The sequence below is a fragment of the Papio anubis genome, chromosome 6, assembly GCF_008728515.1.
Source record: "Papio anubis isolate 15944 chromosome 6, Panubis1.0, whole genome shotgun sequence".
NCBI lineage: Eukaryota > Metazoa > Chordata > Mammalia > Primates > Cercopithecidae > Papio > Papio anubis.
In genome coordinates this window covers 112,473,826-112,544,983 of record NC_044981.1, presented here as the reverse complement: position 1 = coordinate 112,544,983, position 71,158 = coordinate 112,473,826, and the positions used below count along the sequence as shown (strand labels likewise).

General features: G+C 46.8%; 1 protein-coding gene and 1 pseudogene across 3 annotated transcripts; one reads left to right on the top strand and one right to left on the bottom strand.

The window, feature by feature from the left end:
- The first annotated feature begins 16,386 nt into the window (after positions 1–16,386).
- LOC103883951 lies at positions 16,387–19,556 on the top strand (annotated as a pseudogene).
- A 23,109-nt stretch (positions 19,557–42,665) lies between these two features.
- On the bottom strand, positions 42,666–55,923 carry LOC101018055 (retinoic acid early transcript 1E-like). 3 transcript variants are annotated; one of them, XM_031667720.1, is made up of 5 exons: positions 53,730–55,923; positions 52,795–53,055; positions 52,259–52,534; positions 44,722–44,999; positions 42,666–43,019 (listed from the first exon to the last, which is right to left on the bottom strand). In XM_031667720.1, exons 1-5 carry the CDS (start codon positions 53,845–53,847, stop codon positions 42,963–42,965), a joined length of 990 nt encoding a protein of 329 aa, XP_031523580.1. In that variant the 5' UTR covers positions 53,848–55,923; the 3' UTR covers positions 42,666–42,962. The 3 variants fall into 3 exon arrangements, with proteins under 3 accessions (XP_031523580.1, XP_031523579.1, XP_017813719.2); XM_031667719.1 differs by having other exon boundaries at positions 42,666–44,999; XM_017958230.3 differs by lacking the exons at positions 42,666–43,019; positions 44,722–44,999 and adding an exon at positions 51,373–51,606.
- Positions 55,924–71,158: the final 15,235 nt, after the last annotated feature.

Genomic DNA, 71,158 nt, shown 5'->3' with positions numbered 1-71,158 from the left:
ACGTTTGCCGCCGTTACACAGGTTAGAAATACGGTTGTCTGCCCTGCCGGTGTCCCTCCCCTTTCCGGGTGTCCCTCCCCTTTGCCCCAGCCCCCTTCGGGTTGGTGTCTGGGTGTCGGCCCGGCCCCTGCCAGGACACGGTTCCTTCCACGACAGATTCATTTAATCATCACAGCATTTTTTATTGAAGGTGAAGAAACTTGCAGAGGAATATTCAGCGGGGGCGGCGTCTCCCTGTCCCCGCCTGGGCCCGCGACACTCTCCCTCCCCCTGCTTGCGCCACGGGGTCCTTGGCTCACCCCGCTCTGGGGGCAGCCACAGGCCTGATGGCGTCCCTTCCACTACTTCCCCAGTTCCCAGTGGACGTGATTACAGTCCGGGCTAGGTTTTCTTATTTGTTTATTTATTTAGAGATGGAGTTTCGCTCTTGTTGCCCAGGCTGGAGTGCAGTGGCCTGATCTCCAATCACCGCAACCGCTGCCACCACGATTCAAGGGATTCTCTGGCCTCAGCTTCCGGAGTAGATGGGATTACAGGCGCCCTCCACCACGCCTGGCGAATTTTTGGTAGAGATGGGGTTTCACTGTGTTGGCCAGGCTGGTCTCAAACTCCTGACCTCAGGTGATCCACTGAGCCTCCCAAAGTGCTGGGATTACAGGCGTGAGCCACCGCGCCTGGCCCTGGCTAGGTTTTATTACAGGAACAGCAGGCAGGGTTTCAGAGGTTTAAAACAACATATTGTACACTAAACAATTGGTCAAGATGGTAAATTTTATCTTCTATGTTTTTACCAAAATTAAACAGCTTTAAAAATTATCTTAAATATTTATGTCTTGCTCCTGCTCTGCCCAATGCAGACTGGTCAAAAGAGTCTGCTCATTAAAATTGAGGACAACATTGAGGACCTCGTCCCTAAAATCTCAACCTGTGACACACTTGCTGATTTAGAAAGCTCCTCAGAGAGATGGGCCCTGAGCTCCCAGTTCAGCAGCTTCCCTTGCCCAGGTCCAGGGATGGTGCAGCGGGCTCAGCAGAGCAGGTTCTAGAGAAAGTTCCTGGTGGTTCCCCACTGTCAGCGCATTCTGCTGGCCTGTTCCCCCGGGGCAAAGGGCCAGCCATCCTTCAAAGCTGGACACAAATACCCCCTCCCACGTGTGTCCCCCATCTCCCCACAATACAGAACACCCTCCTGCTCCCTGAGACCTGGATCCACAGTGAGCGCATACGGATCTCCCCGTGTGAGAATTGCTCACACAATTTAAGTGTGTGAGCATGTGTGTGACAGAGTCATGCTCTGTCACCAGTCTGGAGTGCAGTGGCACGATCATAATTCACTGAATCCTCAACCTCCTGGGCTCAAGGCTTCCTCCCCACTCAGTATTGGAGAGTGTGGGGTGAGGTAGTCTGAGCCACTTGCTGTGCCGTCCTCTAGTTACTGTTTCCTATGCCCGGGCAGATGCCTCAGTAGTATTCACTCCTGAATTTACCATGCCCTGTGTTAGACTGGTCTGTGGGCCAAGTGGGTCTTGACTGTAGTGCAACTGGGGCGAGTCATTCTGCCAGGATTAGGAACTGTGTTACTCGGGAAACTTTTCTCATCACCCACCCCAATCCTGTCCCAGATGGGAGGAGCAGTGAGTGCTGTGTCCAGGCTCCCTGCCTTCCCAGTGCTCCCAGCATCACACTCAGCTCCTTCCCAGATGGTGTGGGGTCTGAGCTCTCCATGTTCACCATGTTCCCACCATTGGCTCCCCATCTTCACTGCCCTCCCAGCATCATCCCAGCCCCTCTAGGGTCACTGGCTGACCAGGTGGAAGTTGGGTGAAGAGGCAGAGATCAGGGCAAGACCCCTGGTCCAGTCTGACTAGGTTTCTCTCTGAAACGTGACTACATTCCACATCCTGCTCCTCTGGCAACCTCAGTTAGGATCATCTGTAGGGCAGTGTAGAATCTGGGCCGGTGATGACCAATTCCTGCCACCATGGCTTTTCAAGTATATTGATTTTTCCTAAAACGGATAAACAGACTAGCAATAAGTTATGGAAATGCCGCTTTCCTTACTAACAGTAGAGATGTGTTTATGTATTAATTCTGGTTTTTAAAACAAATATAAGTCCATAGGCACTCTATTGAACGCAGACTCAATCTCAAAATAACACACGTTGAAGATCTTCCAATACCCGCACATACAGATTATTTTCCTTTTTATCTCTGCACTACATTACATAGAATGACTGTATCACATCAAATGTAACCAGTGTCCATACTATGTATGAAGATCCAGATGGTCTCCAGTCCGTTACTTACAGAAACGAAATGCTGCAGAAACTGTGCTTGTATGAATCTCAATTTAATTGTGTAGAACAGATTTCCAGATACAGAATTGCTGTGCAAAGTAATGCACCTTTAAAGCATCTCATGTCACGGGATAGCAGTGCTGGCGACACTCTTGTCTGTGATTGTGAAGGCCCAGCTTGGGCAGAGGAGGGTGAAACATCCACTGTAGAAGGAGGGGAAACTGGCACAGGCTTCCTGAGGGACAGGGTGACAGTGTTCATCGAGACTCAAAAATATCCAAGTCTGAATTCAGAATATGTATTTATATTCGTTTGAAATGGCGTAAAGACTCCCTGGAAAGATGAGAAGAATCCAATAAACTTTCCTCCCAGGCGTGTGGCCAATGAGAGTGGAGGCAGGCAGGGGCGGGGAGCCTTTCACATGACTTTTCATGGCTTCGATTCTGAAACACGTGAAAATGTGGAGGTGAAGTACTAAGGAAGAGTGGGGCCGGAAGTCCCAGCGACGGCCACAGGGTGGGTTCGCCCGATCTGTTGGGGGCCACAAGGGTCTGAGGACACGGAACCCGGGCAGCGGCGTGAGGTTCTGCTGCAGTGAGGAGGCACTGGTTCTAGATATTTACCCAACGGTGTTGTCACAGGGAGTATATTATAGGTGATTTCTGATTTCAACCACAGGTGACTTTCGGGGAAAGTTCGCACAGGGAGTTTCAGTTTCTACTCTGCTAAGTCCTCTCCGGGTTCTGCGCGCTCCTCCCCGGACGCCCGCTCCGCCTGAGCTCCGGACCCTCGTCCTGCCCGGTGGAGACCGCTGAGAGGGTGCCACGCTGCGGGTGGATGCTCCCGGGCCTCCGAACAAAACGGCTTTTGGAAGACCTGGGAGGACTCGCGGTCGCGGCAAGTGGCAGGAGGAGACAGGAAACGCGGGGCCTGGTGGGGTGAAGAGCACGAGGTTCCTCCTTCATCCTCGTGGCGACTTTGCCACCGGATCAGTGTGGAGACGTCCCCGTCCCCGTCCCGCTCGGATCTCTGGGGATCCGACAGTGTGGCCCACGCGAGGACCCCATCCTCCTTGTCTTGGGGCTGCTGCGGGGGGGCGCCTGTGGCGCACTAGACCCTGAGTGCCCAGGGTCCAACAGGAGCTTCCCGTTGTCGCCTCCCCGACCCCGCCGCTCATGGTCCAGGGCCCCTGGTTTCTCCACTGGGCTGGGGGCCCGGAGCAAAGACGTCGTGAGGCAGAGAAAACCTTGGGATGGTTAGAAATGAAGAATGGGAGAACCAGAGAAAGGATGAGGAAGGAAACAGGTAGGGCCAGAGAACAAAGAGAAACCTCCGCCAGGAAAATGGGAGGAGGATGACACACACACAGACCCTACACTACACCAACTCTCCGTCTCCTGCTGCCTGCTCTGTAAGGAACGCAGGCCCCACCCATCCACCCTCACTGTGTTTAGGGTCATCCATTCCAGCGGGGTGAGGAGTCCCCTTGTGGGTGCTGTTGGTATTGCCCTGAGGGCTGTGGACACTGAGCACCTCTTCCTGGGTTCACTGCCATTTGCATTCTTCTTCTGATGCCAGTGGGCAATGGGTGGTCCCCAAACTCTGATGAGACCTCGACCCCAGCAGGTGTCGGGCTCTTGACACCGCCTGGAGAAATAAATTCCAGGACCAGTAGGAAAATAGAGAAAGGGCGGAGAGTTCTTTCTAAAAGGAAAAGTACACAGTCACAACAAATGTAACTGGTGTCTGTGTCTGAAGATCCAGATGGTCTCCAGTCAGTTACTTTTACGGAACCAAATGCTGCAGAAACTGTGCTTGTATGAATCTCAATTTAACTGTGTAGAATAGATATCCAGAATCTATTCTACATATTCTTAATTCATTCTTAATACATATTCTTAATTCAGACTTGGATATTTTTGACTCTTGATGAACTCTGTCACACTGTGCCTCAGGAAGCCTGTACCAGTTTCCCCTCCTTCTACAGGAGTGCAGAGGCAGGTGCAAGGGGGTTTGGGGCTGCCACCTTTCTGGGTTTCTTTAACCAAGGGATGGAATATTCATGAAAATTCCTGAAAGAAGGTGGAGATTGCTCAGAACTGTGGCGCCACCCAGTTTTACACCAAATATGGGTGTTCTCAGAATTGTCAGGACGCTGGTGGGTGTGTGTTTAGTATGTTAATGAGTGTATAATAGGGTCCTAGGTGAAACCGAGGTCAAACCCAGGGTCATGTTGGGTCCACTCATTCTTAGCCAGTTTAGTCCATACTCTGTCTTTTAGGGTCTTAGTAGCCCACAGCCTCTGCAGATATTTCAACAGATTCCTTTTGCTAGTCAACCTGAAACTGCTGCCTAAAATTTTCTCTTTTGTGGCCACACTGTATTACACCTGTCTCACTTTGGAGAAACATCTTTTCAAATTCTTTGTGTATATTTAATTGTGTTATTTTGCTTTATAATGTTGGGTTGCAAGAGTTCTTTATATATTCAGTTTACCAGTCCCTTATTAGATATATGATTTTCAAATGCTTTCTGTCATTCTGTAAGTTTTTAACCTTCCTAATGGAGTCCTTTTTGAAGCACAAAAGTTTACATTTGCATGAAATGAAATTAAACTACTTTTTATTTTGCCATTTGTGCTATTGGCGTACAGTACTTAAGAAGCATTTGTAAAATCCGGGGTCACAGAAATTTACTGCTCTGTTTTCTTCTGAGACTTTCATAGTTTCATGTCTTAAGTGGACATCTGCCATTCATCTAGAGCTAGTTTTTGTGTGTGCTGTAAGGAAGGGGTCTGCCTCATTCTTCCGCATGTGCCATCCAGTTGTCCCAGCACCATTCGCTGTAGTGTAGGATGCACCTGCCCAACCTCCTGTCCCTCCCTCCTGCACTTGGGGTCAGAATTGCATCCTGCTGAATGGTTCTCCCAGGGTTTCTCCCAGTGAAATCCCCTCACGTGAATCCCAGGTAGGCACCTGCTTCTCAGAGGACCTGGACTAAGGAGTGGATTCACCAGAGGAAATGGTATTTCCTGAGATGAAACATTCTAGAAATACTGACACTCAGCAGACCCTTTAATTCATCAAAAGTGAAAAATCGCATTCTTTGGTCATTTGGGTCCCACAATTCTCCATCAATTTAGTTTATTGGGGGTTAAATTTTGTTATTTCTGCTGCAGTTGTTGTTGTTTTCTTTGAGACAGGCTCTCATACTGTCGCCCAGGCTCAAGAGATCCTCCTACCTTAGCCTCCTGAGGAGCTGGTACTACAGTCACATGCTACTACACTTGGTTAATTTTTAAAATAATGCACAGAGACAGGGTCTCACCATGTTGCTTGCCATGGCTGACCTCCAACTCCTAGCCTCAAGTGATCCTCCAACATTGGCCTCCCAAAGTTCTGGGATTACAGGAATGAGCCACCACTCCTAGCCCAAAAAGTTATTGCTTTTTAGTTTTTACTTTTCACATGGTTGTATGACATTATGTAGATTAAAATTCCAAATAAGTAATTTGGGGAATGCCATATAATAAAATGCTTTATTCAGCCACAGCTTCCTAGAAGTAGATGTGGCATTAAAATGTGCATTCGTCAAATCTTGAAGATGTTTAAAATCTTTAGAGTGATTCCGACCTCTCGTTTTGGTTGACACAATAATCCATAAAAACAAGTAAAGCACCCACTCCAATCTGAAAGCTGTAAGGAGGTGAAAGCATTGATAAGCCAAAGTGACACCCTCTTTTGTAGACATGATCCTGCCTAAATTTCTATGCCTCACAAAAGAGGGCCCTGAACTCCCCGCTTCTCCAGTGCTCCATGCAGTCCTTGAAGCACTCTCTGGCTGTCTCTGCAAGTGGCTGAACAGCTCCTGCTGGTCTCTGTGGGGCTGTGGAGGGTACAGGTCCCCTAGGCCCAGGGGCTGTCATGCTCACCAGGTCCCACCAAGGGTGCACCCCACCATGGGTGGTGGAGGAGACCAGGTGTAGCTGCTCCTGCCCCTACCCCTCTCCTGACCTGCGAATCTTATTAGGGGGAAGGAGTAGGGACGAGTGGAGCCATGGAGGTTGGTGCTGGAAAGAATAGAAATGAAGACCTTTGTTCAATCCTCCAAATTACACAGATTCCTTTCTGAGTTCTAGCAGCCCTTTGGTAGTCTTATGATTGGATTCCTCTGATGCATCTTAAACCGTATATCGTATGGCAGGCACTGTGCTAGGTGCTGGGTTTACACGTGGGTGATGGATGTGTCCAGTCCTTCAGGAACTTAGAATCCAGGGACAGAAACAAACATCCACGTGGCTGCTGCTGCTGATGTGATGTCCTTGAGGTGGTTGGGGTTATGAGAGGGCAGAAGAGGGGGTGACTCTTTCTGCCTGGGGAGTTGCATGGAGGCTTGTTGGGAGGTGGCATTTCACATTATTCTTGTAGGAATTGGAAGAATACAGCATGGCCTGGTGGGAGGAGAAGACAGGGCACCCGACAGAGGGACAAGCATGAGGAGGAGGCCTGGGAGTGGAAATATCATAGAACCTTGGGGAGCTGTGAGAAGTCTGCAGTAATGAACCCTCAGTTACTGGGTAGACTCTTTCCACAGGGAGGAGGGAATGTCTGGAGGGAAGATAGGGAAGGAGGGGTGGGCAGGAACCTGTCCTGGGGTCCCTGTCTCCCGTCACTGCAAAGCAACCAGGAAATCAATTCACCATTCATACATATACATATAGCATATGCTCCCACACATACAGACACACACACATACACAAGTTCATGCACAAATACAGACACACCCACACACACGCACGTGCACACACAGACATACATAAACACACGGGAGAAACTGGGTGTCATCTTGAGAGTTGTTGTGTCTGTCCCTTCCCGCGCACTCACCTGTCACCTCGGGGGCTGTCTCCCAGCTCATGGAGGATTTCTGAAGCCATCAAGCCGTATGTCACTGTGTGATGTCACTGTGTGATCTGAAAGACTCAGACACCTCCTCACTCTGACCTTCCTTCCTGGTATCCTTGGTTCTGAGATGAAGCAGAGTCCTGTGGGTTTTCGCTGTAGTAGAAGAGAAACCTCTCCCCTGGGGCAGAACTGCTGGGCCACCAGAGAGCACCCCTCTGCTCTTTGCCCTCAGGGAATCTTGATCTGCAGGGTGGGAGGAACTGACCCAACTCTCTAAAATAAACTCTTTATTGACCCCTCATCCACCATGATGTCACAATTGTGTGCCAAGGAACTCTGGGCTTTTTGAAATATTTGCAAGATTAGCGGTGCCATCTACTGGACACCACAGGAAGCACTGGTCCAAAGTATTTTATAGTTTCAACATTAGACTATGCACCATTGCTTTAGATGACATTGTAGTTTTACAATCTGTGATTCCAACAGTTGCTGTGATTAAAAAAAAAAAAAAAAAAAAACAAGAACCCCTGCAAAAATAGGTATGAAATAGGAAATGAGGGTGGCTGTGTCCAATCCGCTTCCAAGGTTTGAGAAGTTGTTCATGCACAGTAGGTACTCATGTCCATTAGTAAACATTTGTGTTTATTTAAGAAAGAAATTCACATACTACTTTTTCAATTTATGTGAAATATTTTCTTAAATGGCAATAAAATTGCTAGGTCATAAATGTTTATTGTTTGCTCCTGACTACTTAATGAATACATTATTGGGTATCTCTTTTGTTATAGGGTTATCTTGAAAATGTTACAAAGGCACCTTCTGGATTTTCCTTGGACCACTCCAGTATATTTGATGGGGTCTGCCTCCTGCGGGAATGCTCACCTTCATGAAGCCAGGACACACAGTAACACAGGTTACTTTTTGGGGAGTCCTTCCTGTTTAGGCTATTGAGAACCTGGGGACTCCCCTCCTACGCTTCCTCTCCACTACCTTGCTCCCCACCACCTGAATCATCTGTCACCTTCCTACGTCCGATGCAATGCACCTGCTCATTATGTTCACCTGCTGTCCCCACTGGGGCAGGGATTTTGTCTGTTTTCCTGAGAGAAGTGTCCACAGCACAGCTCACTGTTGGTGCTGAGGCTGTACTTACCCTGTGAGTGAATACATGAGAGGCAGTGATGGGGCAGGGGCCTCTTTGTTTTCCATTTATTCACTACACTTTAGATGGTAACTTAGGACATGGTGAGACCAGTGTTTCCTGGGCACAATAAATCAGAATATATTGTGACGACAAGAGGTAGAAAGAAATATTAGGTGGAAGAATATGTATTTTCAAGTAGGAGTTGGGAAGAGTGAGAAACCAATCAGGAAAGGGGTAAGTTTGGCCTGCTTGTAGATAACATGTGGAGAAATGCAGCCATTTGCAATGGAGACTGGGTGCTGTTAAATTAGTCTGCAATGCTGAGAACATCTCCACTACCTGCCCTTGTCCTCCTCTCTCCTGAGGCTGAATGCAATTCTTGTGCCTTCAGTGCCAAGGAAGCCACAGTTTCAGGCCAGAGAAGGGCTGGGGTGGACCCCGGAAAAGGAGAGGGTGGGTGCTGAAGGGGATGGCTGGGAGCAATGACTTCCAGAGGATAAACAAAAAATGTCACTTCAAAATGGAACAAAAAAGAAGGATATAAAGAATAAGGTGGAAATCATCTGAAATTCCATTATACATAGTTTAATGTTAGGGTTTTTGTAGAATCATGTGTAATTTTTATAAAGCTATGATCACATACCTTACAATTATTTTAAATTACTAGAGTTTATTTTCGTAGGGCAGGGTTAGAGTTTATAGTGCAGAGTTCTCTCTTGCCTGAGTCAGTTAAACCCATTTTTTTTTGCCTCATGTCAATTTATTTATTCATTTTTATGTTTTCATTTTAGTTTAAGTTCTTGGACACATGTGCAGAATGTGCAGGTTTGTTACATAGGTATACATCTGCCATGGTGGTTTACTGCACTTATCAACCCGACATCTAGGTTTCAAGCCCCACATGCATTAGGTATTTGTCCTAATGCTCTCTCTCCCCTTGCCCCCAACCCCCTGACAGGCCCCAGTGTGTGATATTCTCTTCCCTGTGTCCATGTGTTCTCATTGGTCAACTCCCAATTATAAGTGATAATATTCAGTGTTCAGTTTTCTGTTCTTGTGTTAGTTTCCTGAGAATGATGGTTTCCAGCTTCATTCATGTCTCTGCAAAGGACATGAAGTCATTCTTTTGTATGACTGCATAGTATTGCCTGGCACATATGTGCCACACTTTCTTTATCCAGTCTATTATTCATGGGCATTCCGGTTGGTTCCAAGTCTTCGCTATTGTAAACAGTGCTGCAATAAACATACCTGTGTATGTGTTTTTATAGTAGAATAATTTATGATCCTTTAGGTATATACCCAATAATGGAATTGCTGGATGAAATGGTATTACTGGTTCTAGATCCTTGAGGAATAGCCACACTGTCTTCCACAGTGGTTGAAATAATTTACACTCCCACCAACAGTGTAGAAGAGTTCCTATTTCTCCACATCCTCGCCATCATATTTATTCATTTTTAATTTCAACCTTTTTTTTTTTTTTTTTTTTGAGATGAAGTCTCGCTCTGCTGCATAGGCTGGAGTGCAGTGGCGCGATCTCGGTTCACTGCAAGCTCTGCCTCCCGGGTTTCACACCATCTCCTGCCTCAGCCTACTGAGTAGCTGGCACTACAGGCGCCCACCACCACTCCTGGCTAATTTTTTGTATTTTTAGTAGAGACGGGGTTTCACTGTGTTAGCCAGGATGGTCTCGATCTCCTGACCTCGTGATCTGCTTGCCTCGGCCTCCCAAAGTGCTGGGATTACAGGCATGAGCCACCATGCCCAGCCTGTTGAGGGTTTTTATTATAAAAGGATGCTAAATTTTGTCAAATGCTTTTTCTGTGTCTGTGGAGATGATCGTATAATTTTTATCCTTCACTATATTTGTATGGTATGTCACATTTATTGCTTTGCATGTTGAACCATCCTTGCATCCCAGGGATAAATCCCACTTGATCATGGTGTATGATCCTTTTAATGTGCTGTTGAATTCAGTTTGCTGGTATTTTGTTGAGAATGTTTGCATCTGTGATCGCTGGAGATATTGGCCCGTAATTTTCTTTTCTTACAGTCTTCTTATCTGGCTTTGGTGTGGGAGTAATTCTAGCCTTGTAAAAGGAGTTTGGAAGTGCTGCCTCCCCTTCAATTTTTTTGGAAGACCTTGAGAAAAATAGAGGTTATTTCTTCTTTAAATGTCTTGTAGAATTTACTCATGAAGCCATCTGACCCAGGCCTTTCCTTCATGAGGAGATTTTTTTTATTATTATTGTTGTTATACTTTAAGTTCTCGGGGACATGTGCACAACGTGCAGGTTTGTTACATATGTATACATATGTCATGTTGGTGTGCTGCACCCATTAATTCTTCATTTACATTAGGTATATCTCCTAATGCTATCTTTCCCCCCTCCCCTGACCCTACAATAGGCCCCGGTGTGTGATGTTCCCCTTCCTGTGTCCAAGTGTTCTGTGAGGAGATTTTTGATTGTTGATTCAATCTTCTGACTCACTAATCGTCTATTCTAATTTTCTTTCTTCATGATGCAGTCTTGATAGGTTATGTTTCTAGCAATGTATCCCATTTATTCTCGGTTATCGAATTTGTAGGCACACAATTGTTTATAGTAGTCTCTTATGATCCTGTGTCTTTCTGTGATATCAATTGTAATGTCTTTCTTTCATTCATAATTTTAATCATTTGAGTCTTTGTCTTTTTTCATTAATCTAGTCTAGGTCTGTCAATTTTATCTTTTCAAAAAACCAACTCTTAGATTTGTTTATCTCTTCTATTGTTTTTCTATTCTCAAATTCATGTATTTCTGGTCTATTTTTTATTATTTCCTTTCTTCTGCTGATTTTGGGCTTAATTTGATTTTTTTTCTGTGTCCTTGGGGTTTAAAGTTACATTATTTGAGACCTTCCTTTTTTCTTTTTTTATTTTTTTTATTAGACTTAATATTCTTCTGAATCTTTTTTCTTAATATAGGCATTTATTGCTATAAACATCTGTCTTAGTCTGTTTTGTGCTGCTATAACAAAATACCTGAGATTGGGTCATTTATAAATACCATAAATTTATTTTCTCACAATTCTGGAAACTGAGAAGTTTAAGATCAAGGCACTGGCATTTAGTGTCTGGTGGGGGCTTTCTTGCTGCATGCCCACATGGTGGAAGGCAGAAGGGCAAGCTAGCCGACTGGTACATGGAACCTCTTTTATAAGAGTAGTAATCCTATCAAGGAAGGAGGAGCCCTCATGACCTAATCAACTCTTAAAGGCCCACCTCTTAACACTGTCACATTGGTAACACCTGAATTTTAGAGAGAACACATCCAGACAATAGCAGCATCCATCTTAGAACTGCTTTTACTGCATCACATAAGTTTTGCCATGTTGTGTTTCCATTTTTGTCTGTCTCAAGATACTTTTTGCTCACCTGGCTTTGTATCCTCTATAAACTGATGATCCTGCCTTCTATGTCTTCATACAAGAAATCTATGTAAAATATGGACTATGAGAAGGCTAAGGGGAGAGCCTTGAGACACTTCATTAAAGACCTATGCCAACATTGATATCAATTCATTAATTTGAATCCTCTGACTATGATTATTAGGTATTTATTTATTTATTTATTTGGAGACAGAATTTTGTTCTTGTTGCCCAGACTGGAGTGCAATGCGTGATTTTGACTCACTGCAACCTCTGCTTCCCGGGTTCAAGTGATTCTCCTGCTTCAGCCTCCTGAGAAGCTGGGATTACAGGCATGTGCCACCATGCCTGGCTAATTTTGTATTTTTAGTAGAGACAGGGTTTCTCCATGTTGGTCAGTCCAAACTCCTGACCTCAGGTGATCCACCCGCCTCGGCCTCCCAAAGTATTGGTATTACAGGTGTGAGCCACCGTGCCCGGCAATTATTAGGTTATTAATCCACCCAGTTGTCCTTATCCAGCCCATATACTTCCATCTTCTCCACAAACATATCATGCAAAGTTATCAAAAATCTTGGAGTTGAGGCTATTGTATTCTCATACTTGCCAATTTATAACAGCAATTAAAAAAATAAAAATATACTGGGAAATTTAGTAAACAATTTAAGGTTCTGATGAGCATTGTTTCTGTTTTTCAGAATTTTCCAAATAGACCCTCAAAAACTGTTGCTGGAATGTTGTACAGGATTGATAGCAGACATGCTTGTACAGTCTTTGCAAAATAAACTATACTCCCCTCTTGATGTTTGGAATAACTTTTCCCCATTTCTGTAGTCTAGACACCTTTGATAATGTCCATCGTCTCTCAAAGGTCACAAACAATGGTCCAGTCCTCTCATTTGCAAATTGGTATCTGGGGCTGTCATTCATGTAGATTAGGAAACCTGGGCTCACCGAGAGCAGTTAGGACTCCCTGATGTTCGTTCCTCCCCTAACTAGTGTTTGTTCTCTCTGGTTAGTCTGAAGATCATTCCCTTTGCCAAAAAAGAAATACTCAATGCCCAAGCACCTAAGTTTCCATGGCACCTATAAAATACTGGAAGCTGACAGTATTTCTGATTGAATAGGTGATAGGAAAGGGGTAGGGACCAGACACTGGAAAGGACTAGAGAGAAAGAAATAAAACTGTTTCTCTTTTCAGATGACATGAATGACTGTGTCCGTAGTAAAGCTTTGTCTGCTAAATCCAACATCTGGATTAGTTCCGAGTTTGTTTTTATTGACCGCTTTTTTCCTTGAGTAACATTTTCCTGCTACTTTGCAGGTTGCACTGATTATTTTTGCTTTGTAAAACAAAACAAAACAACTACCCCAAAGCTTAATGGTTTAAAACAACAACCGTTTTATGGGTTCTAATAGATTCTGTGGGTCAGGAAATTTGGAGAGGGCACAATAAGTATTGTTTGTCTCTGTTCCGTGGCTGGAAAGACCAGAAAGTGGTGACTCGATTCTTGGTGGAATTACATGGACGTTCCTTTACTAGCATGTCTGATGCCAGGGTTAGGATGATTTGATATCTAGGCCCACTGGCTTTACTACCAACATGTGGCTTGGCTTTCTCACACCATTGGCCTGAGTGGTCTGACTGACCATCTCCCAAAATGCCTCACATCCCAACACTGTTGCACTGGGGATTAAGTTTCTGACACGTGAATTTTGGGGGACACATCCAGACTATAGCATCCACCGAGAATCAAGGGGAAAAGACAGAGACTCTGCCTCTTGATGGGAAGTGTGTCAAAGAATTGGCAACCATTTCTCAAAACCACCATATTGTCCAGAGATTTTTCATTATTATATCTTGGCTATCACTGATGACATATTGTAGAAACTCTGGATTCTGTTATTTTCCTCTGAACTGTGTTGATTTTTGTTCCAGTAGGCAATTCAATGACCTGTTAACCATCTTTAACTTTAGAAGACTTGGTTTTATGCTCTATTAGGTAAATCTGTGGATAGATCAGTTCCTGTGACTTTCTAAATGCAGCCTCAGAACTCTGTCTCCTCTGCTCATCTTGATAGGGATTGATTTTATGCTTTATTGGGTAGATCTCACTCTGGGACATGACCCTTATTTCTAAGCAATGGCCTTAGGATGTTCATGGTGTTAATAAAATATTAACAACATCTCTCCTCTCTCCTCCCCCAGTGTCCTGCAACACTGCTTTGCCTCTACTGTCTCTGTTTCAACCTCATAGCAGTGGTTCTCTGGCAGGCTTTAGGAAGTCTCACTCTGAGCATGCACCACTTGGCCAAAGACTCCCACACAGACTTCTGCCCCTCCTCTCCACTTGGCAATTCCCTCTTTGGTGACCTGTCCTGCAAATTCCAGCCACTTCAGCTGCCCCAAGCTCTGATCTCTCCCTTCTATGCTTAGCGAGACCCCTGTGCTCTGCTTGGACTTCAGCTCATTGCACCATGGGGAACTGTCCCCAGGCAGACAGTTGTAGGACTCACCATGGGAATTTCCCCTCTCTCAAGGATAGCAGTCTTGCACTGTCTGTTGTCCACTGCCTGACAATAGCTGCATATTTTCTTTATTCCTGGGATGCAAGGTGGTTTAACATATGCATAGTAATAAATATGATTCACCACATAAGCAGAATTAAAAGCAAAAACCATATGATCATCTCAATCGATGCAGAAAAAGCTTTCAATAAAATCCAACATACCTTCATGGCAAAAACTCTCAACAAACTAGTCATTGAAGGAATGTACCTCAAAATAATAAGAGCCGTCTATGACAAACCCACAGCCAACATCATACTGAATGGGCAAAAGCTGGAAACATTCCCCTTAAGAACAGGAACAAGACAAGGATGCTCACTCTTACCACTTCTATTCCATATAGCACCGGCAGTCATAGCCAGAGCAATCAGGCAACAGAAACAAAGAAAAGACATCCAAATAGGAAAAAAATATCAAGCTCTCTCTCTTTACTGTTCATATGATAATAACTAGAAAACCTTAAAGAGTCTGCCAAAAGACTTGTAGAATTGATAAATGATTTCAGTAAAGTTTCAGGATACAAAATCAATGTACAAAAATTAGTTATTCTATATACCAATAACGTTCAAGCTGAGAGCCAAATCAAGAATGCAATCCCATTTACAACATACACACACCCCTCGGAATACATCTAACCAAGGAGATGAAAGATCTCTACAGGGATAACCACAAAATCCTGCTGAAAGAAATCATAGATGACACAAGCAAATGGAAGAACATTCCACGCTCATAGGTTGAAAGAATCAGTACCATTAAAGTGGCCATACTGCCTGAAGCAATCTAAAGATTGAATGCTATTCCTATCAAACTTCCAATGTTGTTTTTCACACAATTAGAAGGAAACTATTCTAAAATTCATATGCAACTCAGAAACAGCCCCATTAGCCAAAGCAATCCTAAGGAAAAAAAAAAAAAAAAAAAAAAAAAGCAGAAGCATCACATCCCCTGACTTCAAGCTATCCTGTAAGACTACAGTAACCAAAACAGCACAGTACTGGTACATAGTGAGAACATGCAGTATTTGGTTTTCGGTTGTTGCGTTAATTCACTTAGGATAATGGCTGGAACAGAATAGAGAATCCAGAAATAAAGCTGCACATCTGCAGCCATCTGATCTTTGACAAAGTTGACACAAACAAGCAATGGGAAAATGTACTCCCTATTCAATAAATGGTGCTGGGATAGTTGGCTATTTATATGCAGAAAAATTTTTAAATTTTTTTTGAGGAATCTTGCTCTTGTCGCCCAGGCTACAATGCAGTGGCATGATCTCAGCTCACTGCAACTTCCGCTTCCTGGGTTCAAGCAATTCTCCTGCCTCAGCCTCTTGAGTAGCTGGGATTACAGGTGCCTGCCACTATGCTGAGCTAAATTTTGTGTTTTTAGTAGAGATGGAGTTTCATCATGTTGCCTAGGCTCGTCTCGAACTCCTGACCTTAGGTTATCCACCTGCCTCGGCCTCCCAAAACGCTGGGATTACAGGTGTGGGTCACCACGCCTGGCTGGATTGAAGATTTAAATATAAGACCTCAAACTATAAGAATCCTAGAAGAAATTTTCAGAAATACCATTCTGGACATTGGCCTTGGGAAAGAATTTATAACAAGTCCTTAAAAGCAATTGCGACAAAACCAAAAATTGACAAGTGAGACCTAATTAAACTGAAGTGCTTCTGCAGGGCAAAAAGAAACTATCAACAGAGTAAACAGACAACCTACAGAATGGGAGAACATATTTGCAAGCTGTACAGCCAACAAAGATCTAATATTCAGAATCTATAAGAAACTTAATTCAACAAGCAATAACCAAATAATCCCATTAAAAAGTGGGCAAAAATCATGAACAGACAATTCTCAAAAGAAGATATACAAGTGGTCAACAAACATGAAAAAATTCTGAACATCTCTAATCATCAGAGAACTGCAAATCAAAACCACAGTGAGATACCATCTCATACCAGCCAGAATGGCGATTATTAAAAAGTAAAAAATTAGGTGGGTTGCTGGGCAGACCGGTCACAGAGAAAAGAGGAGAGTAACAGGCTGCTGAATAAGCTTCCAAAATGATGCCCACACTAGTTATCCTATTGAAAGAGAGGGAACTGATAGCTCCCAAGGCATCTCCCAGCTTGTGAATAACCTCAGTGCCTGCCAGGTGATTGCTAAGGCTGTAAGAACCACTCTGGGTGCCCATGGCATGGACGAGCTTATTGTGGGTGGCAGAGGCAAAGCAACAATTTCTAATGAAGTGGCCATAATTCTGAAACTTCTTCATGTTGTCCATCCTGCAGCAAAGACTTTAGTGGACATTACCAAATCCCAAGACACTGAGGTCAGTGATGGCACCACCTCACTGACGTTGCTGGCTGCAGAGTTTCTGAAGCAGGTGAAACTGTAGGTGAAGGATGGTTTACACCCTTAGCTCACATTCGAGCTTTCTGCACAGCCACCCAGTTGGCAGTTAACAAGATCAGAGAGATTTGCTGTGACTGTGAAGGAGGGAGATAAAGTGGAGCAGAGGAAGCTTCTGGAGTAGTGTGCTAGGACCGCTCTGAGCTCCACGCTGATCTCGCAGCAGAAATTTTCTTTGCTAAGATGGTGGTGGAGGCAGTAATGATGCTCAGTGATTTGCTGCAGCTTAAAATGATTGGAATCAAGAAGGTACAGGGTGGAGCCCTCGAGGATTCTCAGTTGGTAGCTGGTGTTGCATTCAAGAATACTTTCTCTTATGCTGGGTTTGAAATGCAACCCCCTCAAAAATACTAAGACCCCAAGATTGCCTTTTTTTTTTTTTTTTTGATATGGAGTTTTGCTCTTGTCGCTCAGGCTAGACTGCAGTGGCCTGATCTCGGCTCACTGCAACGTCTGCCTTCTGGGTTCAAGTGATTCTCCTGCCTCAGCCTCCTGAGTACCTGAGATTATAGGCATGCGCCACCACATCTGGCTAATTTTTGTATTTTTAGTAGAGACGGGGTTTCACCATGTTGGTCAGGCTGGTCTCAAATTCCTGACCTCGTGATCTGCCACCTCGGCCTTTCAAAGTGCTGAGATTACAGGCATGAGCCACCATGCCTGGCCAAGATTGCCCTTTTGAATACTGAGCTCCAGTGGAAAGCTGAGAAAGATAATACTGAGATAAGAGTCCACACAGTTGAGGATTATCAGATTGTTGATGCCGAGTAGAACATTCTCTATGACAAGTTAGAGAGGATCCATCATTCTGGAGCCAAAGTTGTCTTGTCCAAACTCCCCACTGGGGACGTGGCCACCCAGTACTTTGCTGACAGGGACATGTTCTGTGCTGGCCGAGTACCTGAGGATAATCTGAAGAGGATGGTGATGGCCTGTGAAGTCTCAATCCAGACCAGTGCGAATGCTTTCTCAGCAGATGTGTTGGGTCGATGCTAGGTGTTTGAAGAGACCCAGATTTAAAGGTGAGAGGTACCATTTTTTTATTGGCTGCCCCAAGGCCAAGACATGCACCTTCATCTTCTGTGGCGGTGCCAAGCAGTTTATGGAGGAGACAGAGCGGTCCCTGCATGATGCCATCAGGAATGAGTCAGTGGTGGCTGGGGGTGGCGTCATTGAGAGGGAGCTCTTTAAGTACCTTTGGGATTCTCTAAGGGCTATTCCAGGAAAACAGCAGCTGTTGATTGGGGCATATGCAAAGGCCTTGGAGATTACCCCACACCAGCCGTGCAATAAGGCTGGCTTTGATGCCACAAAGATTCTTAACAAGCTGCAGGCTCAGCATGCCTGGGGGCATGAAATATGAGGTGGACATCAAAATGGACATCAAAAACGAGGACATTGCTGACAACTTTGAGGCCTTCTCAAAGCTGGGAGCCAGCTATGGTATGGATCAATGCCCTGGCAGTATTCTTTCTGTTTTGGCTCAGTTCACCTTTCAGCCTTTCCAACTGCTCTCCATGTGGCATCCATGACTGGAAGATTTGCTTTCCCTGAATTCATTCTGTGCATCTCTGCTTCTGTGCCTTTGTTTATGTTTCCTACCAGCTGGAGTGTCCCTGCTATCCTCTGAATTAGTTGTATTTATCCTTTGGACCTCCACTGAGCTTTACCTTTCATGTCACTTTTGTTCTTTCTTCTCAGGATCTGGTTTTGTCCTCACCATGCTGAGATCCCAAATTTCAGAGATGGTTTCCTTCCTCTTTCCCTGTAGCACAAAGCCATATTAGTAAACAGTTGCTCAGGAAATATTTGTAGCCTAGGTGAATCAGGCCCACCTGGTAAAATGTAAGGATATCTGCACTTTCACTTTTATAGCTCCCTCTGGTTCTCACTAGGGTGTTTTTTTTTTTTTTCCCTTCAGCATATTTCATTTTCTTTTGAGCAGTCCTCATCTTCCAGAAAGGTACCTGAAGAGAAAGTATCTTCTTTCCTCTATTCAATGGGGAGACTTGGCAAACACCCAAGCTTTGTCCAAGGCCTGGGACCGAATGAACACCAAGATCCTGTACAAGGTACTGGATTGTGTTCTTCCTTCAGGTCTCCTCTCCTCCTTTCTCTCCCTGTGGCTCACCTCTTTGGAAGCACTAGAAAGATGCCCTTGCTGTGCGTCTGTGTGTTCTATGTTCTCGGGAGAGGTGGTAATGCCAGTTTCTCTCTCTTTCTATTTCACACATCCTATTCAATGTTTCCTTCTTCCTGGAAGAGTAAGGAAGCTGCTTATCTGGAGACCACGGACACCACAGTTGAAGACTGACATTGCTGCACCCTGGTATTTCTAAAGAAACTTCAGTATTTCAATCTGATATATTTGAAATATCAATGTCTCGAACCTGAGAACTGGGTCTTGGGGAGAATTAGTGCTTAGATGTCTGATGTTGGAGCTGCTGCACACCAGGCCATGGCTGAGAGTATGTGAGCCACGCCTTGCCCTTTTCTGAGGCCAGGGAAGTGGATGGAGATAGACAGCAGGCAAGGTGGTGCTGAAGAACATAGTGCCTTGCCTCCATTGTAGACTTGAATAGGTGGGAGGCAAGGACAGGAGGCAAAGAGCCCCACTGCCCTTGGCATCATCCAAAGCATTGTCTGTTGAAAGCAGGTCCTAGTTTTGTGTCTTTTGTCAATACCTGAATCCTTGACAAAAGAAAAGTGGTTTTGATGATTTGAAGAAGTAAGGGTGATTTTGACAGAAAATATATTTTAAAAATTTTGGTTGGGCATGGTGGCTCACACCTTTAATCCTAGCACTTTGGGAGGCCAAGGCGGGCGGATCACAAGGTCAAGAGATTGAGACCATCCTGGCCAACATGGTGAAACCCTGTCTCTACTAAAAATACAAAAATTAGCCGGGCATGGTGGTGCATGCCTGTAGTCCCAGCTACTCAGGAGGCTGAGACAGGAGATTTGCTTGAACCTGGGAGGCGGAGTTTGCAGTGAGCCAAGATCGGGCCACTGCTCTCCAGTCTGGCAACAGAGAGACTCCGTCTAAAAAAAAATTTTTTTCTTTTTTTGACCAATTGCAATAATTATCATCAAGCCAATTTCCATAGCCTGCCACCAAGGGGAGGTGGTATAGCATGAATCATTCTGAATGCTTCATCTTTGAAGTGTTTGCCTATTGCTGTTACCATCTCAGAGGAAGTAAATGGGCATGGTGAGACTCCTAAAATGACAGGGTTTTCTTTTTGGCCAAAGCTGGTATCTGACTTGCCACATTCCTCTGAGTCTGGAGCAGTTGCAGGGGTGGGAGAATGCCAGCCCAGAGTCAGTCCATCGGGGTTACATTTCCTAGGACCGCTGCCTTCATCTGTGTAAGGCCTGTTACTTTCAGAGCTTGCAGCTTCCCAGGGTGTGGTAGAAATCTTGGTCATTGAATGTAAAGGGGCTTAATGAAGGGCATAGATATTTTTCAAAAATGAAAATAACTATTTTCGTATTATAAGTGATATGCTTTTATAAAGATCATAGGAAAACTAGAAAAAATTAGAATGTAGAAAATTGCAAAATAAACTTCATTAGAGATATTTTGATATGTATCTTTTCAATGTCTTTTCAAAAAATTTTTAAAATAGAGATGGGGTCTCACTATATTGCCCAGCTGAAACTCCTGAGCTCAAGGGATCCTCCCACCTCAGCTTCTCAAAGTGTTGGGAATACAGGTGTGAGCCCCCGTACCCAGCCAATTCACAAAATTTTTTGAAGAACAAATGTGGTATCATTGATACATTCTGTTAGATTGTCTTTTTAAAAAAACCTAATGTAATTTGCTCGTCTTTTTATATCTGGAAATGTAGCTCAACACAATTATACCTTTTGTGAATGTATTATATCTTAAAATTTACATTTTATCTTACATTTTACATGCATTTTCCCAAATGTTCATGTTTTCCATCTGCAAAGGTAATACATTGATTATAAAAAATTAAAATGTTACATAGAAATATACCATTATCTACCTACCAGATAACTATTATTAATAATGTGTATTTATTTTTCCAGAAATTAAAAAAATCTATCCGATGCATGAGTATTGTAAATAAAACTTTAAAAACATTTGAGTGTCAAGTCTTATGTTGGGCTCTGGGGACAGAGATGAAAGAAAGTCCTGGAAAGGTTTACAGTTCAACCAGGGAAAGATTAATGTGCCAATAAATCACTGATACCTTGTTAAAATTCAGATTCTGATTCTGTAGGTCTGGAATGGGGCCCACATTCTTCATTTCAAACGAAGTCCCAGCTAATGTCGATGCTGACAGTCCAAGGACCAGGCTTTGGGTTGCAGAGATTTAAGTTGCAATACAATAATAAAAGTGTTATAGTTAAGGTAAAAACAGGTGCTGTGGGAGACTAGAGGTGATAACTAATTGCCTGTGGGACTCCTTGGTGACAGTGACATTTGAGGTAGGCCTTGAAGGGAATTTTACGTGGGGCTAGGAGAGGGGTGCAGGGCATTCCATGCACAGGGGACAGTCTAAGCAAAGGCAGTGTTTGAGGTAGAATGGAAGCCAACACTGGATGAAAGTTTGCTGCATGCCAGACATTGTGCTTGTTGCCTTTACCCTCCAGAACTGGCAAATAATAGTGCAGTATCGCAGATAACGAGTTCATAGAAGGATGGAAGGATGGCAGGAAATGGGTCAGGAAGGGTGGACTGGAACCAAATTGCGAAGAGGATTGTGAATCCCAGCTCAAGCGTTTGTATTTTGCTCTACAAATGGGAGTTGCTTGCTTATGTGTATGTATGTATAATAAAGAGGTTTATTTATTTATTTATTTATTTGAGATGAAGTCTTGCTCTGTCACCCAGGCTGGAGTGCAGTGGCGCGATCTTGGCTCACTGCAAACTCCGCCTCCCGGGTTCATACCATTCTCCTGCCTCAGCCTCCCCAGTAGTTGGGACTACAGGTGTCTGCCACCACGCCTGGCTAATTTTTTGTATTTTTAGTACAGACGGGGTTTCACCATGTTAGCCAGATGGTCTCAATCTCTTGACCGTGTGATCCACCCACCTTGGCCTCCCAAAGTGCTAGGATTATAGGTGTGAGCCACCTCACCTGGCCAATAAAGAGATTTTTAAACTTCCCTCATAGAAACAAGAAATGGCTAAGTAGAAACAAGTTTATAGTGCTCAGTAATAACTATATAGTATTTAAGTATAATTGTTATTCTTTTTATTTTGTTCCCTCTTAGCTTTTTGTCTGTTAAAATGTCATCCTTTTCACTGTTCTTTTTAAATTTAAAATCCTTTTTTTTTTTTTTTTTTTGAGATGGAGTCTTGCTCTGTCGCCCAGGCTGGAGTGCAGTGGCCGGATCTCAGCTCACTGCAAGCTCCGCCTCCCGGGTTCACGCCATTCTCCGGCCTCAGCCTCCCGAGTAGCTGGGACTACAGGCGCCCGCCACCTCGCCCTCGCTAGTTTTTTGTAGTTTTAGTAGAGACGGGGTTTCACTGTGTTCACCAGGATGGTCTCGATCTCCTGACCTCGTGATCCACCCGTCACAGCCTCCCAAAGTGCTGGGATTACAGGCTTGAGCCACCGCGCCCGGCCTTAAAATCCTTTTTGTTTATTTTTTTGAGATGGAGTCTCACTCTGTCACCAAGGCTGGAGCGCAGAGGCGCAATCTTAGCTCACTGCAATCTGTGCCTCCTAGGTTCATGTGATTCTCCTGTCTCAGCCTCCTAAGTAGCTGCAATTACAGGTGACTACCACCATGCCCGGCTAATTTTTATATTTTTAGTAGAGACAAGGTCTCATTATGTTGGCCAAGCTGGTCTTGAACTCCTGACCTCAAGTGATCTGCCTGCTTCCGCCTCCCAAAATGCTGGGATTACAGGTGTGAGCTACTGCACGCCGCACCCGGCCTGCTTTATTTTTTGAGTAAGTGATACATCAATATTATAAAAAAGGTATGCAAGAGCATATTTAGACTGGGCACAATGGCTTATCCCAGCACTTTGGGAGGGCGAGGTGGGAGGGTGGCTTGAGGTCAGGAGTTTAGACCAGCCTGAGCAACATGGTGAGACTCTGTCTCTACAAAAAAATAAAAGAGGGCTGGGCGTGGTGACTCATACCTGTAATCTCAGCACTTTGGGAGGCCCAGGCTGGCAGATCATGAGGTCAAGAGATTGAGACCATCCTGGCCAACATGGTGAAACCCTGTCTCTACTAAAAACACAAAAATTAGCTGGGTATGGTGGCACACACCTTTAGTCCCATCTGCTAAGGAGGCTAAGGCAGGAGAATTGCTTGAACCTGGGAGGTGGAGGTTGCAGTGAGCCGAGATCATGCCACTGCACTTTAGCCTGGGTGACAGAGTGAGACTGTCTTAAATAAATAAATAAATAAAATAATACAAAATAAATAAATAAAAGAGTCATGTGTGGTGGTGTGTGCCTATAGTCCTAGCTATTTGAGAGGCTGAGGCGGGAGGATCACTTGAGCCCAGGAGTTTGAGGTTACAGTGAACCATGATCACACCACTTCACCCTAGCCTGGGCAACAGAGTGAGGCCCTGTCTCTAAAAGAACAATGGTATATTCAGTTAAAAAGTCTTCTCCCCCAGTTTCCCAATTCCCTTCCCTGAAAGCAACCCATATTGGATGTTTCTTGTGTATCCTTCCAGAAATACGACTTGCCTGTGTGAGTGTGGTGGGCAGGTGTCCTCAAAGGCAGCCCCCAGTGCTCCGACCTGTGGTGTTCATGCCCCTGTGTACTCCCCTCCCCTTCCACACGGGCTGGACTTACAGATATACTTCTCATGAATAGAATACTACACAAGTGTTGGATGTCACTTCTGAAATAGGTAAAAAAGACTGCAGCTTCCATCTTGGGTGCTCTCTCTCTCTGGGATCAGCCATCCTGGGGAAAGGCAGCTGTGATGCTGTGAGGCAGCCCTGTGGAGAGACTCATGTGAGAGACCATTGCCTGCCGACAACCATATGAGTGAACTTGGAAACAGATCCTCCCTCCCAGCTGAACCTTCTGATGGGTGCACAGCTGCAGCTGACAGCTTGACTACAGCTCTTGAAGATCCCAGCCAAAGGCGGCCAGCCAAGCACTGCCCAGATTCCTGATCCATGTACACTGGGATAATAAATGTTCCAAATCACTGAGTTTGGGGGCCATTTGTTCCACAGCAATAGATAATCACTACAACAAAGAAATCTTCCTTCGTTTTATATGAATGGTAACATACCATATACCCACTTTTGCACCTTGTTCTTTCCTACTTACTGGAGTTCATTCTATATAAAGAGCTTCCTTACATTTTTTTTTTTAAAAACAGTTGCACAGATTTCTGTTGTGTGGGTAAACCATAATTTACTTAAATAGCCCCTTAGGGTAAACATTTGTTTCCAAAGTCTTAATACCTATTGATTTTATAATAGCAACCCCCCTGCACTCCCACTCTTGTTCATTAGGCTTTCCCCCGATCCCCTGGAATTTTCCATTTAGCTAATCCCACCACCTTCCAACAACAAAAAAAAATTGTCAGTATTTTTACTGGAATCATTAAATTGATAACTAATTCAGGGAGCGTCACCACAATGGGAATACTTCTGGTGCTCCTCCTTTATGTATGCCACTGGCTTATGAATGAAGACATCAATGTGAGTTTTGTTCTCTGTTTCTCCTCAGCTGGGTCAGAACCTCTTGCTCTGTCTGTGTAAGACAGTCTTGGGATGAAATGAAGAGTTTTGGTTTCCCTCTATCCTGTCCCTCCCCATCCACATCTAGAAACTGACCTTCAGATTCTTCTCTCAGAGAAAGGGTTGTCTCAAGCTGCTGGGTTGCCTGGGCCCTAAAGAGAAGGACTCCTGCCTGCCCACGGAGAGCCCAGGCTCTATGGGGATTGTATTACATCTGACTTTAATTGGGATGAGAAGCCAGGTACCTTCCCAACCTGCTCAAACATTGGATCATTTATAATTCCATTTCCCTGTGAGAAGGGAGGGAGAGTGCACATTTCAGGGAGCAGGTTTGGGGATAAGGGGAAGGAGAGAACCTAGACCTGGGTTCAAGTCTCAGCTCAGCCTTTAGCTAGCCATTACTTGGGCAAATAATTTCCCCTAAGTCTATTTTCTCATCTGTATAGTACAAGTGATGATATGTCCTTACAGGGTTGTAAGGTTTAAGTGAGAGGAGTAGTGAGGCTTTTGGTACATTTATCAGCATTTAAGGGATTGAAATTCCCTTAAGCTTTATTAGTCACTCACTAAGTGTATAGCTCTGTGCTAGGCTCTTTAATATCTTTTTAAACCCTCAACAAGTATTGAAACAAGTATACTTACTTCCATCAGGTAGATGAGGAGACTGAGACAGAGACCTGGTAAGTTTTCTAAATGCTCGTAACGTGAAGAAACATCTGCAAAACTCAACTATAAATTCCTGGCCACTGCCAAGCAGAGGATGCTGTTTTCCAGGCACGTTTTGTCCAGCTGGTGGCTCTGTCCCCTTACCCAGTTTCCATTTTTGCACATGCCTCTTTAAACTTTTGATTTGATTTGTCAGTGTTATTGCCAGAATTTGCACCAGGGCTTGCTTGGTTCTGGTGCAAGGTGCTTTCCCCCACACCACTGATCCCTCTCTGCCACGGAAGGCAAGAGCATGTCTAACATCTACTCAGCTGTAACAAGAGTGAGGTTTTCTGATACCCAGCCCTGCACAGGACATGGATCCTGCAGTGCAGAGCTACCCCCATCCGACTTGGCAGTGACACATGAAGTATCCAAGCCTCTTCCAGGACAGTCGCAACCTTGCCAGTTACCCTCCCTTCTGATCCCATAACCAAGAGGGTTGGAGCAAATCCTGGCATGGTTCACCAGAGTCTTACACTTTCGCCCTTGATGCCAGGGCCTGGTAGGGGAAAGCCAGTGCTTCTGAAGGAATGACAGGGGTACCCTTTCCAGGCACTCTCCTCCTCCCCATCCTTCCTGGAAGGCTTCTTCTTGGTTTCCACATAGAGCAAAGGAAAGTCATTTTTCCGAGACTATAGGGCCCCAGCCCAGAGATTCCGATCTAGTATGTATGGGGAGGGGCCAGATATCTGCACCCTTAATAAGTAACCTTCATTCTGTTGCAGGGCCATTCCTTAAGAAAGAGCCTTCATCCTGAGAAAAAGCAGCAGTTAGCACAGAGATCGATGGCTGGGTAGAGTAGCCACAAAGACGGCCCTTCTCTGGGGAAGAAACACCTTCATAATGTCCTCACTGCACCTCTCCTTCCCTTTTTGTTGACAGTCCTCAAGTCCAACAGGTACCTCAGCAGCATTGCTCTCCCTGCCCCTCCATGCTGTTTGGGTGGGATGGTCATAACCTATGTATATGGGGCTTTAGAGCCTGTCGCATCCATATCCATTCATTCTGAGGCCTCCCTGTGTGCCCAGCACAGAACTCATCATTAGCAATACAGAGATAAATCAAAGAAGTCCATGATCTAGTAGGCCAGGCAGATCTGCAAGCCCTTGATGAGAAGGGCTATTGTGAAGGATGTGTGGGGAATGCAGTGGATGGAGAGAGCAACTTACCCAGTTTGCATTTTTGCATTTGTCTCTTTAAACTTTTGATTTGTTTTTCAGTTCTCTGTGGCCTCTTTAAAGGCAACTGAAAAATGAGGGGTAGGGAAAAGGAACTAGAAAGTTATGTCTGTGCTAAAAATTACCCCTGGTTTATGTTGCTCTGAAAGCCAGTTTTGATCCCACAATTGAAACAGAGACATCAGGCTTCCCAGCCACATGAACCCCAGGGCGGGGGACAGGAGGCCAGTGCCAGTGGAGCCTGTTGTCAATACTTTGATTCTTTTCTGGGCCATCACCCTTTGTACTTGCCAAAGGCCCCCACCCTCAGTTGTCAGTTCTCTAAATTAAAGAAACAGCTCCGGAGGCCTTTTCCCCAGATGGTCTCCAGGCTTGACATCTTTTCCCAGCATTTAGAGCTCCCCCAACATAGAGAGGTGAAATTTAAATGCCTTCTCTCTGCCAAATACGGCGAGACCTGGACCCTTGGAGAATGCTGGTTGGCTGGGGTGGACTGAGTGGTAGGGAGAGCTACAAAGGCCTCAGTGGTACATCTAGGAAAGGCTGAGTGTGGCCCTGGCTGTGTCTCAGGATTACCCACCTGTGTTTATGGGTTCTCTTCATTTTGATCAGACCATTAGGTCAGAAGGCTCCTGTGGCCGCTCTTCCTGTGGCCTTATCCCTTGCTTGCTCTCCCTAGCCCACACTTCAGGGCTGGCTTCATGAGCCTGTGACCTACGCTTACAAGGGTTCCCAAGGTGCGTTTCGTGCTCTGCTGTCACTCTCAAAATTCTGAACAGTTTTTGAATAGATTTTTGTACCAATTTTCCTTTTGCACTGGGCCCTGCAAATTATGTTGCCAGTTCTGCCCAGCTTCTCTGTGGGTCCTACTGGTTGTAGCTGCCCCAGCACTGTGGACAGACCCTTTCTTCTCCAAGTTTAAGTTTGAGCCTTTGCGGAGCAGGTTAGTTACCTGTCATTGAGAAATTTGGCCTTGTCCCCCTCCCAAAGGCTCCCTGTTATCCACTCTTCTGGCAACAGCCAATCCCTATTATGTGACATTATCTCTACAGGCCCTAAGGAGGTGCCTGCCAATCCCAACTCACTAAGTCATCTGCAGCTGCTCGTGGCCCCTTCTTATCATTTTCTAGAAAATATTTCTAGTCAATGCGCTTGCTTGGAGGAAGCTGCCTGCTTTTATGGAGGAGCTGGGGTCTTTGCTAGAGAAAACATCCCCTAACTCCCACCTCCACCTCAAAGGCAAGACATTGTTTCCTGCTATGGGAAAGGAGACCTACTTTCTTATTTTTCCAAGCCCAACTCAGACACCAACTCCTCTGTGGTATCTCATTTTACACCCCTAGATGGAAATCACCCTTCCTTTCTCAGCACAGTGCTTGCAATTCTCTTTACCACTTATTTTTTTAATTTTTTTTTTTAAAAGAGAGACAAGATTTCACCATGTTGTCCAGGCTGGTCTGAACTCCTGGACTCAAGAGATCCACCCGGGCTGGGTGCGGTGGCTCACACCTGTAATCCCAGCAATTTGGGAGACCGAGGCGGGCAGATCACTTAAGCCCAGGAGTTTGAGACCAGCCAGGGCAACATAGTGAGACCCCATCTCTTAAATAAATAAATAAAAGAGATCTGCCCACCTTGGCCTCCCAAAGTGCTGGGATTATAGACATGAGTCACCACACTCAGCCTATTTTTTTTTTTTTTTTTTTTAACGTAAATCCAGCTGCTGCAGGAGACTTTATTTTTTCTTATTCATTCTTATACACCTACCAGCTCGGTAAGGGGCTCAGCCCCATCTGGGAATTGAACCAAGTGGTAGAAATGGTGCGGGGGCCTTTGCAGCTGCCTGGCATGGAGAAGGTGGGCCCTGCTCTACCCAGTGGGATGGTGCAAGGGGTGGCAGTGGTCTCTGGCAGAGCTGGCTGGCTGCTGGTAGCCATGGCCTCCGGTAAAGTCACAGTATCCTAGAAAGATTGTGAGCTTTGGCATAATCCTGGCTCCACCACCTAGGATGTGGGCCTTGTGTTTTACCTCTCTCACCTGTGAGAAGAGGATTAGAAGACCTGAGGCACTGAGCTATTTTGAAAATGAAATGAACTAATTCATTCAAACCACAGAGGATGAAGCCCAGCACCCAGGAGGTGCTTAATTAATTATAGGTTTTATCCTCCCCCTGGGGGAGGACTTGGGGCTGAGGCCCATTTCCTCCTCTGCCAGGTACCTCCTTCCCACAGAACCCAGGGTGTAACCTCTCCTTGAGGCCAAGGTAAGCTACAGCCCTCCATGGCTGCTGCTGTGTGGTGAAGGTCCTGGGCAGGGAGTTGGGACATCTGGGTTTCTGACCCAGCTCTGCCACCTCAGTGGGACCTGCGCATGTGACTTCGCCTCTCTAGACCCTAGGGTCTTCATCAAACAAAGAGGGCAGGTAGGCGAAAGTTTCAACTTCGCAGAGCTGCTTCAAAAATGAAATGGGCTACTGCACGTAAAAGAGCTTGAAATCAGGGCAGGGCGCGTTGGCTCACATCTGCAATCCTAGTACTTTGGGAGGCCAAGGCAGGGAGGATTGCTTGAGCCCGGGAGTTCGAGACCAACCTAGGCAACATATCAAGACCCTATCTCTACAAAAAAATAAAAAATAAGCTGAGTGTGGTGGGACTACACACCTGTAGTCCCAGCTACTTGGGAGGCTGAGGTGGAAGGATCACTTGAGCCCGGGAGGTCGAGGCTGCAGTGAGCCATGATTGTACCACTGCACTCCAGCTTGGGTGATAGAGCAAGAGCCTGTTAAAAAAAAAAAAAAAAAAAAGAAAACTTGAAATCATATCATAGAAATAGAAGCGATTGTCCTCTGAGAAGCAAAAGGATTTGGGAGCCAATGAGAATAACACTATAATTGCCACTTGTGGAAGGTTCTCAACTTTATGCTTACTCTCAGCGCTTTCACATCCATTAAACAACCCTGTGAGGTAGGTGCTATTTCCCCCATTTGACAGACACGGATGCTGATTTGGGGGTTGGTGGTCAAATGACTTCTCAAAGGTCACATAGCCAATCTGAGATTTTAACTTTGATCGGACTCTAGGCAAATCACCTACCGTCTCGGTGCCTCAGTTTCTTCCCCTGTGCAATGAAAATCATTATTCCCCTCTGAGAATCAGGGATCATTTCATCCATGTGGCACAGTGCTGGGCGAATTTTCTTCTCTTGTTGGAATCAGGAATTCCCACTAGGCATCTTAGCCTTAAGAGCTGCTTTGGGTTGGACGGTGGCTAACTCCAGCCTTTCTGGGGAGTTCTAGTGATTGCTGAGTGCGGGAAGCATTGACCAGGTGGGAGCATAGGCGTGCCAATTCCTGGCTACACTTCAGCCCCCAGGCCAGCAATGTGAGCCTCCTTCTTGCCCAGGGGAATCTGGGGACCTGCGTCATTTCTATCTCTGTCCACTGAAATCATCATCGCTCCCTGCGAGTCTCCAATGCACCAGAATCCTGCATCACAGTAAGGGGAAAAATGCTCCCAGTGCAGCAAGCCATGCAGACCTGTTTGAGAGAATAACCAGCGCCGTCTGTGCAAGCGACTGATCCCATCTCTTTGATCCATGGCCCGGGACCAAGAAGGGTAGTTCTCACCCACAGAGAGCTGAAGAGCTTCCTCCATCTAGTTGCCCTTGGGCCTGGCTGCCTGTCTAGCAAGACAGAGTTGCCCTTATTTATATCCTGTGTATGTCTGGCCCAGTGAGGAATAAACAGTCTCTCCATCAGTGAGGATTTAAGAATCTAGACCATTGGTTCTTATTCTCAGGGGCACATTGGAATCATTTGGGGAACTTTATAAAACACTGATGCCTGGGTAGACTCGGGTTCACCCCCTGAGATTCTGGTTTAATGGGATGCAGGAATTTAAAAATCCCCCTCCCCTACGAGTGATTCTAATAGAGAGCAATGGGGAGAACAACTGCTTTGATACTATTCATTCATTTAAAGATCTTTGACACTGTGTGTCAGGCACTATGCCGGGCTCCAATGTGAACAAAAGAATCTGGATTTTGTCCCCATGGAGCTTGCATTCTAGTGGGAAGGAACAAAATAAATAAGCAAGAAAACAATTTCAGATGGTAATAAGTTCTATAAAGACCATGCAAACCAGGCACGTGGCTCACACCAGTAATCCCAGCACTTTGGGAGGCAAAGGTGGAAGAAACACTTGAGCCTGGAGTTCAAGACCAGCCTGAGTAACACAGGGAGACCCTTGTCTCTACAAATAGTTAAAAAAAAATTAGCCAGGCTGGGTGGCACAGACCTATGGTTCCAGCAATGCGGGAGACTGGGGTGGGAGGATCACTTGAGCCTGGGAGGTCGAGGCTGCAGTGAACTGTGGTTATGCCACTGCACTCCAGCCTGGGCAACAGAGCAAGCTCCTGTCTCCAAAAAGAAAGAGAGGGAGAGTGAGAAAAAAAAAAGAAAGAGAAAGAAAGAAAAAAAGAGAAAGAAAAAGAAAGAAGGAAAGAAAGAAAGAAAGAAAGAAAGAAAGAAAGAAAGAAAGAAAGAAAGAAGAAAGAAAAACATGCAAGTAGTAATGGGATAGAATGACTTGAGGAGAGGGTGAGGGAGCGGAGAGGCTTTCTGAGGAGGTGACTTTTGTCCTTAGGCCTAAATGAAGTGAATGAGTGGCACGTGTGACTCTCTGGTGCAGCTGTGCTCAGCGCCATCTGAGCACTCCAAGACCCTTTCAGGGGTTTTGCAAGTGAAGACTTTTTATGATACTAAGATGCTATTTGTTACTCTCATTCTCTCACCAGTCTACAAGGAAGTTTTCAGGTGCTCTGTGATGTATGATGATGTCATCGCTCTGACAGCTAATGGGATTTGTTCTTGAGTATTCTAATTTTTGTGGGTTTTTTTGTTTGTTTGTTTATTGAGACCAGTCTCACTATGTTGATCAGGCTAGTTTAGAACTCCGGGAGTCAAGCATCCTACTTCCTCAGCCTCCCAGGTAGCGGGAACTACAGGTGCACGCCACTGAGCCTGGCTTGCATTCTGTTTTTAAAAATCCTCAAATTTAATTTCTATGTTGGTAAATAGTCATGGATATAACCCATATGAACACAAACAGACACTCAATTTTTTTTTTTAACTTTTAATTTTTTGGAAACAAAGTCACCCTGTTGCCCAGGCTGGAGTACAGTGGCACAATCATAGCTTACTACAGCCTCAACATCATCAGGCTCAGGTGATCCCCCTGCCTCAGCTGAGACCACAGGTGCATGCCACCACACCTGGATGATTTTCTTTTTAGTAGAGATGGGGTTTTGCTATGTTGCCCAGGCTCGTCTTGAACTTCTGGCCTCAAGTAACCCTCCCACCTGTGCCTCCCAAAGTGCTGGAACTATACGCATGAGCCACCACGCCTGGCCTGGAGTCCTCAATTCTTTTTCTTTTTGACCTCCTGGGATCAAGCGCTCTTCCCACCTCAGCCTCCTGAGTAGCTGAGACTACAGGCCCTCCTGAATATCTGGGACTACAGGTGCACACCACCACATGTGGTTAATTTTTGTAGTTTTTGCAGAGACAGGGTTTCACCACACGTTTCCCAGGTTGGTCTCGAACTCCTGAACTCAAGCAATCTACCCGCCTTGGCCTCTGAAAGTGCTGGAATTACAGGTGTGAGTCACCATGCCCAGTCCGTCAGTTCTTAAAAGTGTATTGGAGTCATGGGAACAAAAGGTTTGAGAATTGCTGATCTGGCAGGAGAGCCTTCCAGAGAGTGCAGGGGTGGGAACCAGCTTGGTGTATTCAGGAAAGAGTAGAAAGGCAGGGGGACTGGAATGAAGAGAGAAAGGGGATGTAAGCAGATGTGGTCAGAGGGAAAGGCAGAGACCAGCTCTGCAGGGACCTAGTGGGAGGACGATTTCAGGCAGAGAAGTCTGGGAGACTGTCCAGGTGTGAGATTCAAGAACAGGCTAGGGTGATGACAGTGGAGATGCAGAGAAGTCGATCCCAGGGATATTTGGAAGGCTGAATCAGCAGGACCTGGTGATCCATTGGATGCAGGGAGAGTAAAGGCGGATGGCTCCAGTTTGCTGGCTGTTCAGCAAGGCAGGGGACAGGTGGGGGATGGGTGGGTGCGGGAGACAGGATATGAGACATGGGGTGGATGACATGTGCTGGCTTCTGGATAGATGGGTTTGGAGGTCACTAGAGAAGTCAAGGCTGGAGTAAGGGTCAAGCTTCGGGAGAATGTTTGCAGAGAGAACAAGAGGCTTCCACAGGGGCTAGTTTGCAGTGGGTGGAAGGCCCAACATGACATGAGCATATGCCCAAGTGATGCATGTAGACAGCCCTTTAAGAGGGTGAGAGTAGAAGCCCGTAGGTACTGAGGCAGATGCAGGAGGCACTTTGGAATGGAAGGAGACAGGACCCTGTTTTGTCAGCTGAGGGGCAGGAGACAGCAGCATGAGAAGGGATGGTTGATGGCACAGGGTCCCCAAGCACAGGTGAAGAGGCTGGCTCAGGACCAGGTTAGGGAAGGACAGAAACCTGACAGTGAGTTTGAGTGGTGGGAGTGTCTTTGGGATGGCAGGTAAGAGGCAAGGTCATTTGCTGAGGGGTACCAGGGTTGTGTGGAGGCTCTGGGGGAGAGGAAATTATGGAAGGGCCCCCAAGGATGTTGGATGAGGAAGCTGCTGAGCTCAACAGCAAGCCTGGGTTTGAGATTTTCTGTACCTCACCCATCATGGACCAGGTGGGCTCAGAAAATCCAAAGAGCTCCTCACACCTTCCCCGAATGTTTCCCAGTTATCTTCTCCATGCTGGGGGAAGATGGATGGAAGAGGGGTGGGAATGAGCTTTCTGACTTGGTGTGGGGAAACAGGTGCCTGGTGGAGAAGAGCAGCTCTCACAACGCTTCGGGAAGCAGCCAGGATCGTAACATGGACGTCCTGGGTCCCTGAATCCTAAACACTGGGCAGCCATGCCTGGAGTAGGATCCTTCTTCCCCTCCCCGTGTGGGCTTCCTCTTACCCACCAGCCTCATGGTTCCTGACTCTTTCTTCTTTTTTGCCTCCTCACCGCTCCCCTCTACATCCCATTCCAGCATAGAAGTCCCCAAGATGGTGGTACTGTCCAAACCTCTCATGAATCTGCCCTTTCCTCTCCCTTCTCCCTACCTGGACAATTGCTGGCCTCTGCCTCCAACCTGTCCCTCCAGCACACCCTTTGCCAAGAGGATTGCTCTAACATGGAAACCGAGCCATGCTGTCTTCTTGCCCCAAAAGACCTTCAGACATTCCCGGGGTCTTCAGCCTAGTGTCCAAGGCCCCTTCTGAGTCCCTGAGCCCCTTGTCGTCCTGTGCTCTGCAATATGTCCCCCTCTGCCCCCCACCTTTGTCACGGGGGATCTCCCGCTAGGGATGCCCTCTCCCTTCATCCATCTGGGGAGGTTCTGTTCACCTTTCAGTTTAAACATCACCTCCTCTATGAAGTCTTCGTTGACCACCAGCCCAAGTCACCTCCCTCATCTGAGTCCCCAGAGTACAGTAAATCCTCACTTAACACTGTTAGTAGGTTCTTGGAAACTGTGACTTTAAGGGAAACAACGTACATCAGGTCCTTAAATAACAGCATTTTGTTTCATTCAATGTCCGTGAGGAAAAAATTAGTTTTGTTCCATGTCGTTTTGCTTAAAGTCAGTTTCCAAGAACTGATTTACGATGTTAAGTAAGGACTTACTGTATTATACACTCCAGTATAAGAGCCCATCCCACTTTCGGGTAACCAGCTATTTATACGTCCATCTCCTTTCCCTGGACTCCTCCAAGACAGAGGCCAGGTTTGCTCCTCTTTTCTGTCCCAGCCAGGAACAATTTGGAGCCTTGTGGGCTCTGGAATGAATGAATGAATGAATGAATGAATGAATGAATCAATCAATCAATCAATCAATCAATGTTCTTATGGATCCTGTGTCTTCAATGTAGGAAACTTTTCTATAGCTATCTTTTAGAAAATGTGTTATCTGGTTTTATACAATCCAAAAATGCACAGGGGCTCAAAGACCCAGTGAGGAGGCTTTGCAGTGCATGTGGAGGAGGACTCGGTCCCCCTGGAGTGTGCACAGAGGACCACTGGCAGCTTCCCGTGTTCCTCTGCAGAAGCCCTCCCCAGGCCATTAACCAGGACCCCTGGGGAGTCCCACCCTACCAGCTGAGCCTCTGGACAACACAGGCCTAGGAAGCACTGATGGCCGGGAGGCCTAAGCGAGGCAGCAATTACTCACCAATTACTCATCAGCCCAGACTGGCACAAGTCTGCATTGCCCAGAGGCAGGGGGCTGCATGGGAGGAACCCTGCTCCATGAGGCCCTGGCTCCCTGAGCCTGGTGGCAGCCTGGACAGTCACAGTGGCTGTGCATAGTCACATCTGCAGGTAATTTCTTCATCCATCTGCATTGGAACGGATCTCATTCAGTTCATTAGAACACCACCCTCTGTCCCACTGCCGTCTCTCGGGCGGGAGGGGATGCCGCATGCCCTGCAGAGTATGCTGTTCAGGCTCAGTGTTGAAACCTTCTGTCTCTTCGCGGGCTCTAATTGCAGTAGGAGTAACCATGAGGTCAGCGGGCATGCTTGTTATGGGCGGCCTGGCCTGCAGCCACCTGGGTGCGTGCACAAGGAGCTCCCAGGCTATACTGCCTGACATTTGCGATCGTTCAATAGAAATAAGTTCCATCTTGGAGCTCTGCTCAGCAGAGAGCTCTCTTCCTCCAAGAAGACTTCCCCATCCCCTCTAGACCTGGATGAGGTGTCCTGACCTGATTCTTTGTCTATCACAGCACTGACAATGCACACTATCTTGAAGTTTTCTGGTCACTTGCTCCTGGAGGACAGCCAAACTGTCCTCCTTGGACAGGACATAAATCCTGCTGGCAAGTCGCTGGGCCAGCTCGCCTCCTGGAACTGGTTCCCTCCCAGAGCTCGCCAGGGTGCAGCTGTTTGCACCCCAGTTTAGGAAAGGTCCTGGGTACTGATGGGGTGCAGGGGATAAGACAGCACTGTTTTGGGGGCCAAAATCCAGAGAAGCAGCTTCCAGGCTGGGCAAGTTATTAATGCTTAACTCTCTGAGCTTTGGTTTTTCTCATTTGTAAAAGGGGAAGATTGATACCTGCTTCTCTTAGTTATTCTAAGAATTTAAAGCCCCAATGATGCCTGAGACCCTGTAGCTACACAGAATGTGATTTTTTCCATCATCCATGTACCAGCTGTGTGACCTGGGGTGAGGCACATAACTTCTCTGTGCTCCTATTTCCTCACCTGTAAAATGACATCATGGCAGTGTCCATCTCATATGGCGTTTGTGAGGATTAAGTGGGGCAACGTGGGTAAAGTGATGAGAACGGTGCCTGCACATGGGAAGCCCTCAGTGCACATTGCTGTCACTGTTTTTACTTCTTTTTAGGACACAGCTTTGGAGCGAGGCCTGGTAAATACATGACTTGGGATGGTTTGGCAGCTGATCCTCTCCTGGCAGAGCTCTTAGCTGAGCTCTGTTTGGAGGAGAAAGGTTTTGCAGGTTTGGAGGAGAAAGAGGGCCAGTGAAGAATATAGAGTTCCAGACTGACCAAATATCCTGTTCCTTTAACAAATGCTTGTGGAGGTCCTACTGTGTGCCAAACACTGGGCTAAATATGTCAAATTGACAAGGATGGTTACCAGGTTACTGGATATTCATGTGATCTGCTGATTTTATTTTTGTCTTCATTGGGCTATCCACATAAAAAATAATTTAAAAAAGGCTCACTGATGCTGCCCCAGCTGAGCTACTGAGTGCACCTGCATGGCACACAGGTCCTGGGATTTTAGAGTCCAGCTCTTGCTCTATTCACCGTCTCTCCCTTTTTCCAGTCTCAGCAGAGACCTCTTCCTCCAAGAAGACTTTCCCATCCCCTCTAGGCCAGGGTGAGGTGTCCTGACCTGATTCTTTGTCTATCACAGCACTGACAATGCACTATCTTGAAGTCTTCTGGTCACTTGTCCCTGACCTAGGATGGACAGGCACTGGGTCTCTTGCTCCCTGCTCTCCAGAGCCCAGTGAATGCCCAGCACTGAGCAGATGCTCCACCAATATTTGTCACACAAAGGGATAAGCATGGACTTTGGGCCTGCAGCTGGGCTTAGGACTAGGGCTCCTAAGAGGTGACCTACCTCTGTCTAAAACAGCCCGTCAAGCCTCTCCACACACCCAGCCCCCATAGAATGTCTCCAGGGCTAACAAATTCACCATCTGCCTCATACTCCTGTTTGTTTCTAAGCCCCTGTTGGTCAGGAAGTTCTTTCCAATGTCTGCCTAAAGTCTCCAGGAATAACTTAGGCCAATTGTCCCAGAGCCAAGCAGCATGGAGGCAGAGGGGTGTCCTCCCCAAATGCCTCCCCTTGCTTCCCCAAGGAAAAGAAGGCACGAGGAACCAGCACAGGAGAGTGAGGAGGATGAGGGGCAGGTTGGAAATCGAACTGACAAATGTCCAGTGCATGTTCCCAAGGAAATACAATGTGATTGTAGTAAACAGGGCTTGACAAAGAGGGCCTGCCTCTGATCTGAAACTTAAGAGCTCTCCTAGCGGAGAGGCACTGGTAATCAAGAAGGGTGAGCTTTCAAATTATGAGCAGCCAGGCAACCCTCGAGCATTGCAGGTCCATTGGGAATCCTGGAATACCCACCAGGCACACTGGAAGAAGCAGACAGGGTGGGGGTTTCCAGACCCTTAGCCTTCCTGGGCTGGGTTGAGAGAAGACACCCAGGCTGGGCTGGACAAACAAAGGACCCTGCAGCCTGGGCCAGGGCTACTCACTATTGGGCAGGCCAGAAAGAAGAGGCCTCCAGCAGGGCTGCCCTGCAGGGAGGAAGGACCTCATCTGCAGCCTGGGTCAGCCTCAAAGGCAGGGGCCCTCCAGCCCAACTGCACACAGGTCCCTGCCATCCTCACTGCCCTCACCCTCAATGTTCAATGCCATCTCTCCCATGCAGGCCTTATAAAGGGCCCAGAGAGATGAAACAACTTTCCAGGGGCTCCGGGAACACCAACCAAATTCTTCCCACCTCTCTACTACCTAAAGGACCATTTCTAGCCTCTCTCTGGTTTTCCTGAAGTCTCACTGGTTACTCTAAGCAGAAGGTGGTGGGACCACCTCTGGCCAGGAGGCCAGTGACTTGCAGCCAGGTTCCAGCTCTGTGTGAACTTGGCAAGTCGCATCTCTCTGAGTCCTGAGTTATTTCACCTCCATAGAGTGGGAAAGAGCAAAGATTTTTAAATGCTTTTTACTTTTATGTTATTATTTTTTTGAGACAGAGCTTCGCTCTTGTCACCCAGCTAGAGTGCAGTGGTGCGATCTTGGCTCACTGCAACCTCCACCTCCTGGGTTCAAGGGATGCTCCTGCCTTAGCCTCCCAAGTAGCTGGGATTACAGGCGTGCGCCACCACGCCCAGCTAATTTTTGTATTTTTAGTAGAGACGGGGTTTTACCATGTTGGCCAGGCTGGTCTTGAATTCCTGACCTCAGGTGATCCACCTGTCTTGGCCTCCCAAAGTGCTGGGATTACAGGCGTGCACCACCACGCCGGGCCTATTTTTATTTTTTAAGAAGTAGAAACCTTAGTATTTGGAGAGAAATGTGAGGAATGTCAATATGTAAAATAAGGCGGGACTACACTGGCCTGGGGTCCTGCCTGCTTGGCCTCCCGTATGCCCCTGAGTGCCTCTCCCACACCCACAGCCTGAGAGCCACCGCATTGCAGGACTGCTAAGGGACTTCTTGCCCTCAAGCTTAATAGGAGCTTCCAAGTGGGCTAGGGCTGGGAGGTCCAAGGGCAGTGCTATCTGTTGGAGAGACAGCTGGCTGCCTAATGGGGACAGGAGAGGGCAGACCCATTGTGCCTTGCTCACGAAGACGTTTCTCGACGAGAACTAGCTTCCCAGGGGTGGTTGCGGCTCTAGCCGAAGGTGCAATATGAACCACCTCCCTCCCAGAGTTGTGCATGGGGGGAGGCAGCTACCCAGACATCCCTCAGGAAGCTGCCAGGGTCACACTGCCCGGGGACAGGAGACCCATGTGATGACCCCCCACTCCCACCCACCAGGCGCCTGCACCTTGGGCAGGATAGAAGGAAGCAGATGTAGAGGAAAGCGTGGAGCATGGAGCACCCTACCTAGAAGTGATTGGAGTCCTCGGGTCCAGCTTTACTGTCCCAAGGGAGAGCAGACGTTGAGAGCACCAGACCACGCCCTGCCTTCAGCCTCTGCTCTGGAAACCCCCTCATCCCACGGTGTCTGCTTAATCCCTGTTAACAGTGGACTGACCTCCCGTCTCCGTGGCCTCACACTGGGCCTGCCCCAGATCCTCACAGGCCTCCTTCGAAAAATAAACACTTTCTCCATTATCCCATTAGCAGCTTCACAGGATTTTCTGCTATTAGTTCCCATCTCCAGTGAAGTGGAAACACATGTTCCAAAGAGCCTCCGCTTGCCCACCAGCCACCATGGGGCTGGAGCTGTGCCTGGCCATGTGCAGCTGCCCACTGGGGAGAGAGGGGGTCAGAACCCCCAAAATTCTGCCACCTCCAGCATAAACCAAGGGTCTCCACACAACTGGGCAAGGAGCTGGGAGACACAGCTTCTCTGTGATGCTCTTCACTGGCTGTGTCTTCTGGCAAAGCTCATTACCTCTCTGGGCCTCAGTTTCTATTTTATTGCAGCTTATTATTTTAAAGACAGAGTATCGCTCTTTTGCCCAGTCTGGAGTGCAGTGGCGTGATGTTGGCTCACTGCAACCTCCACCTCCTGGGTTCAGGTGATTCTCATGCCTCAGCCTCCCAAGTAGCTGAAATAACAGGCATACACCACTATACCTGGCTAATTTGTGTGTGTGTTTGTGTGTGTGTGTGTGTGGTATTTTTAGTAGAGACGGAGTTTCACCAGGTTGGCCAGGCTGGTCTCAAACTCCTGACCTCAAGTGATCCACCTGCCTCAACCTCCCCAAAGTGCTAGGATTACAGGCGTGAGCCACTGTGCCCGGCCTCAGTTTCTATTTTAAAATGGAGGTTATAACTCCTGTTTTAAAGACTAGAGGATCAAAATTATCTGAGAGGACAAGGAAGGGTCTTCAAGTGCTTTGCCAGTGGGAATGGGGTACCTGGAACATGTCTTACTCTTCTGGCCTTTTCTGATCATCTCTCCTTCTGTAGATGTAGTAAAGGAAGTAGCCAGGCCTTCCCTTACTGCACTGCCCTACACCCCAAGAGAGAGCCTTTGGAAGCTCAGACCCCTGGGGTTGGCTACCTTCCTTCCAGTGCCTAGTGCATTCCGCTCCCAACGACCACAGTTCTCTGTGAAGGCTCTAGAATGCTCCATCATTGGCTCCTGAAGGTGGGGCAGGGTGCTGCCTAGCTGGCCTCGGCTAACACCCCCACAATGCCCATTGCAGGTGCTGGCACAGAGCAGAATCAGGCTGGGAGCTGCAAATGTTTGTCTCTTGGTTCCATCTCTCAGCTCCTTCTCACTTCCTCTGCCTGTGGAGTTCGAGATCAGCCTGAGCAACATGAAGAAACCCTGTCTCTACTAAAAATGTAAAATTAGCCAGGCATGATGGCGCACGCCTGTAATCCCAGCTACTCCGGAGGCTGAAGCAGGAGAATCGCTTGAACCCAGGATGCGGAAGTTGCTGTGAGCTGAGCTCTCCCCACTGCACTCCAGCCTGGGCAACAAGAGGGAAACTCCGTCTAAAAAAGAAAAAAAAGTTCTTTCTATGTGTGTGCTTATCTGTGTATCAGATTCTCACCAGAAAAAAATATATAATGTATTTCTAATTTAATTCATTACTGAGTACCTACCTGTTTGTCAAAACAATAATGAAAACTGAAACCTCTACTTAGTTTTCTAAAATTTTTTTTTTGTTGAAATGTGACAACCTTACTACATGTAATGCAAAAATCTTTTTTTTTTTTTTTTTTTTTTTTTTTTTTTTTGAGACAGAGTCTCGCTCTGTCGCCCAGGCTGGAGTGCAGTGGCGCGATCTCGGCTCACTGCAAGCTCCGCCTCCCGGGTTCACGCCATTCTCCTGCCTCAGCCTCCTGAGTAGCTGGGACTACAGGCGCCCGCCACCGCGCCCGGCTAATTTTTTGTATTTTTAGTAGAGACGGGGTTTCACCGTGGTCTCGATCTCCTGACCTTGTGATCCGCCCGCCTCGGCCTCCCAAAGTGCTGGGATTACAGGCGTGAGCCACCGCGCCCGGCCAATGCAAAAATCTTAAATAGTCCGCTCGATGTATTTTTTTGAACACTCGGACTTGGCCTGCAGGAGGTGAGCCAAGGCACTGAAGGAGAGGTAGGTGAAAGAGGCGAGGACAGTGATGAAGAGGGGCAGGGCGTATGGGTCTCCCCAGAAGTCCATGGTCCCCACAAAGAGGGCCAGCCGCAGCAGCAACGGCTGAACCACATGCGGAAATAGAAGCGCCAGGAAGCGCCAGGTCCGATGCAGTGGCCAGTAGCCCGTGTAGATGTACAGCTTCCAGAAAAGGGGCGGTACCTTGGCTCTGTCCATGGTGAAGACAGGCTCAGGCTGCAGAGGTGGCTGAGGCTCCTGGATGGCCTGCCGCAGACTGGGCAGGAGGTGGCTGAGCTCCTGGGCCATGGCCATAGCTGTGGGCCTGGGCAGGGAGCTGGGAGAGAGGCCAGAGCACAGTCAGGGGCCTGGTGTCCTCACCCCCACGAGCAGCAGCTGGGGGACTCTGATGCCCAGATCTTACTCCCTCCTCCCCGACGGCCTTGTCTTTACACTGGATTTAAGAACAGAAGACTCATCCTGTGGAATTCCTCATCTCTGACCTCGGGACAGCAAGAATCCCTGATGTATCCCAGGTACCTAGAACAGTGCCTGACACATAGTAGGTGCCCAATAAATACTTGAGGAATGTATTAAAAAAAAAAAAAAAACCTCTAGATAGGCCAAGGGGTGTGACGCCATCGGAGCACAGGCGACCTTGAAGACGTTGCTGCCCCGGCCGTGGTGCTTTTCCAGCATTCTTTCAATCAACGTGAGTCTGAAATTTACATGGCTAATCATGTGCTGGGATTGTCCTTCTTGAACAGGTTGCAGGAGTTCAGAGCTGTAATGGTTAGAGGGTGGTGAAAGGATTTCTTATACCACACCTTGTGTGTTATCTGGGAGTAAATGCTGCAGCCGCAAGTGCCACCAGCAAGTCTTCTCAGGGTGAACGGGAAAAGGGGATGGAACCTTGCTGAGCTAAGTCATGCTAAACGCAGACAGCAAACAAACTTTCCATCAAAGGGCTGGGGGAACCCTGGGCTGGTTGGCGAGGAGACAACACCCCAGGCAGGTGTTCCAGATCTTGGACCTCGCCCCTCCTCAGGAGGAGTTGTTTGCTTCGTCCCTCCTCTCACTGCACGTTTGTGCTGCCAGCCCTGCTGTGTAGTGTGGGGGCTCAAGACTAAGGCAGTGCACCATTTCTATGGAGGAAGATGGATCGGGGAGGGGGCTTGGGTGAGACCCATGGCTCACCTCTCTCAAGTCCTTACCAGACTAAGACATCCTCAAGGGCCAGAGACCAGCTTGCCACTCACCTTTTTGCCACCTGATGTTGAAGGGGGCCAGCCCCTCCACACCTGTGGGTATATCTCATCAGGTGAGACAAGAGACTGAGAAAAGAAATAAGACACAGAGACAAAGTATAGAGAAAGAACAGTGGGCCCAGGGGACCGCACTGGCACGGGTCTCTGAGTTCCCTCAGTATTTATTGATTAGTATTTTCACTCTCAGCAAGAGGAATGCGGAAGGAGAGCAGGGTGATAGTAGGGAGAAGGTCAGCAAGGAAACATGTGAGCAAAGGAATCTGTGTCACAAATAAGTTCAAGGGAAGGTACTATGCTTGGATGTGCACATAGGCCAGATTTATGCTTCTATCCACCCAAACATCTCAGTGGAGTAAAGCATAACAAAGCAGCATTGCTGCCAACATGTCTCGCCTCCTGCCATAGGGCGGTTTTTCTCCTATCTCAGAATAGAACAAACGTACAATCGGGTTTTATACCGAGACATTCCATTCCCAGGGTCAGGCAGGAGACAGTGGCCTTCCTCTATCTCAACTGCAAGAGGCTTTCCTCTTTTACTAATCCTCCTCACACAGACCCTTCATGGGTGTCGGACTGGGGGACGGTCAGGTCTTTCCCATCCCACGAAGCCATATCTCAGGCTATCACATGGGGAGAAACCTTGGGCGATACCTGGCTTTCCAGGGCAGAGGTCCCTGCGGCTTTTCACAGTGCATTGTGCCCCTGGTTTATCCAGACTGGAGAATGGCGATGACTTTTACCAAGCATACTACCTGTAAACATTTTGTTAACAAGGCACAGCCCTAGATCCCTTAAACCTTGATTCCATACAACCCAGGTTTCTGTGAGCTCAAGGTTGGGGCAAAGTTACAGATTAACAGCATCTCAGGGCAAAGCAATTGTTCAGGGTAAAGGTCAAAACGGAGTTTCTTATGTCTTCCTTTTCTACATAGACACAATCACAGTCTGATCGCTCTTTCTTTTCCCTACATATCCCCCTTTTCTTTTTGACAAAACCACCATCGTCATCATGGCCCGTTCTCACTGGTCGCTGTCTCTTCGGAGCTGCTGGATACACTGGCAGACTAACAACAGACAGAACAGACATACAATGATTAATATGAAATTTATAATAGTGGAACTTCTGATAGTTTTAACCCACGTGACCGGGTTAAGATTTGTGAGGCCATCAGCAGCTTTCATGATTGCCTCAGTTTCTGGCACCAGATTTAAATGGGCTTTAGATGCCTCAAAAATTTCTTCTTTTAATTTTGAAATATCTAAGGTAAGATTATCTTTTCTTGCTTGTAGATGGTGTCTAACCATGTCCCAGTGATGCTCAGACTCATTGTAGGCTTGGGGTATAATACAAAAATCTGACATATTCCAGTCACACTGTAACTGAAAATGATGTTCCAAGCCCATGAGCCTTCTCCCATCCAAATGACAGCTGGTCTAAGATCATTAATTTGGTTTGCCAATTTTTGATCTATTTGGGTCTGAGAATTCCACAATTTTGAGGAATTCTTTTGCCAATTATTCACATATTCTGCAGTTTGAACACAGCAGTGTAAAGCAATTCCAGCAGCCGCAGCAGTAGCTGTGACTGCAATAAGACCCATAATCACAAAGTAAAAATGAATCTTTTGGATCTAGTTAGAACTCCTTTTAATACTTCCGTCAAAATATGGACGAATGGGGAAGCCTCTCCCACGGTCGGTCCATGGACACAGGGATCCACACGCCCTCTCTTGCCCTCACTAGTAGAATACAGTGCTGCCAATCAAAAGTCGAATCAATGCAAGTAAACAATCTACAATTTTCACAGGTTATAGTTTGGGAATCTGGTTTAATAACTATGTTTCCTACAGCTAACATATACGGAGGTTTTACACAACCTTGCAAAGGAATTGTCAGATTGGAATTTAGGTTAATAGTATAATATGGCTTAGGATCTCTTGTTCCTATAGCTTGATTTCCAGACCAAATTCTAATGTGGTGCGAGGCCACAGTAAACTTCCATAATTCTGGATGTTCAGGACCAGTAACAGGACTAACTAACTTTGGTCGAGGTGATGAGATTCCCTTTTCACTCCATTTCCATGGATAGGGTGATTCTAACCTTCTATAAACCTGGTCCAGCCTTTCAGTTAAATCACTATCATAGTCCTGATTAGTGGGCCAGACGGATGGGGCCTGTGAACATGAGTGGGTCTGGCCCGTACAATCATAATATAATTGGCCTCGAGGGGCCCGGTCCATAATAGTTCCAAATTCATTGTTTTGTAATACCACCGCAGTATCAGCCACACATTCTTCCCAAACTAAGACTTCTGGGCCTTTTCATCCTTTGGGAATTTCCTTGGGGCAAGGCTTCCCCTTAGGCCTAATTTTTAATGATCTTTGATAAGAAGAATTCTGTAAATTATTTATCTGTGGCCCGAGTGACATTCCACTTACCATGTGATAAGTAAATCTACTGGTGGCCCTGACAGTAGGTGCTTCTACCAACCAATTCTGGGTTGTAGGCATTAAATATCCTGGTACCTTCCCTAGGCAAATAGGAGGATAATAATACCCAATGGAAATAATCATCATCATTCCTTCTTCTTCAGGTTGGGCAGGGCCACGATCACCTGTGAGGCCTGGTGCCCGTGCACTATTATTAACATATACTTCAATAGGATTATCCATCCAAGTGACTGCCTGAATTAAAGGTGGGAAAGGCACATAGGCCCAGTAAGTATAATTAGCTGCAGCTGCTCTGGCAGTCACAGGGAGACTTACCACCGTTGATACAATCATCAAAGCTGCAAGCAGCATGTTCTCTGGCGTGTGCGTGACCCTTGTTTTCTTCAGGCTTTTTTCAGCTAACTGTGTCAGCTCCTTTAGTTGGCCCCAGGTCGGCGGCTCCACTTCCTTGGTGGATGGCAACTTCATTTGTTCTTCTGATATCACCATTTTGTTCACCTGGCGAGTTGATGATGCTCGATTGCGGGTTTTCTGTCTCCGCGGAGGCACTTTTCTTTGCATCTCCGATGGGTTCATTGTAGAACTTCGAATGTCTAGTGGGTATCCAAACAGGAAGCTGATTTTCTCCTGGTGAAGCACAAGCAAAGCCTCTCCCCCATGTTATCACCTTCCCTATTTCCCATGTCTTATTTTTGATGTCTTTCCACCAAATCAGTTTTCCTTCATGTGGGCTGTTCTTTTTACCAGTGAAATGTTCTGCAGAAGTAGTGGTCTGATTTCTCGAAATGTTTAAAAAGTTTAAAATGTAGAGTGCTAGATTAAGTTGCATCTGGGGAGTGTTATACTCCTTGCTGTCTTTTTCCTTTTTTTGTTTAACCAATTGACCTTTGAGTGTTCTGTTAGTTCTTTCAATTATGGCCTGTCCTTGGGAATTATAAGGGATTCCTATGGTATGTGTAATTTTCCACACATTTAAGAATTTTTGAAATGTTTAATTATAGTATACTGGCCCATTATCTGCTTTAATTTTTTCTGGAACTTCCATGACAGCAAAACAAGATAATACATGTCTTTTAACATGGGAAGTACTTTCTCCTGTCTGGCAGGTTGCCCATACAAAATGTGAATAAGTATCAACTGTCACATGGACAAATGACAATTTTCCAAATGAAGGTACATGTGTGACATCCATTTGCCTAGCACATTAGGACATAGACCTCTGGGATTAACTTCTGCCTCCTGAGTGGGCAGGTGTAGGACTTGACACTGAGTGCAATGTTGCACAATGTTTTTTGCCTGTTTTAATGTGATCTCAAATTTATTTTTTAGTCCTGTTGCATTTACATGAGTCAGGGCGTGAAGTTCTTGTGCTTCCATGAAGGCGGGTAACACCAGCAAGTCAGCTTGTTCATTTGCTTTAAAGGCCCTGGGGAATTAGTATGTGCTCGAACATGAGTAATATAAAATGGGAAATTTCTTTTTCTTACAGTTTGTTGTAACAAATTAAACAGCTGGTTTAACTGATCATACTATATTTGATTAGGGCTGTCTCAACATCCTTCATAGCCTATACTACATATGCAGAATCTGATACAATGTTAATAGGCTGATTAAAATCTTGTAACACTGAAATGACAGCAACCAAACATTGAGTTTCAATGACTCGTTCTTTTGGCCTGATGTAAGCCGTGTTTCCATTGCTGGGTGCATTTCCAATGCACCGTCAGAGCATTTTCTAAAGGTTTATGTCTAGTAATTTTAGGTAAAATCCAAGTGGTCAATTTTAAAAACTGGAAGATTTTTGTTTTTGGGTAATGAATGTCAATAATTCCCACAAAATCAGCAAGACCAATCTGCCATGCAGTAGAATTGATAAAGGCTTGTCTAACCTGTTCCTTGTGTAAAGGAACAATGATTTTTATCTGGGTCACTTCCATACAATTTTACTATTCATAATCTTGCCTGACCAAGTAATGTAGCCAATTGATCCAAGTACAATGTAAAAGTCTTAATCGTACTGTGAGGAAGGATCACTCCACAAGACAATAATGCCTGTTGGAGAATGTGCAGTAGCAAAAATCAAAAGTTGGAGGGGGGCTAAGTGATCTATTCTATTTACTTCTGCTGACCGAATTTTTTCTTCAACTAATTCAATTTCTTTAGTTGCCTCTGGAGTTAATGCTCTTTTGCTATTCAATTCTGGACCCCCTCCCAAGATAGAGAACAAAGTTGACATGGCATAAGTAGGGATGCGTAGAGTTGACCAAATCCAATTAATATCTCTTAGCAATTTTTGAAAGTTATTTAATGTTTTTAATGTGTTTTTTCTTATATCTATTTTTTGTGGTTTAATTTCCTTTCCTCTACCTGTATTCCCAAGTAATGGAAAGGAGCAGAGGTTTGAATGTTATCAGATGCTATCGGCAGTCCTGCATTTGCAACCTCTGTCTGCAGAAATGTGTAACGGTCAATTAATTTGTCTCTCGTTTCTGCAGCACACAGAATATCATCAACATAATGAATGATATGACAGTCTGAAAACTTGTCTCTAACTGGTTGAAGAGCTTGAGCTACAAAAGTCTGACAAATAGTCGGACTATTTAGCATTCCCTGAGGCAACACTTTCCACTGACACCTGGTGGCTCGTTCTTTATTATTTATAGCTGGTATAGTAAAAACAAATTTTTCAAAATCCTGTTTTGCCAGAGGAATGGTAAAAAAGCAATCCTTCAGATCAGTAATAATGAAAGGCCAATCTTTGGGGATCATGGCCGGAGAGGGCAATCCGGCTTAGAGAGCCTCCATGGGTTGAATTATGGCATTAACAGCTCTTAAGTCGGTCAGCATGCGCCGTCTGCTGGAATTTTTCTGAATTGCAAACACAGGAGACTTCCAAGGCGAAAATGAAGGCTCAGTATGTCCCTTTTCTAATTGTTCCTTTGCCAATAAGTGTAAAGCTTCCAGCTTTTGTTTTGGTAGCAGCCACTGATTTACCGATACAGGTTTTTCTGTTTTCCAAGTTAATGGAATGGGTTTTGGAGGTTCTACAGTGGCCACTCCTAAAAAGGATACCCTACTCCTTTTCTTTCTTGATTTCCCTCAGCCTCAATTGGGACTTTAATGCCATCTCCATCCTTCCCTAGTCCTTTGCCAGGGAGATATCCCATTTTAGTCATGACTTTTTGACTCGTGGGGCTGTATAGGGAGGCTGAGATAGTAATCTCTGCATGCCATTGTTGTAACACGTCTCGGCCCCATAAATTAATTGGAATAGAAGTGATCACAGGTTGAACTGTACTCTCTTGATTATGAGGTCCTAGACAATGTAAAATCATGGCACTTTGATACACTTCTGAGGCGGTGCCCACACCGACAAATCCTGTAACAGGCTTTTGTTTAGGCCAATTTTTTGGCCATTGATTAAAGGTGATGATAGAAACATCAGCCCTGCTATCCACTACTCCTTCAAACTGCTTTCCCTGAATAGTGACTGTACGCACAGATCTGTTCTCTGAGACCTGACTAGCCCAATAAGCGGCTTTTCCAGCAGGGTTGGTATTTCCAAACCCTCCTGTTCTTTCTGGTTTGTTTTCTCCAATTTTAATATAAGGCAAAAGCAGTAAGTGAGCAATTCTATTCCCTGGATTGGCACTCCAGGGAACAGCTGATCACTAACTGAATTTCTCCTTTATAATCTGAATCAATTACCCCAGTATGAATTTGGACTCCCTTCAAATTTTGACTTGATCTCCCTAAAATAAGGCTTACCGTCCCTTCTGGCAGCGGGCCTTATACCCTTGTAGGAATCTTTTGGGGGCGCTCTCCAGGAAGTAAAGAAACTATTTGAGTGGAACATAGATCTGCTGCGCTGCCTGCTGTGGTGGGGGACAGCTGCTGTATTGTTGTAATTGGCTGACTCCCTGAAGTGGTGGTATTTCCTGTGGGGGTTGCTGTCCCTGAAAACCCTGAGGAACAAACGGCTGAGTTGGGAATGCCCCAGTTTGTTGCGGGGCCGCGGTGCCTGAGGCTGGCCCCTCTTCCCGTTTCTCAACAATGGTTGCCCATTTTTATCAAATTTAGAATGACGTTGATTAGCCCAATGTTTTCCTTTTCCACATCTTGGACACAGGCCGGGTGGCTCTTTATTTTTACTCTGTTTATTTAAGACTGAGCAATTCTTTTTTAGATGACCGATTTGACCACAATGATAACATTTTCCCCTAAGTGTTCTAACTTGTCCTCCTAAAGCATTACTTGGGCCATTAGCATTGCCTTATGCATAGCTCCTCCAATCCCATCACAAACCTTCACATATTCTGTAATTACATCAACTCCTGCTGGAACTTTTCCTTTTAATGGCTTTATGGCCAATTGACATTCTGGATTTGCATTTTCATAGGCCATTATTTCCACAATCACTTTTCAGGCGTTATCTTCTGTAATAGATTTTTGAGTGGCATCTTGCAACCTTGCCACAAAGTCTGGATATGGCTCTTTAGAGCCTTGTCTAATTGAACTAAAAGAAAGGTAGGTGCTTCCTGGGTCCTGAATTTTTCCCCAGGCCCCGAGGCAAATAGCCCTTAGTTGTTCAATAGCCTCATTCTGCATCACTGATTGTTGGTTAATGGTGCTCCAATTTGGACCTGTTCCTAGCAATTGGTCTGCATCTATATTAACAGCAGGATAAGTAGCCTGATTTTTTTGTACCTGTTCTTGTACTCCATCAGTCCACGAGGTTTCAAACTGTAGAAACTGAGAGGGTGGAAGGGAAGATTTAGCCAAAATTTCCCAATCATAAGGAATAAGTCTATTTCCATGAGGAAGGGAATCTAATAATGTTATCATATAAGGGGAGTTGGGTTCATATTGTTTAACTCCTTCCTTCATACCTTTTAACATTTTCATGGTGAAAGATCCATATCTAGCTTCAGTTCGGACAGATGCTCCTGCTTGACTCCCTTTCCCCGGCCTGTATCCGTATCGGTTGTAAAATTACCGGGAACTGCCATGCCTCAAGATCTCCGTTTTCTGGCTTTATCAATGATTTCATGCAGTGTACCACCTTGTCCACTAGGTGGTGATGTAGGATTAAACACCACTGCCGTGGATTGCTGGCATGGTGCCATGCTATTGGCACGGGACACACTGCTTGAGGTCTGTACTGAATCTCTGGAGGCGACCAATACTGAAACTCGGCTGGCAGCTGGTATGGATAAACTACTGGTGGTTAGGTCTTATTTTCTACCAGCTGATATTGTGGATACTGTATCTGAATCGGCATTGCCGGATTCTATCCTTTAGATAGAATTAGAGATAAAGACTCTATCCTTTTCTACTGATATTCTCTTGGGGTTTGCACTTGTCTAACTTGCATTTGAGGTTGTAACGTTACAGGCATCTGAACCGCGGGAGGAGGAGTTGATGGCCATTGTGGTTTAGGCTCTGATGGCCCCAGTAATTCTGGACTTCCTTCCCCCAGTTTTGATGATTCAGGATATATTAACTCCTGTAATTGATTATAGTCAACATTTTGCATTGACCGAGCCATTACAGACTCTGCTACATTTTTATAGTGTGAACTTTCCATTCCTTTCTGGGATTCTATCCCTGCTTCTTCTTCAGAATCTATTACACAGCTTTCAGAGGCATCAGAAACTGAAACACTATCTTCTTCTATTTGAAACGGTTCTAAATTTGCTTTAATAATGGCCCAATCATTCCATACTGTAAGTGGGATGATTTTACCTTCCCTACTTGCTTGTTTTAATTCTTTGCCAATTTTTTCCCAATCTGTTGGATCTAAAGTTCTCTGTTCTGGAAACCATGGGCAGAATTGTCCTATTTTTGGAAATAGTGTAATTAGATTTTCTGTAGAAGCTTTAACTCCCCCTTTTCTTAAAAGAATTTTAATGATGCTGAGATAAGAGGCATATTTACTTTCAGTTTGTCCCATTGTTACCCCGGGTTCCTCCTAGCGCACAAGCTTGCCGCAAGGCTGACCTGACCGTGGACGTACTCGGGAATCTCGTCGACTGTCCTCAATGCTCACATTCTTAGCGTATCTCCACCCTAGAGAAAGGCACCCACATTGGGCGGCAGATGAAGGGGACCAGCCCCTCCACACCTGTGGGTATATCTTGTCAGGTGGGACAAGAGACTGAGAAACGAAAAAAGACACAGAGACAAAGAATAGAGAAACAACAGTGGGCCCAGGGGACCGGCGCTCAGCATACAGAGGACCCTCACCGGCACCAGTCTCTGAGTTCCCTCAGTATTTATTGATTAGTATTTTCACTCTCAGCAAGAGGAATGCGGAAGGAGAGCAGGGTGATAGTAGGGAGAAGGTCAGCAAGGAAACATGTGAGCAAAGGAATCTGTGTCACAAATAAGTTCAAGGGAAGCGTACATGCTTGGATGTGCACATAGGCCAGATTTATGCTTCTATCCACCCAAACATCTCAGTGGAGTAAGCATACCAAAGGCACATGCTAACATGTTCCTCAGCCTCCTGCCATAGGGCTGCTTTTCTCCTATCTCAGAAGGAACAAATGTACAATCGGGTTTTATACTGAGACATTCCATTCCCAGGGTCAGGCAGGAGACAGTGGCCTTCCTCTATCTCAACTGCAAGAGGCTTTCCTCTTTACTAATCCTCCTCAGCACAGACCCTTCATGGGTAAGTTGGACTGGGGACACAGTCTTCCCATCCCACTCTAAGCCATATCTCAGGCTATCACATGGGGAGAAACTCATGCATACCTTGGCTTTCCAGGGCAGAGGTCCCTGTGGCCACAGTGCATTGTGCCCCTGGTTTATCCAGAGACTGGAGAATGGCGATGACTTTTTACCAAGCATACTACCTGTAAACATTTTGTTAACAAGGCACATCCTGCACAGCCCTAGATCCCTTTTAAACCTCCATTCCATACAACACAGGTTTCTGTGAGCTCTATGTTGGGGTACAGATTAACAGCATCTCAGGGCAAAGCAATTGTTCAGGGTAAAGGTCAAAATGGAGTTTCTTATGTTTTCCCTTTCTACATAGACACGATAGCAGTCTGATCGCTCTTTCTTTTCCCTACATGACGTAGATGAGAAAATTTCCCATTAAGACTGTCAAGATGAATGCCCCCAGGATGAGCCATGTATCTGGTAGGCTAGAGGAAGACCCGTGGATATCTGAAGCATTTACTGGTGACAGTAAACAACAACAACAACAACAAAGCACAAGCCCTGTGACACCTAAAAATACACTTTCCTCAGCCCCTGCTTTCCCCAGGAACACATGGTGCCCCACATAATCACTGGTTCATGTGTCAGCCACTCTACCAGGCCCTGGGCCATGAAGATGAATGGTGTTGTGCCTTGTCCTTACGGAGCTCAGATTTCTGCTGAGAGAGGTAGCAAATGTCCATCTGATTACCACACAATTTCAGATGATTGCTGTGGTTAGAACTGTTTGGAGGATGACACAATGGGTCTTGCTCAATTCTGTGTGGGGAATTTCCTAAGAAGTGTCATTAGAGCTGGTGGAAGGGTAATTACAATAGAGGAAGAGAAGACCTGGATGTTTGCAATGATGCAGATAGACTTGGGACCATTTAGTGGTGGGTCATTGGTGACTAGATCATTGGTTAATGGGAAGGGGTTTCTATACTGAGGAAGAAACAGTGGGAGGTGGGATGGGAAAGGGAGGATGGTGGGAAATCCTTATGGCCATCACTGACTCTCCAGTCAAGAAGCCCACAGAGAAGTCAATCAAATTTTCTATTGCACACACACTGACACCCACACAGGGAAGGCTTTTGACCTTTAAAGGGAGCTGCCTCATTCTCCCGCCCGGCTCAGTTACCTGTCGGTTCTGGCATCACCTCCCAGTGCCCTGAGAATTCCCTGAGCCAGTGATTGCAGTCTCCCATTGACAGCTTCCTGAAATACTTTTCCAGCCCTCTGTCGTTCTTCCATGTCTCCTTGATCTTGCAGGCTTCATGATTAATTACTGTCCAGGTCATGTTCATCGCGTCTAAGAGGAGGGATTTCTCTCCATTGATGGCAAACTGCCAGGACGCACCAGTGCATCGTTCTACTTCATGCTGACAAAACATCTTGACCTGCAGAGTGGAAGGACCTGCAATCCAGACACAAAGCCATCATCCTCCACTCTTGAGAGGTCCATCGTCTTCCAATAGGTCAAGTGTTTCTCTGCACATTTAGGGGCCTGTATTCTTTCTGTCTGGACTTGCCCTTTCCCGCCCGTTGGGTCCCATGTGTGTCTATGGTTGGGCCAACGATCAATACACAAATACACCTAAAGCCCCTCCCCACCTGTGCTCTTCCCTCCCTTCTCTTGCTGCCTGCCTCTGTTTCCCCACCCCATTCCACACTTACCACTGGTCTTTATCTGGGGTTTGATGTCAAGAAGGAGCATCCTGAGGTCTCGGCCCACTTCTCCCAGCGTTTGGGTCAATTCTCCCCATGTGCTGGTGGCATTTACCTTCTTCCCCAGGAGGCCCAGAGGCTTGACCATGTTGCTGTCACTGTTGTACTGAAGGAAAAGATTTTTATTCATGAAGACCTGTGCTTCACACCAGGGCTGTCCAGGTCTGGACCATGATTTTATAGTGAAGTTGAAGCAAAGAGAGTGAGCACCTGTGAGAGAAAGATGCAGGTGAGGTCCAGGACAGGGGAAGAGGCCCATTAGAACCTGCGCGTCTGTGACCCAAATCTCCCTGGACCAGGCCAGGCTGGCAGAGGGGGCGGTTCCATCCCAGACTCCCTCAACCCTCCAGATCCCTGCTCCCATCTCCCCCTGACTGTCTGGGGTGAGATACTTGATGGTACCGGGGACCCCTGGGGTGTACTTAGTGTTAATGGTGTTAACAGGAGGATTCATGTCACAAATACTTTTAGCAACATCTACCAAGTTCCGAGGCACAAAACAGACAAGCCGGTGTGTGACCTCCTGAGACTTAAAATCTAGCTGAACACATAGGACATTCAACAGAAAGGAAAAAGAGGCGTTTATCATGGGACACACGCTGAATTCCTCCGGGGTCCCGGGCGTTCAGGAAAGTGTCCTGGAGTAGAAGGTGGGGGGTAGCATTGTAGAGCTGCCCCCTGTGAGCCCGTGCCTGGCCTAGGGCCTCCGGCTGGGCTCTAGCACGAACTGGGGGTAACATCCCAGGGATCCCCTCCCTCACATCATCCTTAAGAGCAGGTACCTGCTTGCCTGAAGCCTGCATGAGACCCCAGTCGCCTATCCCCCACCTTTCTCCCTCCTCCTTCTTGTTCTCAGCCAGGTCTTGGGATCTCAGGACACTCACCAACCATGATCTCCAAGGCTGTTAGTAGCAACAGTAGAAGCAAAAGAAGGCGCACCGGGCTACAAGTCAGGGGCATTCTTGGCACATTGTGGAGAGTAACAGGCAGGACGTTGGGCATGGACACAAACACCCTCACTGGTATGGTGAAGAAATGTTCAACAGCGTGGGTGTGGGCACTGCCCAAATTCTTTACCCTGGAACAACTGAGGGCAGGCCTGTAGAGACCACATTAAAGAACAGTTTTGTGAAGGGAGTGTTTTCCAAGTATTCAGAATATAATTGCTTACTGAAAACTGAAAGAAGACATTTAAAAACAAAATTAACTTTGAATAAACTCTCCTCTGCCATCCCCATGGCCCCTGCAAAAAACCCCTCTGGTGTGAGCAGGATGGTTGGAGGTTATGTGAGCTCCTTCTCCCTTCCTCCAATTTCCTCTTCCCTTCTCCTCCCTGCCTCTTTTGCTGTTCCCTTTCTTTCTGGTACCCCTCCCCATTCCTGTATTTTCTGCCATCTCCTTTCTCCCCTCTCCCATATCCCTAACCCATTCACACTCTTTCCTCTTAAATGGTTGAGATTTTCTCTTACCAAACACACCCAAATGTTAATTAAACTAGCTGCGAACAGGCAGCAACTGGTCTACCATAACAGATGGGTTTTATAACAGAGCCCAGCCGTCCTACTGGGGCCAAGACCTCAAGGAAAGTCAAGTCTATCATTGGGAAAAGTCTCGGGGCTCTAAGTTTGGAATTCTGAAAATTTGTCTTAGAACAAAGTTTTGTGTCATTTTCAAACTTCTCAAGCCACTTTTTGCACAAGGTTTCCTCTTAAAACTTAGTATTTGTAGTCCTCCTTCCCACCTCACTTTTACACCTGTCCCGTTTCATCATCAGACCCCGCTCCTTTAGTCAGTTCAGGCTGCCACAACAGAATAGGCCAGGTGGCTGAAACACCAAGCATTTATTTCTCACTGTCCTGGAGGCTGGGAAGTCCAAGATTAAGGTGTCAGCAGGTCCGGATCTGGCGATGGCCCTCTCTTCCTCACCAGATGGCTGTCTTCCTGTTGTATCCTCACACAGTGGGGAGCAGAGAGTGACAGCAAGCTCTCCTGTCACCTCTTAATCCCACAAGGCTCCACTTGCATGACTAATGACTTAAATGTCATCACTTTGAGAATTAGGATTTCTGCATATGAATTTGGAAGGCAGGCAAACATGCAGCATGTAACACCACCCATATCCATTCCACATCTAGATTCTCTCTGTATGCCGGGCAGTATGCCAGTTAATTCAAGTGCATGTTAGACTCAGAGGGTGATTTCTTGTGACTCAGATGCTGGAACTCTGGTGATGCCTGGTAAGTGGGTCTGTACCACTGTCCTTTATAACTACATGGAACAGACTTTAAAAAAACTGACCGTGGACTCTGGGCAGGGCTGTCTCTGGGGCTGGGGGGATAAGGGGTTGTCTGCTCAGAGGACAGTGGGTCAAGGGTTTGAAGGGGCCCAGGAATGCACATTTTTTACACATCCCCTACATGGTTCTCTGGCTGCTAAGGTTAAAGCACCTCAATTTTGAGGGTGCACTTCCACCTCTTGGTCTGGAGAAGGGGTCTCAAATCTGTCCTGAGTGGAGCCTGTTCTGTACACACCCAGGACCTAAGAGTGCATGGAGGGGGATTCACTGCTACCACCCTACAAATGTTGCTGCTGTGGGGACACCAACGGGGGTGGGCCAAGGTCAGGGTGTGTGTGTGTGCACGCACGCATGTGGGTGCATGTGTGTGCATGTGCATGTGTGATATGACCACGGAGTAGCTCCTTGCAAGGCCAATATTTTCTACAAGTCTGATGAATCACAGGAAGGAACACACCAGGCCTGTACATGGGTCCTGACATCTGGGATGCAGACCCAACACTGAAGACAAAGAAAGAGCTGCAGATAGGTTGGGAAGGACACACAGAAAGGAGAAAGGGGCCCTTCCACCCTTGTTCTCCTCTGTGGTCCTGAATCCCAGGTTGGCCTGAGCCAACCTGAAGATGGGAAGGAATAGCCATATTCCAACTGCAAAATGTCAGCTTTAGGCAGTGGCTTCCAAACCGAAATGATGGTTACATATGAAGTAGAATTTTTTTTTTTTTTTTGAGACCAAGTCTTGCTCTGTTGCCCAGATGGAGTGCAGTGGCATGAGGACAGCTCATTGCAGCCTTGAATTCCCAGGCTCAATCAGTCCTCCCACTTCAGCCTCCAGAATAGCTGGGACTACAAGCGTGAGCCCCCACACTCAGCTAATTTTTAAATTTTTGGTGTAGAGACGGGTCTCATCACATTGCCCAGGCTGATCTTAAACTCTTGGGCTCAAGCAATCCTCCCTACTTAGCCTCTCAAAGTGTTGGGATTACAGGAGTGAGCCACCATGCCCGGCTGAAGTGGAGTTTTAATGGAAGTAAGAAGCAGATGATAAGGAAAGAGGAACCAATAATTTCATGTAGTCCCTGGAAACCTGTTGCTATAAAGAAAATTCAGCCTATAGTCCCAAGAGAGACAAAAGTTTTAAAATGAATTGGACTGCATTTTTAATTCCTGAAAATGAGTCACAGCCTTTTTGTGGCAGTGTGCCCTAGGCTTCTAGCTATCCTCTCCCTGCCCAGCTGCCTTGAGGCCAATGGTTTCAACACCCAGGCTGGGAATGCCAAGGCCAAGCAGAGCGAGGCTGTGGAAGCCTTGGCATAAGTGGAGGGGAGGATCTGAGGGAGAATGGGACAAGAGAAGTCAGAAGGAAGGAGTTATGGCAGGAGAACAAGAAGAAATCCCTGTCCCCCAAATTGGAGAGAGGGACGATTGGGACTCCAGACTGGCGGGAGGCACTGATCTCTGAGTGCTTGGCGTGGAGGCAGAGGACCCGCAGAGCCACCCCTGTCCTCCCTGCCTTATCCAGCGTCCCCGCCCCCACACCCCCAGCAGCTCCCCCAACCCCACTTTTACTTCATTGCCCCTGGTTCTCTCACCACTCGAGCCCCTGCTTTCCTCCTTCACTCCCAAACGCACACATGTTCCCTCTGCACTGGTGTTTGGAACACCGGCCACCCTCCACCCCACTACCTTGTGCCAGCAGGAGACGTTTGTCCTTCTGCCGTCTCTAGGATGGAGAGGCCTGAGGTGACTGCTTTCTTCCTCAGAGTCTCTGGGCAAACTCTCTGAGGAGCAGAAACCCCTGGGCGTGGAGAGGCCGGCCTAGCAGGACACCCACCCACCATGCAAACCTGGTGGGGCCACCTGTCAACTGTCACGTGTGAGTGATTCTAGGACAGGGCTCCTTGTCAGGAACTGGATCCAGTTCAGTACTAGATTCGTCATCAGTAAACGGACCAAGACCAGGCTCAAGTCCCAGCCACAAAATTCTAGAAAGGATTTAATGTAATTTTAGCAGTTGTTGGACACCAGCATGTAATGGCACACACATGTTTTCTTTAATATGTAGGTGGGGGACCCCACCCTTTTTCAGGGTTTAGGGCTCTGCAGGTCCTGGCCTGGCTGTGACAGTGGCCCTACCTCATGTCTGGTGGGTACTGGTGCCCTTTGTTGCCTGGTTTCTGTGCGAACACGGCACTATCGTCCTGCCCTCTCGAGGCCCGGAGCTCCTGCCCGCTGAGCTCCTGTTCCCACTGCGTGTCGCTCAACCTCTCTGTTTTCTTCTTGCAACTCCATTCCCTCCGCAACTGGAAGACCAGCTCTTCTCCTGAGTCTTCCTTAAAAGACACCTTGCCCACTTCCCTACAAAGCCCCCACCAAAGTGACACCAGCTACTTGTGAATGTAGCCAACTTTACTGAAGGTTTAGAGGTTGTGTGGTAAGGCTGTGAAGAATTAAAAAAAAAATCACCTATTTGCAGGACCTCTTTCTTATCTCTTCTTTGGACTAGAAATAAAATATCTATGATTTGACCACACTGTCATCTAGTACCCGACCCTGGTTCTAGGCCACTGTCCTCCTGGCCAGGGTGATTGCAGTCCTGCCCTACTTGGTCCTCTGTGCCTGTCCCCACCTCCCAAATGGCTCCTGACAACAGAGCAGCTGGAGTGATCCTTCAGAACCTCGCTACTCATGTCCCTCCTCTGCTCCAAACCCTCCAAAAGTGCCCCTTTTTTCTCAGTAAAAGCAAGTCACTACAGACGCCTAGAGTCCTGTGCAGTCTGGCCAGCTATCCTCCAATCTACCGCCTGGCTTGCTCAGTTCCTACCCCCACCCTTGGCCTCCTCACTGGTCTTCAGAGCCCTGCAGATATCTCCATGCCTCAGGAGTTTGCATAGCCCTCTGCTCAGCGTGGACTGCCCTTCGGGCATCTGCCCGGCCCACTCCCACACCTGCTCCCAGGTGGCACTCCCTCCAGGCCTGGTTCTCCCTGCCCCTCCCATTTGGAATCCTTGTATTCATTTCTTTCGTTCTTTCTTTTTTTTAAATTGTAGTGTAATTCATGTAACATAAAATTTTTCATCTTAACATTGTTAAATGTAAAGCCCCCTATTTCATAATGCGAGACCTCTGCCTGCCCAGTCCATCCTGGACCTTCTTCACCTGAACTTGTTCCCCTAAAGCAACGACCACTCTAAAACATACCTTAGTAAGCCAGGCCTGGTGGCTCATGCCTGTAATCCCAGCACTTTGGGAGGCCAAGGTGGGTGGATCACCTCAGGTTGAGAGTTCAATACCACTCTGGCCAACATGGTGAAACCCTGTCTCTACTAAAAATACAAAAATTAGATGGGTGTGGTGGCGCGTGCCTGTAATCCCACCTACTTGGGAGGCTGAGGCAGGAAAATCACTTGAACCCAGGAGGCGAAGGTTGCAGTGAGCCAAGATAGAGCCACTGCATTCTAGCCTGGGCGATAGAGTAAGACTCTGTCCCGATAAAGAAACAGTCAAACAAACCTTATAAACTTTTCATTGTGGTTGCAGCAATTTACTGCAAACTTAGTGGCTTAAAACAGCACACATTCATTCTCTTATCATTCTGGGGCTCAGAAGTCTGAACAGTCTCACGGGGCTAACATCACTGTGCTGTCAGGGCTGTGTTCCTTCGGGAGGCTCTTCGGGAGAACCTGTCTCCTCCTCGCCTTTTCCAGCTGCTCCAACTGCCCACATCCATGGCTCAGGGCCCCATTTCCTCATCTTCAAAGGCAGCTCCACCAGGCTGAGTCCTGGTTCACATGAGAACTCCACCCCTGCCTGGCTGGTTCTCCCAGGGCAGCTGATTGGCCACCTCAGCTCCATCTGCAGCTTTCACCGCCCTTTCCATGTACCCAACACAGAGGTTCCAGGGACTGGATCTGCCATCCTGGGTCGGAGAGGGAATTATTCTGCCCAACACACATACCATATAATTTACATGTCTATCCATTTAAAATTTCTCTCTCTTACTAGAATGCCATTTCTATGAAGACACAAGCCTCATACAAAGCACAGAAAACAGCTCCCCAGGGCGAAGGGGCTCAGATGGGCCCCCTGGCTCAGGAAACAAGGAGAGGTGTCAGGGCAGCCTCATTGGGTCTCCAGCCTTCACAGCCGGGGCCTCCCAGGCAGGTTCCAGCTGTTGCAGCAGCAAAAGAGATGTGGTGGGCAGCGTCAGGCGTTGGTGAGATTCCTGACACAGTTCAGTAGAAAAGAAACTTCCTAAACTGAGCTCACCTTAAGGAAGCTGGAGATACATGCCACCTTACCCAATGGGTACATGAAATACAAATACAAATCCTTTTGCAGGTTGTGCAGGTTACAAGGGGCCCACTTCTGTGCCTAGGTCCCCTGCCCTATCCAGCTCTGACTTGCCAGGGTGGGGCGCTCATTGGCCTCCAGACTCCACCCACTTTTCTGGCCACACCCAGTTTCCACCTCCAAGTCACACCTAAGACTGCTTCTTCTTTTGCTGTTGTTTTCTCAGCCCAGCAGAAATTCTAACATTCGCCAGGCTTGGCCCTGCTCAGGGCACCGGAGAAGGAGCCTCTGAGGAAAATCTTGGTGCAAGGAGAAGATCTCCCACATGGATTTCCAGCACCCTCTGCTTTCTGGGAATTCCTGAATTTCTTTGGCTATTGTCACAGGGTTCTGCCACGCAGTTCCCCTGGCTGCTGGTCCCTGACACCTCAGAGAGCTTTACTCTTCCAGGAAGCCCCTGCCCAGGAAGAAGGTAGCAAATATTTTCTTATTGTTTGTTGCCTATGATGCCTTGGATGTTGTGTTGATTGTGCCATTTTGTTCCCAAGAAAGCAGACCTGGCAAAGAGTTAGGAATGCTGGTGGTTTCTGGCAAATATATAGGGCCTGTGAGGTAGGAAAGTGGAGGAAAGCAAGATCACGTAGGTTCTCTGTGAGAGAGGCCCCGGGCCCAGCACGATGGAACATCCCTGGCTGACAAGGGCCATCCTCCCCTGTCCTCATCTCTGCCTGGGCTCCAGCTCTGTCCTGCCCGACAGAGGCCGTGGAGCGGAGCACTGGGCTGCTGGCCAATGCCCTGGTCTTTGGATAGACCGGTCACCGGGTGGGGTCACAGTGGGAGAGCAGTGGGCCTGAGAGGTGCAGGGTTAGTGCAGGGCAGGGCTCCCTTGAATCTGCAGGTGCGGGGCCACCGGGCTGGACCTAGCTGTATGCTCAGCACAGGAGGTTGCAGTACTGCCTGCCCTCAACCTCCTTTTCCTATTTCTGCTTCTAGAGGGCACTGGGGACTGGGGTCAGGCTGGGGGTCTTGCCATCCCTTCCTGATCTCCTCCACTCCCTGTCCACAGCTCCTAATTTCCCTGCCTGTGCTGCCCTCACCAGAAGTCTCCTGGCCTAAAATCCAGTAGGAACAGACAGCCTAGCCTGTCCCCAGGGGTTTCTTTAGCACTTGCAGGAGCCAATAAGGCTTCAGGTAGGAAGGCGTGAGTCACCCACAGAGGCCTAACAGGTGTTTCTGGAAATGCATCCTGTGGCAGCCAAAGAGGCCAGACTTCTCAGTGTGTTCCCAAACAGAGCCAAGCACAGGGCTCATGGGCTGGAGGAGCCAGATCAGCTGTTCATTAGTGTGCACTTGATAAGTCTTTGTACTGCACGAGAGGAAAAATGATTTTTTCACAACTCTTCTGAGTTATTAGCTGTAACAAAATACAAATCAACAAGAGAAAAACAAACAGAAGTTTGTTAACATCTCTCTCTTTCTCTCTCCTCTGTGTCTCTCTATCATCTCTTGTATATACACAGGAAACACTTGGAGAAAATGAATCATCCTTAGAGTGCTGGCTTAGAACTCCAGCATCTTCAACAGAAAACAATAAATGTCTGGAGAAGTGGCAGATCGTGAGAAGGCCAATCTGTAGCATCAGAGAAGCTTGTTGTGCCTCTGCTGCTGTCCCTAGCCCGACAAGAGTCTAAAATTGTCTTTGGTGATCTATCTTTGTCCTCTCTGGTAGAGAGGGGAGGATACAATCAAAAGTGGCTCAATAATAAATGGAAAATAAATGGAAAAGAAAGATGTTCATTTCATCCAGGTTCTCGAATTCATTGACACACAGTTGTACATAGTATTCCCTTATAGTCCTTTTTGTTTCTTGGAAAAGAAAGATGTTCATTTCATCCAGGTTCTTGAATTCATTGACATACAGTTGTACATAGTATTCCCTTATAGTCCTTTTTGTTTCTGTAAGGTTGGTAGTGATGTTTTTTCTTTTTTTCCTGGCATTAGTCATTTGAGTTTTCCCCCTCCGCTGTTTTCCTAGTCATTCAAGCTTAAGGTTTTCCAATTTGGTTGATCAAAGGCAAGTTAGTTACTTCCTAGATACAATGCGGGTATAGGCATTGGATAAATACAGCCATTCCGATTGGGAGAAATTGACCAAATGAAAGGGCTAAAGGCTTCATGCAAATCCAAAATCCAGCAGGGTCGCCCGGGGCTGCTGCAGTGACAAGACGCTGGTTCTAGATATTTACCCAACTGTGTTGTCGTAGGGCGGGTATTATAGGTGATTGCTGATTTCAACCACAAATGACTTTTGGGGAAAGTTCGCATGTGGAGGTTTCAGTTTCCACCCTGCCGCATCCTCTCTGGATTCTGTGCTCTACTCTCAGCCTAAGTCATTGCCAACAAGTGACACAAGTGACATGAGGGTACAGCCTCCCTCCCGGCTGCTTTCACAGGTTGGCCTCGTAGAGACACGAGGTCTCACAGATCAGGATATTCAAGACCAGAGCTGATTTTTTTCTCATGGGATCAGACCACCTCACTCTATAGGCCAGGATGTCTTGTGAGTGAGAAGTTGATGGACACATCCATGGATCTTGGTAGTTCAGCTTCGATGGATGGAAGTTCCTCCTCTTTGACTCAGACAACAGAAAGTGGACAGTGGTTCATGCTGGAGCTAGGCAGATGAAAGAGAAGTGGGAGAAGGACAGGGATGTGACCATGTTCTTCCAGAAGATTTCACTGGGAGGCTGCAAGAGTTGGCTAGAGGAATTCTTGATGCACAGGGAGAAAAGGCTGGAGCTGGCAGGTAACTGAGAAGAGCTGTCTTGATTTGAGATCTAATTACCCCAGTGTGAGTGTGAGTGTGTCATTAGTGTGTGTGAATGTGTGAGTGTGTCATTAGTCTGTGTGCAAATGTGTGTGAATGTGAGTGTGTGTCATTAGTGTTTGAGTGTGTGTGTCATTACTGTGTGTGAATGTGTGTGTGTGGGTGAGTGTAGATTTGTGTGTGGAGAGTGTGTGTGTGTATGTGTGTCAGTGTTTGAGTGAGTGTGAACATGACCCCCCTCATGGGGGTTCCTCCTGGGGGTACCTGTGCTCTCCCATCCTCACCCTTCTCCCTGCTGACTCCTCTTCCTCACTGCACCTGCTTCTGCTGCACTCACTGTGGATTTCTCACCGCCCTCAAAACTGTGGGCATCACGGTGTTTCCACCTTTCTCCTTAGTGTTCCCTCTTCCTATGAACACTTTTCCTTCCTCCTTCTTGGTCTGTATCTGGAAATCAATCAAAAACACTTCCAATGTCAGCCCTGAGACTCTCCCCTACCCCACCCTGGGGCATCACCTCCTCTTCCAACACAGCAGGAGGGTGGGATGTGGTGTCCCCTTGCTTCCCTCAGCAGCTATCTGAGCTCCTTGAGGACAAGGGACACCCCCTATTACTTCCTAACCCAAGACCTGTCACAGTGCCTGCCCAACAGCAGAAGGGGACAAAACCTCTGCCTTGCAGGATGACCTGGGATGGCAGGAGGGGAGGAGGTGGCTTCTTAGTCTTGGGGACCGGACAAGGGCTGTCACTCTTGTGTTTCCATTTCAGCACCACCCACCGTGGCCCCAGGCACAGCCCAACCCAAAGCCATGGCCACCAGCCTCAGTTCCCGAAGCGTCCTCGTCATCCTCTTCTTCATTCTACTTGGCATCCTAGGAGAGTCCACTGTAGAGGGAGGGGAAACTGGCACAGGCTTCCTGAAGGACAGGGTGACAGGACTCATCAAGAGTCAAAAATATCCAAGTCTGAATGAGGAATATGTATTCATATTCGTTTGAAATGGCATAAAGACTCCCTGGAAAGATGAGAAGAATCCAATCAAGTTTCGTCCTGGGCATGTGGCCAATAAGAGTGGACGCAGGCAGGGGCCGGGGAGCCTTTCATGGTTTTGATCCTGAAAAAGGTGAAAATATGGAGGTGAAGGAGTAAGAAAGAGTGGGGCCGGGAGCAGCGGGGACGGTCACCGGGTGGGCTTGCCCGATCTGTTGGGGGCCACCAGGGTCCGGGGATGCGGAACCCGGGCAAGGGCACATGGGGCTGCTGCAGTGACGAGGCACTGGTTGTAGATATTTACCCAACTGTGCTGTCATAGGGAGGATATTACGGGTGATTGCTGATTTCAACCACATATGACTTTCCGGGAATGTTATCTCCTGGGGGTTTCAATTTCCACCCCGCTGCCTCCTTTCCGGGTTCTGCTCCAAGGGCACCTGCTGCGCCTGAGCTCCCGACCCGAGTCCTGCTGAGTGGAGACCCCGGAGTGGGTTCCGCGCTGCTGGCCGATGCCCCCGGGCCTCCGGGTCCACAGCCTCCGGACAAAACGACCATTGGAAGACCTGGGAGGACTCACTGGTCACGGCAAGGGAAAGGCGGCTCCCGTGTCAGGAGGACCCAGGAAATGCGGGGCCTGGTGGCGTGAGGAGCACGAGGTTCCTCCCTCATTCTCAAGGCAACTTTGCCACCGGCTCAGTGTGGAGACGTCGCGGTCCCGCTCGGATCCGTGGGGCTCTGACAGTGTGGCCCCTGCGAGGACCCCCCATCCTCCTTGCCCTGGAGCTGCTGCGGGAGGGCGCCCGGGACGCACTAGGTACTGAGTATCCAGGGTCCGGCAGGGGCTTCCCGTGGTCGCCTCCCTGACCCCGCTGCTCGCGGTCCAGGGCTGCTGGTTTCTCCGTTGTGCTGGGGGCCCCCGAGCGTGGACGTCGTAGGGCAGAGAAAACCTTGGGCTGGATGGAACAGAAGGCGACTCTAGGTCTCCTGCTCTCTGTCCTGTAAGGAACGCAGGCCCCACCCCCTCCACCCTCACCGTGTTTTGGGTCAGCCATTCCAGCGGGGTGAGGCGTCCCCTTGTGGGTGCCATTGGCATTTCCCTGAAGACTGTGGACACTGAACACCTTTTCCTGGGCTCACTGCCATTTGCATTCTTCTTCTGATGCCAGTGGGCAAGGGGAGGTCCCCAAACGCTGGTGGGACCTCGACTCCAGCCAGTGTCCAGACTCTTGACACTGCCGGGGAAGTGAATTCAAGAACCAGTAGGAAATAGAGAAAGGACGGAGATTTATTGTAAAAGGAAAAGTACACAATCAAGTAAAGGGAGTGCGGGAGGACCCAAGAGACAGGCAGGTGCAAGGGGGTTTGGGGCTGCCACCTTTATGGTTTTCTTTAACCTAGGAGTGGAATATTCATGAAAATTCCTGGGAGAAGGTTGAGATTTCTCAGAACTGTGGTGCCCGCATTTTTACACCAATTATGGGTATTCTGGGAAATGCTAGCGGGCTGGCTGGTGTGGGTTTAGTATGTTAACCAGCATATAATGAGGTGCTGGGTGAAACCTAGGTCACATTCAGGGCCATGCTGGGTCCACTCATTCTTACACAGCTTGGTCCACACGCTGTTTTTCAGCATCTTATCTGCCCAGAGCCTCTGCAGATATTTCAACAGATTCCTTTTGCTAGTCACCTGCAACAGCTGCCTAAAATTTTCTATTCATGCCGGGCGCGGTGGCTCACACCTGTAATCCCAGCACTTTGGGAGGCCGAGGGGGGTGGATCACGAGGTCAGGAGATCGAGACCATCCTGGATAACACAGGTGAAACCCCATCTCTACTAAAAATACCAAAAAAGTTAGTCGGGTGTGGTGGTGGGCGCCTGTAGTCCCAGCTACTCCGGAGGCTGAGGCAGGAGAATGGCGTGAACCCGGGAGGCGGAGCTTGCAGTGAGCGGAGACCGTGCCACTGCACTCCAACCTGGGGGACAGAGCAAGACTCCGTCTCAAAAAAAAAAAAAAAAAAAAAGCAAAAAAAACCCCGAAAAAACAAAAAAACAAAAAACAACAAAAAATTTTTCTATTCATTTGCGACCACCGTGCAGTTTACCTGTCTCACTTTGGAGAAATGTCTATTCAAATTCCTTGCATATATTTAAACTGGGCTATTTTCACTTTATAATATTGAGTTGTAAGAGTTCTTTCTACATTCAGGATACCAGTCCCTTACCAGATATATGATTTTCAGATATTTTCTCCCATTCTGTAGGTTTTTTTTAACTTTCGAAATGTAGTTCTTTTTGAAGCACAAAAGTTTTATATTTGCATGAAATGAAATTCAACTACCTTTTATTTTGCCATTTGTGCTATTGGCATACGGTACTTAAGAAGCCTTTGCCACCATGCGCCGTGACTCACACCTGTAATCCCAACACTTTGGGAGGCTGAGGTGGGCAGATCACCTAAGGTGGGAAGTTTGAGACCAGCCTGACCAACATGGACAAACCATGTTGGTCTCTACTAAAAATACAAAATTAGCTGGGCATGGTGGCTCATGCCTGTAATCCCAGCTACTGGGGAGGCTGAGGCATGAGAATTGCTTGAACCCAGGAGCCGGAGGTTGCGGTGAGCCGAGCCAAGATTGTGCCATTGCACTCTAGCCTGGGCAACAAGAGGAAAAATCCATATTAAAAAAAAAAAAAAAAGAAGAAGAAGAAGAAGTCTTTGCCAAATCCAGGGTCACAAAAATTCACTGCTCTTTTTTCTTCTGAGACTCTCATAGTTTCATGTCTTAGGTGGACATCTGCCATTCATCTAGAGCTAGTTTTCGTGTGTGCTGTAAGGAAGGGGTCTGCCTCATTCTTCTGCATGTGGCATCCGGTTGTCCCAACACCATTCACTGTAGTGTAGGATGCACCTGCACAACCTCCTGTCCCTATCTTCTGTACCTGGAGTCAGAAGTGTATCAGAAGTGCTCCCAGGGTTTCTCCCAATGAAATCCCCTCATGTGAATCCCATGTAGGCACTTGCTTCTCAGAGGACCTGGATTAAGGAGTGGATTCATCACAGGAAATGATATTTCATGAGATGGAACATTCTGGGAATACTGACACTCGGCAGACCTCTTACTAAATCAAAAGTAAGAAATTGCATGATTTGGTCATTTGGGTCCCACAAGTCTTCTGTCAACTTAGCTTTTTGGTGTTTAATTTTTTAAAATTATTTCTTATGTTGCTGTTGTTGTTGTTATTGTTGTTTTCTTTGAGACAGGCTCTCACTCTGTCACCCAGTCTGGAGTGCAGTGGCACCACCATGACTCACAGCAACCTCAAACTCCCAGGCTCAAGTAATCCTCCTGCCTTAGCCTTCTGAGAAGCTGGGACTACAGTCACGTGCTACTGCACTTGGTCAATTTTTAAAATTTTCTGTAGAGACAGGGTCTCACCCTGTTGCCATGGCTGATCTTCAACTCCTAGTCTTAAACAGTCCTCCAGCATTGGCCTCCCAAAGTTCTGGGGTTACAGGCATGAGTCACCACTCGTGGCCCAAAAAGTTCTTGCTTTTTACTTTTCACATGTTGTATGACATTATGTAGATTTAGAAAATACTGAATAAATAATTTGGGCAATGCTATACAATAAAATGTTTTCTTCAGTCACAGCTTCCTAAAAATTGAAGTGGCATTAAAATGTTGTACACTTGTCAAATCTCAAAGAAGTTTCAGATCTTTAGGGTGATTCTGACCTCTCATTTTGGTTGACACAATAATCCATAAAAACAAGTAAAGCGTGCACTCTGATCTGGAAGGCGTAGGGAGGTGAAAGTATTGATAACCCAAAGTGACAGCCTCTTTTATAGACATGATCCTGCCTAAATTTCTCACGCCCCACAAAAGAGGGTCCTGAACTCCCTGCTTCTCCAGAGCTCCCTGCAGTCCTTGAAGCACTCTCTGGCTGTCTCTGCAAGTGGCTGAACAGCTCCTCCTCTGTGGGGCTGCGGAGGCTCCAAGTCCCCTAGACCCAGGGGCTGTCATGCTCACCAGGTCCCACCAAGGGTGCACCCCACCATGGGTGGTGGAGGAGACCAGGTGTAGCTGCTCCTGCCCCTACCCCCCTCCTGACTGGCCAATCTTAACAGGAGGAAGGAGTAGGGATGAGTGCAGCCATGGAGGTTGGTGCTGGGAAGAACAGAAATGAAGACCTTTGTCGAATCCCTTAAATGATGGGGATCCCTTTCTGAGTTCTAGCAGCTGTAGGGTAGTCTGATGTTTGCATTCCTTTTGTGTGTCTTAAACCCTATTGTAAGGCAGCCACTGTGCTAGGTGCTGGGTTTACATGTGGGTGATGGATGTGTCCAGTCCTTCAGGAACTTAGAATCCAGGGACAGAAACAAACACCCACGTGGCTGCTGCTGCTGATGTGATGTCCTTGAGGTGGTTGAGGCTGAGAGGACAGAAGAGGGGGTGACTCATTCTGCCTGGGGAGTTGCATGGAGGCTTCTTGAGAGGTGGCATTTCAGACTATTCTTGTAGGAATAGGAAGAATCAGCGTGGCCAGATGGGAGAAGACAGGGCACATGGCAGAGGGACAATCATGAGGAGGAGGCCTGGGGGTCCAAATATCACAGAAGTTTGGGGAGCTGTGAGAAGTCTGCAATAATGAACCCTCAGTTACTGGGGTAGACTCTTTCCACAGGGAGGAGGGAATGTCAGAAGGGAGGATAGGTTAGGGGGATGAACAGGAAACTCCTCAATTCACCATTCATACATATACATATAGCATATGCTACCACACACACAGACACATGCACACACACACAAGCATACATACGCTAACACATATACACACACACACACACCTACAGACACATGCACACACACTCACACAAACACACAGGCACACACATGCTAACACATATATGCAAACACACACACCCCTACAGACACATGCACACACACAAACACACAGGCACACACGCGCACGGGACAAACTGGGTGACAAGGAGCTTGGCACAAACTCACTGTGAGAAAACACTCTGGGATTACTGAAATATTTGAAGAATGAGCCTTGGAGTCACTTTCAGCAGAGATGATAGCCGCCTTTTTCTGCTGTTCAGACCATATTTTGAGGGTTCCGCCTCCTGCGGGAATGCTCACCCCCATGAAGTCAGGACTCACATGTCACCTTTTTTAGAGACCTTCCTGTTCAGGCTACTGAGGACCTGGGGGCTCCTTTCCCGCTCTTCCTCCCCACAACCTTGTTCCCCACCCCCTGAATCATCTGTCATCTTCCTACGTCCGATGCAATGCACCTGCTCATTATGTTCACCTGTTGTTCCCACTGGAGCAAGGATTTTGTCTGTTTTCTTCAGAGAAGCATCCACAGCAGTCCATTGTTGGTGCTGAGGCTGTACTTGCCATGTGAGTGAATAAATGAGAGGCAGTGATTGAGGCAGGCGCCTCTTTCTTGTTCATTTGTTCACTACACTTTAGATAGTAACGTAGGACATGGTGGGACCAGTGTTTTCTGGGCACAATAACTCAGAATATATTGTGAAGACAAGAAGTAGAAAGAAATGTTAGGTGGAAGAATATGAATTTTCAAGAATATGAATTCCCAGCTGGGAAGAGTGAGAAGAAAAACTCAGGAAAGGGGCAAGGTTGGCTTAGTCGTAGCTAACATGGTGGAGAAACGCAGCTTTCTGTGATAGAGGGCCTGAGCTGTTAGATTTCTCTGCAATGCAGAGACCACCCCCACAACCTGCGCTGTGTCCTCCTCTCTCCCGAGGCAGAATGCAGCTCTTGTGCCTTCAGGGCCAAGGAAGCCACAGTCCCAGGCCAGAAAAAGGGCTGAGGTGGACAGTGGGAAAGGAGGGGGTGGGTGCAGCAGGGGATGCCTGGCAGCAATGACTTCCTGAGGGTAAAGAAAAAATGTCACTTGAGTATGGGAAAAAAAGAAGGATATAAAGAACAAGGTGGAAATCATCTGAAATTTCATTATGCGCAGCTTAATGTTAGGGTTTAAGTACAATCATATGTAATTTTTATAAAATTGTGATCATACACCTTAGAATTATTTTAAATGACTTAAAATCATTTTAAATATTTAAATTATTTTAAATCATTTTAAATGAGAATTTATTTTTTAGAGCAGGGTTAGAGTTCATAGTGCAGAGTTCTCTCTTGCCCCTGTCAGTTAAACCCACTTTTTTTGGGCCTCATGTCATTTTTTAAATTTATTCATTTTTATTTATTTTACTATTCTTGGATACATGTGCAGAACGTGCAGGTTTGTTACGTACGTATACATGTGTCATGGTGGTTTGCTGCACCTATCAACCTGTCATCTAGGTTTTAAGCCTCACATGCATTAGGTATTTGTCCCAATGCTCTCCCTCCCCTTACCCCCTACTCACCCCCCGACAGGCCCCAATGTGTGATTTTCCCCTCCCTGTGCCCATGTGTTCTCACTGGTCAACTCTCACTTATGAGTGATAACATTCAGTGTTTGGTTTTCTGTTCCTGTGTTAGTTTGCTGAAAATGATGGTTTCAAGCTTCATCCATGTCCCTGCATAGGACATGTACTCATTCTTTTTATGGCTGCATAGTATTCCATGGTGAATATGTGCCACATTTTATTTATCCAGTCTATCATTGATGGGCATTTGTGTTGGTTCTAAGTCTTTGCTATTGTAAATAGTGCTGCAATAAATATACATGTTCATGTGTCTTTATAACAGAATGATTTATAATCCTTTGTGTATATACCCAGTAATGAAATTGCTGGGTGAAATGGTATGACTGGTTCTAGATCCTTGAGGAATCACCACACTGTCTTCCACAATGGTTGAACTAATTTACACTCCCACCCACAATGTAAAAGCATTCCTATTTCTCCACATCCTCATCAGAATATTTATTCATTTTTAATTTCAATTTTCATTATAGATTAAGGAGTACACATGCAGGTTTGTTACATGGGTCAATTGTGGGAGGCAACAGCTTGGGGTCTCAATGATCCCAGACAATGAGCATTGTAACCAGTGGTTGGTTCTCCAGCCCATGTGCTCCTCCTCACTCCCCTGGCTAGTGATCTCCAGTGTCTGTGGTTGCCATCTTTACATTTTGTGTATTCAATATTTAGCTCCCACTTATAAACAGGAACCTGCGGTATGCAGTTGCCTACTCTTGTGTTAGGTCACCTAGGATAATGGTCTCCAGCTCCATCCATGTTGCTGAAAAGGACGTGATTTTGTTGTCTTTCGTGGCTGTATAGATTTCCATAATACATACGTACCACGTTTTCTTCACTACATTTACTGTTGCTGGGCAATTAGATTGATTCCGTGTCCTTGCTAGTGAGAATAGCACTGCAATGAACAATATGGGTCTATTTGATTGAATAGATTATTTTATTTAGGTATATCCCCAGCAGTGGAACTGCGGGTCACATAGTTCTACTTTAAGTTCTTTGTGCTGTCTCTGATTTTTTTCAGCAATGTTTTGTAGTTTTCTTGGAAAGATTTTTCATCTCTTTGGTTATATGAACTACTAGGCATGTCATTTTTTTTTTGTGGCTGTTGTAAATGCGATTGTGTTCTTGCTTTCATTCTCGGCTGGAATGTTATTGGTGTATAAGAATGCTCCTGATTGTATACATTGATTTTGTATCCTGAAACTTTACTGAATTGATGTATCAGTTCCAGGAGCCTTTTGACAGGGTCTTTAGGGTTTACTATATATGGAATCACATCATTGGCAAAGAGAGATGTTTGACTTTTTCTTTTCCTGTTTGAAAGCCCTTTCTTTCCTTCACTTGCCGATTGCTCTGGCTAGAATTTTTTTGTCCCCAGTACACTCTGCTCTCAATCAAATAGGCTGAAGAGCAGTCTCGTGTTCTGTGATCAACAAG

Excerpts from the sequence above, each read along its gene's own strand:
- LOC101018055 (XM_031667719.1), bottom strand. The coding sequence starts at position 53,847 with ATGCCCAACGTCCTGCCTGTTACTCTCCACAATGTGCCAAGAATGCCC. Across the intron at positions 52,535-52,794 it reads ACCCCAGATAAAGACCAGTG|GTCCTTCCACTCTGCAGGTC; the intron begins GTAAGTGTGGAA and ends TCTGGATTGCAG. Across the intron at positions 45,000-52,258 it reads GGTGATGCCAGAACCGACAG|ACATTCGAAGTTCTACAATG; the intron begins GTAACTGAGCCG and ends GATACCCACTAG.